Source organism: Lathyrus oleraceus, chromosome 6, assembly GCF_024323335.1.
Source record: "Lathyrus oleraceus cultivar Zhongwan6 chromosome 6, CAAS_Psat_ZW6_1.0, whole genome shotgun sequence".
Classification (NCBI taxonomy): Eukaryota; Viridiplantae; Streptophyta; class Magnoliopsida; order Fabales; family Fabaceae; genus Lathyrus; species Lathyrus oleraceus.
In genome coordinates, this window is record NC_066584.1 from 116,844,410 (window position 1) to 116,916,498 (window position 72,089).

The window sequence follows — 72,089 nt, forward strand, 5'->3', positions numbered from 1 at the left end:
AAAGGTAAAGGGAACTAAGATGCTTATGATCCTTGAGGCAATGCAAATGCAACGTTATGATGCCATGAGGGATCTTAGGGACAAAATTGGGGTCTTACAGTTAGCTATTGCCACGCTGCCTAAACTTTGGTGCCTCTGTAGCTCACTGTGTGAATCCCGATCAGCTAACGGCCTCTACCAATCACCGACATGGCTCTCTGTCGCATACCACTAGTTCTTTGGTGGGCTCCTCCGCTATACGCTACGACTCGCCGTCGCGCGAAACCTAATTTTTGGTCGCCATCGCGGCTCTTCTGCATGACACTTTTCGTTGGCCTACGCCGAACAGCGTCGCCCCCCCCCCCCATATATTTTTTTATTTTCGATATCTTTTCTGACTTTTCTCGATTTCTTTTATTTTTCAGGAAAATTTATATTTAGAATTTTTTGTTGGCTTTTTCAGTTATCGCTCCAAAATCGACACAGATCGAACCACATACAAGTCGTATACCATAATCCAATTATTCAACGAAAATTTTCCCAATTGGCACATTCACGTCGTATTATACAACAACAAGGCAAAAGGCACAAAAATAAACAGTTATTCCTAATTCACCTCATACAAGGGTTTTAAGAACATGGCAAAAGGGTTCAAGGCAAACTTGTGCCCACAAACATACAAACAACCATCACAAATATAAAATTATGGAGAAAAAGATATGAGGGTTAGAATCCCTCACTATCCGACTTCCTAAACACCCATATTTAAAGATTTACCATACCTCGAAATTGCAATACGTTAAATTTTCTTTCCAATGGGATCTACCTCTCTTCCTTCCTACGATCGCTCTAGCGTCTGCCTCTTTTCTCTTTCCTCCAAGATTTTCACGTACTGTGAAAACTTTCACACAAGAACTTATTTATTTATATTAACCTAATATCTCACTACTTTTCTCACCCTTCAAGTCTCCTCACACCCTCATATTACTCTTTTATATTTTTTTTATTACTCAATTAAAAAATAATATTCTAAAATAATTATTTCATTTTAATTCAAATAATTCTTTAATTCTCACCACACCTCAACTCTTACTCAATCTACCTCTCACTCCCTAATTTAAATAAAATTATATTTTCTTCCTACTCTATAATATTGATAATATTAACTAAATTAAAAAAATTAACAATCAATCAAATAAAATACATATATCACTCAAACAAATAAATTCAATTAATATAAATCCAATTAAAAATAAATAACTAAAATTGGGGTGTTCCATCATACTTCTCGAAAAAGACAATCTTTGCCTCTAAAGCTTCTAATTCTCTGTCCTGGAATTGACACGTGAAGCATCAATGGCCATGACCTGGCGAGCTTGCTCCTTGCATGTAGGATTGAAACTCTTGCACTCTTTTAGTTGGATCCTTTAGCTGCCTTTGCTTGCTTTAGTTGGATCCTTACCCTTCTTGGATCTTGTACTGTCTGATGAATCTTTCCCTTGCAAATTGGATTCGCACAGTCCTTTGGCAGGGTTATCCTTGATGTATATCTTCTGGTGGACCCCTTGGATGAAGCACTTAATCTCCTTTTTGAGTTAGTAACAATCCTTTATTTGATGTCCATTAACTTTATATAATTTTCATCAACTTTGAGGTTCGGGTTCCATGACGTTCTTCTTTCGAGCTAACGGTTGGGGGATATTATGCATATGCAGAACCTCTCACCATATCTTCTTCTGATGAGCATTCATGGGGTTGAAACCTTTGGTGGACTTTCCACTTTGCTTGAACACCTTTTTGTCTCTCATGGGCGACGTGCACTAGTTCCTCTAAGGGTTAGTTGTCTTCACTCTAACTATGCTTCTTTGCATCACGAGTCTTCTTATAGATATTAATTTCATCACCTTTGATATAACATCCAACTTGCATCACCACTTTAATGATGGACGTCGCTGGTCTTTGGGTAAGAGACTCGTTGAAATGTCCTACCATGAGATCGTTTTAAAATGCTCCTATGAACATTTCCTAGTATGGATGTATTAACTTGATTATTGCTTCGTTGAAGCGAGAGAGATACACTCTCAATTATTCTGAGGGTCCCTAACATATATTGAATAGACTAGTCGCAGTTAGTCTGATTACGGAAAGTTGGTGGATTATCTCCTTAACCAGATCTTGATAGTTGACAATCGTGTTCCACTCGCCTCACTTCCCAAAGTTTCTCTAAATTATACAACTACATTATTATTATTATTATTATTATTATTATTATTATTATTATTATTATTATTATTATTATTATTACTATTATTATTATTCCCATTTAAATTATAAAAAATTCAAAAATTAAATTATATTTAAAAGCTAATGCTAAATAATTGTTTTGTGTTTAAATTGTATTTTATATTTTATTTAAACTTTATCAAATATAAAATATTTTAAATAACATAATATCATTATAATTATGAAAGCCTTATATAAAAGTTTACCCTACACCACCAAATATGTTGGGCCAGACTTGCTTCTTTCTATAAAATATCTATATATATTTATCCTTTTCTTTATTCATTCAAATTTCCAAGTCCAAAATTTCCATCTCTTTTTCCTGAAATCAAAATGAAACACCAAAACATATTGTTAAAGCTCCTTCCAAATCTACTAATACTAGTAACTATCTTATTCATTTCAACCACATATATCATAGCAGATGAAGTTGGTAAGCAAAATCAAATGTTTATTCCCTCATCATTAAGTATTTCATTAATCTATGTATTTGTTGTGTAGAGGATGAGAGTGAGTTTGATTACATGAAAGAGAGCAAAAAGGGTCCTTCACATTGGGGTGAACTGAAGAAGGAATGGGCAACATGTAAAAATGGAATAATGCAATCTCCAATTGATATGTCAAGTAACATAGTGAAGGTTGTGCCAAAGTTGGGAGCACTAAAGAAAAATTATAAGCCTCAAAATGCAATTATAAGAAACAGAGGTCATGATATTCAGGTAATTAATCAATCTAGAAATTCATTTATCTTAATATATAAGTTGTACTAGATAAAAAATTATTAGAGATTAATGTCACATACAAGTTTTATATTTTTTTTCTTCTTTAAATAATACATATTGAATCATTGTGATGTCGTCAAGGATGGTTGAATTAATATTAAATGGACAAATTACTTTTTTAAGTTTAGGGGAAATTATAATCACTTTCTTAAAGTTTATTAAAATAACATTAATATTTTCTTTAATTTTAAAATATTCACTATTTTTTCTTAAATATACACATATTAAATAAATGTTTTAACAAAAACTAAAAAGTCATAAATATAAATGATATTAATTTATGTATAGATGGCCTAACACTTACTTTTAGAGATTAAAAACTTAACTAACACTTACTTTTTTTTATTTATAAACTATTAGATTATACTGGAACAGTATTTGGAAAACAATTTTTCATAATTTTCTTTAAAATAATGTCGAATCCTAAATATCATATATTTTCCAGAAAAGTCATATAACAACTGAGTATATTTTTTACATCATAGTATAAATGATGTTGTCGATAAATTAATACTACACCGATTTTCTGGTTGGTAGCTTAAATTTATATTCTGTTTATAAATGGTGGCAGCTGAAATGGGAAGGAGATGCAGGATCAATAAATATCAATGGGACAGAATTTTTTTTACACCAAATGCACTGGCACTCACCTTCAGAACATACCATTAATAGCCAAAGGTTGGTCAAGTTATTAAACCCAACCAATTTTATGTACACTTAGTGGGGCTATATATATTATTTTAGTTGGTCGAATTTAAATTTTTTATATTTATTTTTTTGGACTGAAATATTAGGTATGACATGGAGCTACATATGGTTCATGAAAGTCTAAAAATAAATGGGAAGAGCAAATTAGCTGTTGTTGGGCTTCTGTATAAAATTGGTGGACCCGATCCTCTTCTTACCAAGGTATATTTAATTTACACGAAAACAACTAGATAAGTTGAGTTTAGAGAATCATTAGAGCAGATACAAACTTGAAGATTTAGAAAATGTAATTTATGTGAGTACAATAGTAGTGATATTATTTGCAATATCTCAAGCAAGAAGTTTTTAATCATTGATTGGTAAAGAATGTGATTTCTTTAACCTAATCCTAGAGAAAGGTGTATATATATATATATATATATATATATATATATATATATATATATATATATATATATATATATATATATATATATAATATAATATATATATATATATATATATATATATATCGTCTTTTAGACCTAGTGAAACGAGCGGTTTTCGGGTTTTTTCTTTGATTTAATCAGTTTGATCCCGCTCCATTAAGGATTGTGATTAGTGACCTCCTTTCGAGGAAGCCTTGTGACATGTTCACCTCATCCGCATGTCGAGCACATGATCACCTCATTGGTTCTGATTTAAGACCTCTTATGTGTGCCACGTGACTTTAGCATATGGGACAGAGATTGTTGTAATAAAAGGGCATAAGGTTGCAACATTCATTACAGTCCACAACCCCTTAAGCACGAGACATGTAAGGGAGAAGTGGTTTGACGAGGCGATATACCAAGTATCGATACTACTCACGTTAGTTAGTATTACTAGATCGAATCAACCATGGTCATGGGATTGGAAACGATGTAGGTTTCCCATCAATGGCTTCCTTTGAAGGTTGTTGTTATTCTCCATCAAACAATTCTGATAAAACCAATCGTCTTGATGAAAGCACTCAATATGAAATCATTGCCTCCTTAAACCACTTTGTTCTTATAGGCCTCATTTTTGTAGAGTCGTGGAACATATTATTTTATCTCAAAATGTTTCACTCTTATAAGCCTCGTGCTTGGGGGATTTGGACTAGAATGAGCATTATTTCTCAAAGACCACATATTATTGTACTCATAGCAAGTACAGTTGGTGCCCATGAGTTTCATCAAATTATGATGATCATGAAGCCCTAACAAAGGTGCATCTCGCTATGGATGAACTACGTCGCTAGAACCAAACCATGCAACTACCCGTCCATATAATCCAACAATAACAATAATAGGCAAATCGCACTATAACGAGATAGAGGTTAAAAACCATTAACTTATGCATGTTGAAGTCTAGGACGCTTGAGTGCAATAAAATTTTAGATTGTCCCCTATAGGGACATTTAATTAGAAGAGCAACCTTTAAGAGAATGTCATCGCCTTCAACATGCAGATGACAATCATATGCATTTCAGCTTCACTCAAAATCAAAATCCTCTCTAGAACCTTGAAGGTCACAGTCTTACGTTGGTATATGAATTATTCCCAGATTATTTGTGACTATTTATTAGGACATATTCAAGAAAATGATCAACTAGTTCTCGGTCAATAAACACCGCAAGGTATCAACCACAAGTCTCTTTAACATAAGGTCGAGGAACTCTGAGCCCTTCGTGAATATTTGGAACGCTTTTAATGAAGCCACTATCATAATGGAAAATTCTAACCAATAGATGTTTGTAAGAGCCTTCTCGAACAGGTTAAAATTTTGACACTTTAACGAGTCTCTCGCTAGGATTAGGTTTCTCGAGTAGTATTCCTTTTAACTTCTAGAGTTAGATCATGAAGACTTACAACCCACTAAAGACTCCCTAGTAGGTTTCTCAAGCGAACAAGTACAAGTACAAGGATACATCTTCATTAAAATAAATTTCAGAATGAGTGATAACGCGAAAACCATCAAAGTTAGATACCTTATGGTAAATAACCCTTCATCGTACAATATAATTATTGGGCGCTTGAAAATCAAATTTCTATAAGCATCCCTATATATGCTTTACACCATAATGAAGTAGCCCTTAGAAAACAGACTGGTAGGAATCGTGAAAGGAGATCAACAGATTCTGAGGAAGTGCTAGCAAGAAAGCGTCAAAATAAATAAGATGGTAATGACTATAAACCATCCACCAAGACCAAGTGTCCAAGGTGTTAACTTTTTGGACATGGACCTAAGGGAATAATACATGGACGATATGTTAGTTCCCACTAAATATATTAAAGAAGTTCAAATTGTACCCCAAAGATTCCAAACACAAATCATGGAACATCCTGAACAAAGACCGAGGAGAAATAATTAGTTTTCCTTCTTCAAAAGAATGTAAATCTATTTTCTTGGAGCCCCTATGATATTCCATAAATAATTGCATATGTCATTCCTCATCACCTTGGCCTAAACACTACTATCAAGCTTTCCATATAGAAAAAACGGAAAATGGGAGAAAAAGGAGAATAGTTGTCAACGATGAAGTAAAAAATCTAAAGGCGGCGCGTTTTGTAAGCGAGATAAAATATCCCACATGGATGGCCAATGTTGTGATGGTAAAACATTCCTTGGAAAAATGGAGGATGTATGTATACTTAAATAACCTTAATCAGGCATGTCCAAAGGATTCGTAATCTATGCCCAGCATATATTAATTGATTAAAAGCTTTGGGTTACAACGATGCTCAGTTTCATGGACATGTACTCATAGCGTAACCTCTAAAGATTGGCCTAATGGTGGAGGTTTGGGTCCTGAGAGTGTACTCCTCTCAAGGTCTTAGGTTTGAAGCCTCCTAGGTGAAAATAATTCCTGTGTCGGGACAAGTCCATAAAAAGCTTTCCTTTGGCTTTAAATGGGACACTCGTCAGTGGACAATTGGATTGGTCCCCTTGGATTACTCAATCATAAGGTTGGATATCAAAATTTTAAAAAAAAAACTTGGACGCGCCTAAGACCACCTTCATGACCAACACTTGCAACTACTTTATAAGGTGATACTCTTTGGCCTCAAAAATGTCAGAGCTACCTACCAAAGATTAATGAACGCATTTTTCACGGAGCAGATAGGGAAAAAAATTTGAAGTATACATAGATGATATAGTGGTGACGACTTCTGAAAAGAAGAACCATTATAATAACCTATAAAACATCCTACGATCTAATGGGAGATACAATAATCACCTAAATCATTTTAACTTCTCATTTGGGGTACAAGTAGAGGAATTATTAGATTTCATGTTAAATAGAAAATTAATTAAGGTCAAACCAGACAAATACAAGTTATAACCAACATGTAAATCTCAACCACGATCAAAGAAGTCCAACACGTTATAGAACTTATATCATTTGTATCTCCCTCGTTATCATGGTTAGCCGACAAGGTTTTCCACTTATTCACCACATTAATGAAGAAGGTAAATTTGGAATGGATGGAGAATGTGATCGGTAGTGATTAGTATTAACGTACCTCCTCAAACCACTTCTCCCCTACAAGTCTTGTACTTGGGGACTGTGGAACAGCCTATTGTTTCTCAAACCACCTCTCCCTTTCAGGTCTCGAGCTTAAGCGTTGTGGACGGCCACAAATATTGCATTCTAAAATCCACATATTATAACAAACTCGACCTAGTATGCCAAAATCACGTGGGACACGCAATAAGTCTTAAAATATAGTTAATGATTTGATCATGTGCTCGACACGTGTGGGAGGTGAACACGTCACGAGACTTCGTCGAAAGGAGTTCACTACCACGATCCCTAATGGGAGAGGGGGGTTCATGTTGTCTCAATTTGAGGGGAAAAAACCTAACAACATTGCATGTTTTACTAGATCTAAAAAGTTGTATATACATACCTCTAAGATTAGGTCACGCAAATCATATTCTTTAATAATAAGTGACAAACGACCTCTTGTTTGATATGTCGCAAGTATCAACATCACTATTATACTCACATCAATTCTAGAGAACAATAAAAAAATATATATATAAATCATCTTTTGGACCAATATATGTTTGCTATATTTCTTTTTGATTAATGATCCAAACTGAAAAAAAAAAATCGCGGATGATTAATTAGAACATTCATTCACCTACTTATCAATTAATTGAGATAATACACCATTTTCTACTATGAGATTTAATTTTAATTATTCAAATAATTATATCATTTAGTTATTTAATTAAATAATTATATACTTACAATGATTTCAGTTGTCAAATTATATCGAAACCGTTGAGGATTCTAAAGCAGGAAGAGATGTTGGGGTGATTGATCCCTCAGAAGTCAAGTTGGGGTGCGAGAAGTATTATGGATACATGGGTTCCCTCACTGTCCCTCCTTGTGATGAAGGTGTCATCTGGATTATTAATAAAGAGGTACTAATATTTATTATAATCTAAGTTATATATATATATAATATATATATTATATATATATATATATATATATATATATATATATATATATATATATATATATATATATATATATATATATATATATATATATATATATATATATATATATATATATATATATATCTATATATATATATTATATTATATATATATATATATATATATATATATATATATATAATTTTATATAATTGTTTAATAAAAAAATATGCAAATTATTTAGAGTTTTATCAACACATCATCTAAAACATGCCTCTTAAACATGCTGTTTAATTAGTTAAAATTAAATGAATCTTATTAAATTATATTAGTTTCACATAAATATAATGGATTTTGTTTTAATTTTTTAATTAATTAGAGAGTATATGCTAAAAATGAGTTGCTAGCGTATAATTCAATTAGTATTGATATTTAATGAGGTCTCTTTTTTATTTTTTAACAAATAAAAATTAGGAACATTCACTTTAAATTATCTTTTTAACACTTACTTTTTATAAAATTAATCCGGATCTCAATACTTTAAAAATAAGTTTCATATGAAATACTAAAATGTAATATAAAATTTATTCAATTAAATAATGAAATTAAAAAGTCAGTATTAGCAAGATAGTAGATTCAGTAGGCCTAAGAAAACTATCTCAAAAGCTTTGTAGTTGGAAAATTGTGTCTAAATAATTTTATCTTTTATTATTACTTTGACAATTGTTATTAGAAATTCTTCCAAATGGGTCTAGCTCAATAGCGATTAAGAATTGATATAAGAAAGTTTAATGGTTAAACACTAATTTTAGTGGTTGTTGTAGAGCTCTCTAACATTGGTGTTTTCATTTTTCAATGCCTCCTAAATCTACAAATTCTACTTCAAAATACCTTGATAATTTCATTCAAACAACAAACCAGTAACTTGATGAGCTCGTCCACAACCACATCCTCCGAACAGTCATGGAAGCCAACAATCAAAACATAATTCAACACCTAGATAAATTGGATAACAACATTGATATGCGTATGGATTCGTAGCACTAACATCCCTCATGACTCAATAATATGCTGTCACGGCAGCATCCTCATCACAGAAAAGAGTGTGTGGATATATATCTTCCTCACCCATGAATCCAACTAGCTCTCAAAAAGATGTTATTAGATGTTATTAGCATCTCTTTTTCAATACGGCGTATATCCTGACCCACTTCCCTTACTTATACAAGGAGTAGTAAACCCATCGTTAACTTAACCACCCCACCACCACTCAGGTTTTCTCAACCCCCACCATTACATTACGCATTCTAACCAACATTTTTCACCAACACACCCCTCAACAAATACACATATTTTCCTCATTTCAGCAAAATCACAACACCCCACGCCTTTATTTTTTAACCCCCAAATTTAGCTAGGGATTTGTGATGGAATTGATCTATTAGAGTGGTTATTTATTGCAGAGAATTTTTTGCTTATTATTATATTCCCTTAGAAAATCGTTTACCCATGGCTAATTTGTATACGAAAGAGAATTCTATTGAATGATATAAATGGATATTTCAAAATCATCAATTAACTGATTGGAATACTTTTTCAATGTCTCTTGAACTATATTTTGGCCCCTCGGCCTATGAAAATCACCAACTCAATTGTTTAAATTGAGACAACATGAGTTTGTTATAAATACCAAGTCAACTTTAAAAAGCATTGGGATTACCACCATATGCAATCATTAACTATCTAATATGAACATAGAAATTTGAAATGAAATTCTCATTCAATGCCCTTAATCTATTTCACAAATTATGGGACTAGCGAGATTAGTTGAGGCTAATTTGACGGATTCAACCCTTAAATAAGTGTTCTAGCCTATCTATCTCCGAAAACCACAGTTAAAAAATCACCTTACACTTCCCTAACAACCACAACACAAACTAGACCCACCACCTCGCTAACTACAAGCACAGTCTGAAATCTCTTTCCTATCAGGCGTATTACTTCTGCCCAACTGGAAGAACGGAGAGCTCAAGGCTTATATTTTAATTATTATGAATTTTTTTTCAAGACATAAATATGAAACATGAATTTTCTCTTAGTAATGATAGAGGATGATGATCCCACAAAAACCCAATAGACATATGAGATCTCTCACATAGTTGAAAATGAGACAGAAACTGAAGAAACATATTTTCAACTATCACCACAAGTTGTTATAGGGAAATTTCCCCCTAAAACATTGAAATTTTAGGAGTTACTTGATATTCCAACCTCGTATTTCTCAGCATCTCAAAATTCCCACCAACGCATACTCAATTTTTCTATCATGGTGGGTAGTGGCTCCCACTTACGGTGCTTATGACTTTACCCTCAAGTTCATATCACTATGCAAAACCAACTATATTTTACTCTCCTTTACTTTCATCCCATTGAAATACTATATTTGGTCCTAGACGTGGAATAGTTGAGAACCATTCGGCCTCTATCAACAGATTCATCCATACATACAATAATAATGACATAGTTATTACTGGTGATCCCAAACCTTCTCCTACCCCATCAACATATAAACAACTTTTCCACCTACTCCACACCAAATTCATTACTTCAATGCATTTTTTTTCTTTATCTTCCTACCCAATATGTTTTCCAAATACCATACCTTATCCCAAACAAACACTAGACTCTCTTCCCATATCCTTTCCCCAAGAAATTACAAACAGTATCAAATTTTACCCTATTTCTTTTTAAACCCTGCGTGGCTTGCCTCCTGTTAGACCTCATGAACAACACATCCCTCTTACCCCTAAGCATATCCCCTACAAATGTAGCCTTATTATTAGCCTCACTCACAAAAATAAAACATGACCACAATCATTCATCAATTACTTCAATAAGATATTACCAAGCCTGAGAACAACTCCTCGTTATCCCATATTCTCCTAATGCATAAGAAGGATGGTAATTATCATTTTATGTGGAATATTATGTACTTAATATAGTTACAATACGTGACTATTTCCCTGTTCCTACCATTGATAAACTCTTTATTAAATTGGATTATGTATTTATTTTAACTAAGATTGACTTTAAGGTATGACTACCATCAAATTCAGATTGTACTAGACGATAATCACAAAATAATGTTTAGAAATTTTTATGAACACTATTATGTTTTTTTATGCCATTTGGATTAACTATTTGAGGCATGTTGATTATTTACGCCATGTTATTTCAATTAATGGTGATACCCTAAATCCTGCAAACATTCAATCAATATTAGATTGTTCAGTCCCACACTCACTCACGACTCTCAAGGGTTTTTTATGTCTCACTAAATTTTATAGATGTTTTTTCCATCATTATGCCTCTAAAGAATCTCTTTTTTTCGATTTATTGTTCTTTACTAAATTTTCTGGGATTACACAACAAATACATCATTCACAACATTAAAGAAAAAATGGCAGAATCACTAGTCGTGCTTTGTCCTGACTTCTCAAAAATCTTCATTCTAGAAGTAGTTGTGTTTTTTCTATCACCATTTGTGTTTCTTTATCTCATAATGGACATCCATTGGCCTTCTTTAGCAAAAAGATGTACATACACATTATTATACGTTTGTGAGATGTGCATCATTACAAAAGGTGGTAAGAAATAATGCAGTATCTAATTGGATGATATTTTCACATATTCACATGTCAGAAGCCTTGAAAAATATCCTAGTCCAAAAAATATGGGCCTCAAAGCTAGAAGATTTCGGTTTTAAAATATTTTACAAATATGGGAAGGGAAATCAAATGGAAGATGCATTAAGTTGCAGACTCGCATAGGATGGAGAAATCATATTTTCAATTTCATCACCATTTACTTTTCTTCTAGAAAAACTCAAAAAGCTTTATAGTAAAACAAAGGAAGTTCAATAGTTAGTGACTAAATATAACTCATACTCGAATCTCTCAAATCATTTTTCAATTGAAGTTTGTCTTCTTCATGGTATCCCCAAGTCCATCGTTTCTAACATAGATCCACTCTTTCTAAACAGTTTATGGAAGGTACTTTTTTTGAGTTCAAGGAACCACATTAAAATGGGCAACTATAGCTTGGAAGCTTACCTTGGTTATTTTCCAAGTGATCACCCACATATGTAGTACAAGTCTATGCATCTTGTATAATTTTGGCATACCTCTTTTTTTCACTCATCTATAAAAATATCTCAATTTGACGCTTTTCATGTCGGGTCACCACTACCTTTATCAAATAATGTTGAAGGTCATTTGATCATCTCATCCTTAGAGGTCATTTTGCACAATAGACAAGAAATACATAACACTTTTAAGGCCAACTTAAAAATAAGTCGAGCAAAAATGAAGGAACAAGAAAATAAAATAAGAATAGATTGTACTTTTGAAGGGAATCTTACATCACCAATCACAAATCAATTCAACAATTGAGTATAACCCCCGTCATCCATCAATTCGGACATTCATAACAACTCATTTTAACACTCTTCCCAAACTTGTCCTTTTACTGCAATCTTCAAACACACCCCACACAGTTTCTTTGCAATCTTCAAACACACCCCCACACAATTTCTTAACAACCCCTTTCACCTTTTGATTCAATCACCACACATCGAACATCATCTCCACTCGATGCATCACACACCTCCCCTCCACCTAGACCGTTGAATCTCCAATGAATCCTCTCATCAACTCACACAAACATGTTTGATACCACAACCTATCCTTCCCCTACATCCCCTACTTGTCACTGCCTCTCTTTTTTCTGCCAACTCCCCACATTTTTGTGACCCAAAGATTTTAATTACTCCCAATATTTAACATCACCCCACATTTTATCATGATTTTAAGTAATGATAAAGGGTCTGGTAAACCCAAAAGACATATTTAAAAATCTTTGTGGTTGGAAGGTTATTTCTCTAAATAATTTTATCATGTATTATTACTTTTTCAATTTTATCTTGTATGATTCCTCCAAGTGGGTCTAGTCTTTTAAGATCCATTAGGGATGCATTTATAGTTAAAGTGTATCTTTACTTTATTAATGAATTGAATATTTAAAATGTTATTTTATTTTTATTTTCTCTTTTTTCTAGTATAATGATTAAATCGTAATTTTACTAATAGTTGTAGAATCCTCAACTATATCATATTGGATAGAAAATAATGTGACTAGTAGAGAGATATGACAAAACTACATTGAGAATATCATTCAAATGACTTATTTTATCATCAAACTTTAAGGAATACTTTTTGTTTTATGAAAGTCTTTCGATACTTTTTCATTTCACTTAAGTTTTAAATTTTGATAATCATCAGATAAGAAGTGTGTCTAAAGCGCAATTGGAGTTATTGGAAGAGGTTGTTCCTGATGTAAGTATTCTAATTTTTTTGTTACATATAAATTACATACACAATCAAAATGAACAAATAAATTAAATTCAATCATTGAGCAATTTCATTTTGGTAAGAAAATTTGAAAACCAAGTTTTTTTCAAACACCTTAAAACGAACTTGAACCATTTTAAGTATTACTTATCTATGGACCACTGTATGTGCAGCATGCAGAGATGAATGCTAGACCTGTGCAACTCCTAAATGGAAGAGAAATACAACTATATGACTAAAACTGAAGAATTAATTAGCCATGTATTAATATTTTGTGGCAATTTTCTTGGTCTATATTTTTTATCAAGTATTCCCTAAGATAATCTAAATAATGTTTTTTTAGTTGCTTTTAAAGTTACATTATCAGTAATAAAAACTTATAAGGTTTTTAAGTTATATATTACTAATTTTAAATAATTTTGAAGAAGTTATTTTGAGCTTTTTAAAGAGGACAATTTCTTCAAAATTACATAACAAATATTTTGTTTAAAATATCACAATTTATTTTCAAAATATCAAACATAAAAATGATATACGTTATCCATGTGTCTATTTTCTTTAATTGTTGCCAAAATAAACGAGTTTCAAAACATAAAATATCATAACAAATTCATGTGTCATTTGAAACACTATGATCATTTACTTCATATGCATTGTTTCTACTTATCTGATGATCTTCTTAATCGTAAGAAAATGAAGGTTTACTTTCTACATTTATAGAACAATCCTTATATTTCAACTATTAGTTATGAAAATATAGAATACTTATATATGTCAAATTAAGGACACAAATCTCTGCATTAAATTGAGACCACATAGATGGTTGGGGGGTAGTTCAACTGAACTGTGTTAGTTCAGTTAAAAATGAAGATAAATTAATGGTTTAAACTTCAACCTTTAGAAAAACTATTTATTTATATTTATGTATTATTATAAAAATAATTATTGATATTCATACATCAACAATTAAAAAATGGCCATATAACCATAAACCCAAATAACTAAACTAAATAAAAAACGGATAGCTAGAGACCAAGGATGACATATTTGAAAGAATGGGGGCATGTTTGATTCAATTTAAACTTTTTATTTTTAAAAACTATTTTATAAATTAGTTTTAAGAATTGTTTTTAGGATGAAAACAAAATAAAAATTTATTTGGAAGTTTTGTTTTGTAAATTTTATAGGGTACTTATGCCATGTATTTATAATTTTATAGGGTGCTTATGCCATGTATGTATAATTTGGTATGCTCGATTTTCTTATTAGGTCACATGCTGCAAGGTTATAGTGAGGCATGATGGTAGGTTTGGCTTGTGGTTTTAATGCTCATGTTTGCTACAGATTGTTGTGAGGTTTGCCATGTATTGATGCCATGGTGAATGGTATAGTTCACGGAAATTTGATGTACGAATGTTTTAGTCTTTAATTGGTTTTATCTTGTTTTCATTTCCATGGTAGAATGTTAGGACTGTTTGCATTGTTTGTGATGAATAGGTAATGCATGATGACTGCTAGGTTATATATGGTTTGGCATTGTACTATTTTAGATCATGAAAGATGGAATTTTCATGTGTTTGTCATGCTTGGTTATTGTGCTATTTAGGTGGTAATGGTCATTGAAATGGTAATATGTTATAATGGTAATGTGGTTATGTATGATTGCGATATAGGCTTGTGTTTTGTAAATGTGTGAATGTTAGGTCCATGTCTTGGAATGTTTGGTTTAGTGTGTTATGGCATGCTATGGTATAATGAAAATGTGTGTGGTCTTTTATTTTAGGTGATAGAAAAATTCCAAGATGATCATGAAGAGAAAGAACATTTAGGGTTCGTAGAATGATGAGTTGACCAAAAAGTCAACAGTTACATAAAAGTCAACTTATGCAAAAATGATGTAATTTTGCAATATTTTTTCAATGCAATGTATATGAATAATGTAATCAATGAATGTAATGCATTTTCTCTACTTAAGAATGTTTTAATGACATAATGAAACAATAAGATTCAATTGACCATTTCCCTAATTCAATACAACCAATTGAAAACAAGTGCTTTAAATGAATGAAATGAAACCCAATGATCATGAAATTATTTAACCAAATAGGCAATGAATCTGGGACCAAATGATTTTAAATTGAACCTTGATATACCATGGAAATAATGAATGAGAATGGAATGAGATTTGGACCAAATGATGACCATGAGAACGAATGGATGAAGTGTGACTTAGATCAAATGAGACTAATAAAAACATGCAATCAAGAAGTGGAATGTGAATGAGTGTAAGCACATATTAGAACAATCACAAGGCACCATGGGCTAGGGTTTAACTAGGTTAAAGTTCAAAGTCAAGCAGCAACTAAAGGCCTCAAACCAAGAAGTAATTAACACAAGCAATGCACCAATGCTCTAAGCCACACTAGGCTTTCCACCCCCTCAAAGCAAGCCACAAGGTCTACAAACCTCAAGACTAAGTATTAGGGTTTGGCATGGTATGAACACCAAGATGCAACCTCTAAGGCCTCATGCACCTAGCAACTAGGGTTTTGCACCTTGATCACCATGATGTGCTTTCCATAATGACTGTAGTATCACAACTCCTAGGGCTTGATCCTCAAGCAAACCATAGCTCCTTGTTAAGTATAACAAACCTTAAACCTTTGAATTTATGACGAAATTAGTACACTAGATAATATGAATGTTCATGAATGCAAATGAATCTTAAACCAAAAGGTTAGATGAAGATGAAAAAGGGAGGGTGTATTTTGGGGTATGACAAACTTGACTCGAATCACAGGAAAACGAGTCACTTTTCTTTATGAGAGCTGGTTTCACACTGCTTGCTCATTTGACTCAAATTATGAAATACTCTTGACTCGAATCTAACTAACTTTTCCCATCCATTTTGTGTTAAATCTTAAGCATATATAAATTCATTTTGTCATCTCATTTCAAGATGTACATGAAGTCATAATCTACGTTGTGACTTTGTGATATCAACACCCTATCACTTTAGAAAGTTCAAAACCTCTTACAAAGAAATTTATTTCATCTTCAACCTCGAGTTTGATTTCAGATCTTGATCATGAGATATTTTTAATTGATTGAGGGAGATTTTATCTTGAAACTAATCATTCTTGAAAATTTGGTTGAGATTTTCAGGAAGCTTGCAAGATTGAGGTTGTTGTCATTGGTGCTGACAAATTCTAACGAAAAGAAAGAGGTTCTTCTCTCCAGGTTACCATGACAATTATTGTGTGGATGGATACATACAATATGGATTACTTTTCAAATCTTCGGATTGTTCAACGCTCAAGAAATCGGTGGGATTAACGGGTGATTTCCACACACGAAGATAGTGAGCAGATTAGTGAAGTTAAAAGACTCAGGAAGCGTGAATTGAGTAAATATTACATAGAAGAGTTTAGCATTAGGTTGTATACAAGTCAAGATCCAAATTGGAGATTCATTTTTCTCAGCACTTTTGTGGATTAGTGATTGTATGAACTCTTGCAATATTTATCAAAATAAAAAGGAACATAATATGTTCAAATGGGAAACTATTGAAGAGTGGAGTAGGCAAAGCGAGAATAAACATCAAAACAATATATATACATATGTACTCTCTCTCTCTCTCTCTCTCTCTCTCTCTCTCTCTCTCTCTCTCTCTCTCTCTCTCTCTCTCTCTCTCTCTCCCTTGCATTTAATTTTCGTAGGATAATAGCATGCTTAGATTTTTTATTCTTAGCTTAGTTTATAATTTATTCAGTTGGTAGCGATTTATTACGTAAGGTTAGGTTTTATTAGAAATTGGTACCTAATTGAGCTTAGGTGGTGATTAAATTCTAGAAAACTAGTATTGTTAGAATCTGATCAAAATTAAAATATTGTATAAGACACATCTTGTGCAATATACAATCATTCAATTATTCATTGTTGAACAATCTGTGAGTTTTGTGAATCATGTATCTGTCAACGTTATTGAAATCCAATAAAAATATAAATCTTCATTTTCTCTTTAAAACATCCGCGCACAATTTTGAAAAACCACCAATATTTTTTAATAAGGGTCTATTCACCCCCCCCCCCCCCGACTATTTTCCTACTCCCTATCCTCATCAACATGATTAAGTAAAAAAGATTGACATGCTTGGTCATCAATCTTAAAGACCCTATCAATGTTCAATGATGGCATGATCTAGAGCATGTACAATTTTTTTATATTGAACAAAGTCTATTAGGGATCTTATGTGAGGTACTGAGTGAGTTAACATATCTGGACTACAAGTTTTGTGCACGTAAGTACATTTTTAGGGAGATGTCAATTTATATTTATTGTCTTCATTTGTTTTAATGTCAATTATCACTTCAATACTTGACTTTTGTTTTAATATTTAGATACATGCATAGACTTTTTAGAAAAATAAATAAATTTGATGTGTATATATTCTTGGACCCCTTCAGTATTCCAGGGCGTCAATCAAATAAAATTCAAGCTTACACACAAAATCAGCTAAATGATTCGAATAAAGTTTGTTATCTAACATTGTTTATCCATTCCTGCGTATTTATGAATTTGTATTTTCTCTTATTTAGCATTCAAAATTGTACTCATTGCTAATTATTCTCTTGTTTATGCCGTGATCATTGACAATTAATAATTATATGTCCTAAGGAAATAACTTAATTATGTTATGTTTGATTGACAGATAAATTAATTCAAAGTTAAGATATATACTTTAGCGCGTAAACTTGTATTTTATGTGACCTAATAATATATATTTATGATTAATACTTAAATGTACACTTTTCATTGGAATATTATTGATTAATATTTAACTATTTTTCAACATATTGAGTTATGGAAGGATACCATATGTTGCAAGATTTTAAAAATAAAAATCCCAAATATATTACCACTAAAGTAAGTATTATAAATTGTGACATTAATGTCAATAATAAATTATTATTTTTGAGTGTATTATTAATTATTATGTAAAATTTTAGACGAGGAAATAACCATCATCTTACTAGTGTGTTTATTATATGATGAAACACATGTTAAACATTGTCTCTATCGGTGTTGATATGGATAGTTTTTGTTATAGTAAATAATGTGTGCCATTTTAGTTTTGATGTAAATATATATATTTTTTGTTTTGGTCTTGTAATCATCAAATATATGATACAAATGTGTCATTTAGATTTAATTTTAAAAAATACATATTATAAAAAAAAATATGCATAACTGAGTTTGACTAATGCTAGATCTAAATTTGATGTATTCCATTAAATTTCTTACTAGTTTGAATGACTTTTTGATCTTGTAAGATCTCAAATCTTACTTATGAATCATTTGCTCTAATCAACCAAATTTTTCTATGGCTATCCAACATTAAAGACAATTTTCCTTGAATAATCATGTTACACATAATTAAGATTCAAAAGTTTTGATAAATGCTTTTGATTCAAGAAGGTCAGAAAGTTTTGATAAAGAAATATCTTTTCTAAAAATTCAAGTTATAAGAATCTTAATCGTATATGTAGTTATTGTGGTAAACAAGGTCATACGATTAATACATAATATAGTAAACCCGGTTTCTCTCTAAATTATGGAAGTATAATTACAAATAATGTAGTTTATGAAGAACAAGTTAAATATGATGATACCAAAAGCAACAAAGACACTAACTTATTTGGTTTTAGTAAAGGGCAATATTATAAACTAGTGAATTTTCTCCACACCAGTTTCACATATCAAGGTAGTTCATCTTATGAAAAGGTGAATGCAACAACCTCTAATTCGTAGCACATGCTTAGTTATTCAGGAATAGTTCGAACATCTAATTATTTACATATATCAACCTCAAAATATTGGATTATACACTCACATGCTAGTGACCATATCTGTTGCACTATACAATTTTTTTTCTCTTATCATAATATTTCACCTGTTCAAGTCATTGTTCCCAATAGTCATACTTCTTTTGCTCAAATTTCTAGATCAAACAGCTTCACCTCTGACTTAATCTTATGTCACATGCTCACATGACATAGGTCATTGGGCCTGCCTGCGCCCCGGGCCCATTCAGTTTGTTATTCACACCCTAGTTCTGCAATAAACCCCTTCATTATTATTTGTTGCTTTTTATATTCCTTTTTATCATTTTTTTGTATTATTTTTTCTTTGATAAAATTACTTAGGAAATCACTAAATAAAAAAATATTCTAATTCTTACATTAGAAAACAATAATATCATTGTTTCTTAGTTGTTAGAATTAATTGATTTAATCATAATTAGTGATTTGTTAGATGTTGATTTTTTGAAGATTGATTTTGTAGTTAATTGCTAATCAATACATTGTCATGTTCCCTAGTTCTACGTTATTTTTTAAAGTTAGGATTAGCTTAATTTGACCAATACTTCAGGGCGGGTTCAACTAAAGGTACATGTCTCTAATATATTGAAGAGAACCCCAATACAATTTTATTGTTGTCTCTTAAGCTTTCGTTTTGTTACTATTGTTTATTGAGTCTCATCTTCAATTACTTATTTGAATTAAGTTTTAATTCCAATCCGTTTAGCATGCATAATTCAATTGTTTTCGTTTGAGTATGATCATTATGATTTAAGTCAACCGGTTGAGTTAATGGAACAAGAAGCATATTTGATATTGATTCAAGTTATGTGTGAAGTAGGCATGGAAACATAACTTTATTGGTAATGTTATTTATTTTAGAAAAAATAAATATTTTTATTTAAAAAGTTGATTTCACTAAATGCATGTTGGGTGGCGCGGGGATGCTTGAACTCGTTTGGGACGCGTTTGGGTTTTAATTCTCCATCCTCAATGGGTTTGGGGCAGGGAACAGGGTTTTCTTAGTGATTCGGGTTTAGGTATGGGGATGTAAAAATCGTCTCCGACCCGTCCTGTTGCCATGCCTAGTCAAAGTGAAACCTCAAACTATTTTGAAAAGCTTGAAACTTTGACATATGTTGTGTGTGACTCGAATCACTCACAAGTTATAACTCAAATCAAATCAAACAGACGAGAACAAGAAAATTCGGGTGCCTATGACTCAAGTTACAGTTTACACTTGATTCGCATCATGCAACACTACGACTCAAATAACAAGTTGCACCTAATGATAACGCGGAAATACATCGTATATTTGCCTTGATTTACACTCAAAAATCGTACCACTTTCATTTATATTCCGATTATTCCGCAAGTGTTCGAGTTATTTTTGCAGGTATTTTAATTCTCATGTTTAAATGAGCAAAGTATAGAAAAGGAAGGAAAAGAAGAAGAAACAGAAGAGAAAACAGCAGAAAAGCAGAAAATACAAATCATGTGCATGTGACAACTGTCACAAACCCTATCATGACCGTCACGCCCTGGGTGTCACGACCGTCACAAGCCCACCACGACCGTCACAAGGCCAAAAAGAAGCGTATTGAAGTTGTCAACATAAGTGATCCACACACCCTTATTTCTCGTTACTCAGTCCACTTTCCCGTGGATTTCTCACTCAACCAAGTCACCCTTATTTCTCTCAACTGCCAAGACCAAATGGAGATTATAAAAGGATGGAAGTTGGAAACCTACGGGAACGCTTAATTTTCCTCCCTAAAGCCAACTTTCAAGACTTTTCTCTGCATTTATTTTCCACAACAATTCTGTTTTTCTTTTATTTTTCTTCAGCAACATTGTTTTATTTTACCGCAATTTAGTTATTGTTCCGTTCAGAGTTTCCGTTTTCCCTTTCCGTTTTTCATTTAGCCAAAGTAGTAGTTTCCTACACTGGGGAACTACTGCAATTTATTTAATTTAGTTTAAGCACTTATTTTGAAGAAGCAAAATCCTACCGACCTGTGGAGGACTGCTCAAGTACTTCAAGATTCGGCATACTTTATTAATCCAATCTCCAGGTTTTGATTCAATTATTATTGTTATTGCTTTATTATTATTATTATAATCATGTTTGCTTTATTGTTGATCTGTTTATGTTCGTCTGTGTTTGCATTATTTAACATGTCCGGCTAAACTACTGGTATCGGTATGTAAACAACTTAATTAGACGGGATTTAATAATAATCGGTGTAAAACTTCTTTTCTCAAACAATCTTTTTGGCTGTGGTTTTTAATTTAAATTTAATTAACTTTGTCACAAGAGTGAAAAGCTATTTAATACGATTTTGCCACGAGAGTGGGAAATTAACTAAGGTGAGAACCGACAATCGCGAGAGCGTGAGGGTCGAACTGGATAGTAAAAACTAGGCATTGATTTTAAAAACAGCGAGAGCACTTTAGAAGCAATTAGAACTTATTTATTTTTAAAAAGTATTTTTAACTTCAAATGGGACAGCGAGAGCGTACATTCTGACTTAAAAGTATAATCCGAGTCAACAATCACGAGAGTGTGAGATAAAGCCTTTTAAATGAGTATTTTCTACTAAAAGATATTTGGTAATTAAAATATACATAGGTGACTTATCGAATCCTTGACGATTAATGCGTTGCATACTGATATCCCCATATTAATATTTTCTTAAAACTTAACTTCCCTTAGATTTAATTTTTTGTTCAACCAAACCTCTAAAAATCATTTCCTTAGCTAAACATAGTAACGTCGATAGCATTAATTTGACCATCGATCCCTGTGAGTTCGATATCTTTTAAAACTAAAACGACTAGACTGTGCACTTGCAGTCAAGTACCTGATATACTATATTCTATACACAGTCACGAGACGTATCAAGTTTTTGGCGCCGTTGTCGAGGACCTGATTTAGTCAAATAGTATGATTCTTTCGTTGTGCAGTATAGACTAAGGTAAAAAAACTAATCTCCTTTCCCTTATTTCCCCCGATTGTATGCCAAGTACTCGCTCACAAGGCGACAACTTAGCACCACCAACCGCAAAATTAGAGCATTTCTTATATTTAAGACGCCGAATATTAGAGTACCAACGAAGGTACGATATTCCCGATATCTTCTTTCCTACTGCTGAACCAGTTGAAAAACCAACCATGACTACAGTGGAACCACATAATCGTCCTCTCAAGTTCTACGCTACCCCGTCCCAACAAGAACCTCGCAGCAGCATTGCTGCCCCTGCTATCAATCGAAACGATTTCGAGTTAAACCCTCATTATTATCAACTGTCCAACAACATCAATTTGCTGGAAATCCTACGGACGACCCTAACGAACATTTGACTAAGTTTGTGCAGTACGTAGACACTATGAAGGCGAATGGTGTATCTCAAGATGCGATAAGACTACGCCTCTTTCCTTTCTCTCTACGAGACAGAGCTTGGGCTTGGTTGCAATCCTTGCCATCCAACTCAGTTATTACATGGGAAGAACTAAAGAACGTTTTCTTATCCTAATATTTTCCGCCAAGCAAAACTGCTATGCTGAGAGCTCAAATCAACGGATTTCGACAAAAAGATGTAGAATCTCTCTACGACGCGTAGGAGAGATATAAAGACATGATAAGGATATGTCCACATCACGGTCTCGAAGACTGGGTGATCATTCACACATTTTACAATGGGCTTCTGCATAACACAAGACTGACAGTAGACGTTTCCGCGGGCGGTGCACTTATGGACAAGCCATACAACGAAGCCTATCAACTCATTGAAAACATGACCCAAAACCATTGCCAATGGGGAGGTGAAAGAACGCCGGTAGAAAATTCCCAAACAAAAGGTGGAATGTATGAAATCAGTAGCCTTGACCACGTCCATGCAAAGGTAGATTCCCTTGTTCAAAAGTTAGACAACTTGACCATACCACCCGCAACCACCGTGGCTGCCGTGACTCTAAATTGTGAGTTATGTGGAACTCCTGGACACACTGCACCAGAATGTCAGATATTGACAGGAGTCCCTATTTATCAAGTAAATTACGCACAAGGAAATCCTTATTTGAATACCTACAACCCAGGTTGGAAAAATCATCCTAACTTTTCGTATAAGAACAACAACGCCTTGTATGCACCTGGCCAAGCACCCGCTGTTCTGCCTGGATATCAAAAGCCAGCTAATAATGCTCCTAACATGCCTAGGAAGTCCAACCTTGAACTAATGATGGAAAGCTTCATAGCTACCCAAGCTCAAACAAACAAAGACTTCTTGAACCAAAACATACATACTAGTGAGCAACTTAAACAATTAGCGAGCAAAGTAGACGCCTTAGCCACCCATAACAAAATGCTTGAAACACATATTTTATAAGTGGCTGAACAATAAGCATCTACTGCTTCTCCCGCTGGCACATTTCCTGGACAGCCGCAACCTAATCCAAAAGGACATGCAAATGTCGTTATATTGAGGAGTGGAAAAGAACTAGACGGATCCGTAAATCCAAGACTCCAAAATCCTGCCATGTACCAAAAACCAGACAAAACAACAACTGAGAAGGTAAGTGAACCGAAGGAGAAGGAAGATAATACCCAAGAGGCTGAAGAGAAAGAAAAACCTTATGTGCCTCCACCTCCTTATAAACCACCCATTCTGTATCCTCAAAGACTCGCAAATTCTAAAACTGCAGGGCAATTTAGGAAATTTGTTGAACTTCTGAAGCAACTGAATATTACAATTCCCTTTACAGAAGCCATCACACAAATTCCCTCATATGCCAAATTTCTTAAAGAGATCTTATCCAATAAGAAAAAGATCGAGGATAATGAAACAGTTACGCTTACTGCAGAGTGTAGCGCAATAATCCAAAACAACATGCCTCCCAAACTAAAAGACCCAGGTAGTTTCTCTATACCCTGTGTCATTGGAAAGTTCGTCATAGAAAAAGCTCTATGAGACTTAGGAGCCAACATTAGTGTAATGCCCTTAACCATCTGTAAAAGGCTCAACATGGGAGAATTAAGACCAACCAAGATGTTTGTTCAACTAGCTGACCGCTCAATCAAATATCTTGTCGGTATACTAGAGAATGTCCCTGTACGTGTAGGACAATTCTACATTCCTACAGACTTCATAATCATGGACATCAAAGAAGATGCCATTACACCTATTATATTAGGAAGGCCATTCTTAGCTACCGCCGGAGCCATAATAGACGTGAAAAGAGGTAAGCTAACATTCGAAGTTGGAGAAGAAAAGGTTGAATTCATCTTGATACAATTCTTACAAGCGCCAGCTATAGACGATACCTGTTATCTACTTGATGTCATAGACGAGTGCGTAAGAGAAATAGATATGCAAGAAACCACATATTTTGATATAATGAAAATCCAAATCCCTCCAATCTTTGAAGATGATAATTGGCATGAACCATACCAAAATGACAGTCTGAGCGAATGCTTAGCACTTACACCCAGCCACATGCCATGCCCGAAGAAACCAGACTTAGAATTAAAAACACTACCAAAGAACCTAAGATACGAATTCCTAGACATTGAACTCAAAAGACCAGTAATAGTCAACGCTGACTTGGGACAGATGGAAACTAAAAAGTTACTAGATGTCTTAAGAAAATATCCAACTGCGTTAGGCTACAACATCGTTGACCTAAAAGGAATAAGTCCTCTTATCTATATGCATCGCATTATGCTAGAGGAAGATTGTAAAACCTCTAGAGAACACCAGAGAAGGATCAACCCAATCTTAAGTATTATAGTCAAGGATGAAGTAAAGAAGTTATTAGATGCAGGAATCATATACCCGACCTCCGATAGTCAATGGGTCAGCCTTATTCATGTAGTACCCAAGAAAGGGGGTGTTACCGTTGTTAAGAACGAGAAGGGCGAATCTATAGCACAAAGAGTTGTGACCGGAAGTAGAATGTGCATCGATTATAGGAAACTAAACAAAGCCACTCGAAAGGATCATTTTCCTCTACCTTTCATTGATCAAATGCTTGAACGATTGGCTAAGCATTCCCACTTCTGCTATCTAGACGGTTATTCAGGATTCTTTCAAATTCATATCCATCCTGACGACCAAGAGAAAACAACCTTCACATGCCCTTATGGTACATCCGCTTATCGACGAATGCCATTTGGACTATGCAACGCTCCCACAACATTCCAAAGATGCATGATGTCAATCTTCGCTGACTTTATAGACGACATTATGGAAGTCTTTATGGACGATTTTTTTGTTTGTGGGAAGAGCTTCGAAGGATGTCTATCAAACCTTGAAATGGTACTTGAAAGATACATAAAGGTGAATCTCATCTTGAACTGGGAGAAATGCCATTTCATGGTCCAACAAGGAATCGTGTTAGGACACATAGTATCTGATAAAGGAATTAAAGTAGACAAAGCTAAGATCGAAAATATAGAGAATCTTCAACCTCCGAAAACGGTACGAGAAATACGAAGCTTTTTAGGACACGCCGGTTTCTACCGACACTTTATCAAGGATTTCTCGAAAATTACCAAACCACTTACTGGTTTATTAATGAAAGACGCTGACTTTATCTTTGATGAGAAATGTCTAACATCATTTGAACAATTAAAAACATCTTTAATCACCAGACCTATCATGCAACCACCTGACTGGAGATTACCATTCGAAATCATGTGTGATGTGAATGACTATGTCGTAGGCGCAGTCCTAGGACAAAGAAAGGATAAAAAACTTCATGCTATCTACTATGCAAGTAGAACATTATATCCTTCCCAAATGAACTATGCAACCACTGAAAAGGAACTTCTAGCCGTTGTGTTTGCTTTAGACAAATTTCATTCCTACTTAGTAGGAGAGAAAATCATCATCTATATTGATCACGCCGCTATTAGATATTTGCTAAGCAAGAAGTATGCCAAACCAAGATTCTTAAGATGGATCCTACTCTTACAAGAATTTGACTTAGAGATAAAAGATAAGAAGGGTACTGGAAACGTAGTAGCAAACCACTTATCACGAATCGAAGGGAATGAGCCTGAACAAATTCCAATCAATGATGATTTCCCTTACGAGCGACTTATAGCCCAAATGGAAAGCGACATGTCTTAACTAACCTTAAATGATACTGAAATAGAAGAATCCGTGGAAGAAATTCATACGAATGCAACTCTGCCATGGTATGCTGATTTTGTCAACTACCTAGCTATTGGAGGACTTCCACCATACCTATTGTAGCGGGGTATTCGTTACCATTAGAGATATTGACTAAATCCAAGGTAAATCATACAAGTTGAGTCGCCACCGCACTTCTATTTATTCAAGGGAATGGTTAGAAAGCGAACAAAAACCTAATAGTTTTAACAAAAACTAGTAAAAGAAACAGAGATCTGGGTAAGGGGATTGGTTATGCAACGGGAAGGTGTTAGGCACCCAAAACATCCTAGGTACTCCTAGGGAGCCCTTTTCATACTTGTTGCAAAGGTTGTTTGTTTTATGAAAATTTGTTTGTGCAAACATGATTGAAGAGATGAGAAGAGAATATACAAGTTATTTACATTTTTGTGTTTGGATGGATAAACCCATTGCCTACGTACCATCTTATAAAAAGATTAGGATCAAAACCTCGTAGTTCGGGGTAAAAATCTCAAAGTGAGTTGGTGAATTGATGGATCCAAAAGCCTTAAGGTCTTTTGTTATCCAAGGGAGAAAACTCAACCAAACCACAAATCCACCATGTGAGGATAACTTCAACATGCTAGTGAGAGGTTAACCCTATAATAAGCATGGAAGACTCATTGTCCATCACTAATGATATAGGTGAGTATTACATCTACCATAAAGATAACTCAAACCTAATAGCTAAAGGTTATGGAAAATTTGATTAAGAAAGTGGCCATTGGAACCACAAAAAGACATTTGAATGGGTTATATTTACCAATTAGAAGTATATACAAAATGGTCAAAGTTGACTTAAGGATTCAATTCAAAATAAGTGTTATGAAAAGAAGATTTGAAAATCAAAAGCATAAGGCTTAGGTTTCTAATGTTAAAAATAAAGGTTAAATGTTTGCACAAAAGGTTTTGGCTTGGGTTAGAGTGGAGAGAAGAAGAAGAAGGGCTAAGTCTTAAATAAAACAAAAAGAGAAGGGATGAAGAATCAAAACCACAATGGAGTCCCTCTCTTGAGATCATATTGATGATCCAAGTAGCTCTCATCCTTTGGAGTAAGCAACCACAAAGTATAAGCAATCAAACAAGTTTCATAAGAGATCCTCAATGTATCTTGTATCCTTTACTTTGGATGAACATGATAATGGTCCTTCAATTAAGCTCATAGCATCCCTAGGACAAAAGCACACACATCAAAAGTTCCATGAAGTAAAACAAGAATGGACAAGAGTGAGTTTAGAGATTTGGTTCTTCTAACCCATCTTCATCATTAAGATCCTTTTACTCCAATTTTGCATAAGGAAAGTCCTAGAATCTAAGTCCAATTCTCCATTTTTTTGCAGAGGGAAAGTCCTAGAAACTAAGTCCATTTCTTTGCATTTGGTTCACAACAATCAAAACAAAACACAAGCATAATATATACACAATTATGTGCTCAAGTGAGCAAAAGGCAAATGGCATTAACATAAACATGTGCTCAAGTGAGCAAAGAGAAAAGAAAATGGATAATATGTGCAAGAAAAGTAAATTGCATAAAAGTAAATTGCATAAAAGTAAATTGCATAAAAGTAAATTGCATAAAGTAAATGTTAATTGTCAATAGTTAGTATTAGTAGTTAGTGTGCCATAAGACAAATTTAGCGTTATGTTAAGCAATCGTAATTGGACTTATGTAGAAGTCACAACTATCTGAGGCCGGTCAATAATAATGTAGGCAACAAACACAAGTTAGGAGTCTTGATTAGTGAACCAAGTCCCAAAAACTTGCCATGCCAAAAAGAAGAAAAGAAATGATCTTGTATTGGTTTAAGCTTCTTGCATGATTTAGAAGACAACCTATCCTTAATGCAAAGCCATTCACTTGATCAATTTATCAAGATGAATTAGATTTGAATCAAGGAAGGTTAAATCTCCTTAATCAATGCTAGCTTATCAACCTTTAACTCATTGATCAAAAAGAAAAGAAGTAGAAGAAGAAGAAGAAGGAGAAGATGGATAAGAGAAATGGAAATGGCACAAATTAAAGTGTATTAAATGAAATACAATGTACCAATCCTCATATGTTGACCAATAACATTGAAAGTCAAGGTCAAACAATCAAAGTCAGAAGTGAGATGAAGATTGGGAGTCAAGAAATGAATAAACTATTTTTGGCATTTTTTAATATTTAAAATAAACTTGAATTAAGATAAAAGAAAAGGTCAAACTTCAAAATTACTTCAAATCAACCTTGGAAGGTCCAAGTAATTTATCCCAAGCTCAACAAGGTCAAACAAAGTTTGACAAAAAAATTCAGCATTTTTAAAAGTCAGAAACTATTTTTAATCAATTAAAAATGAATAAAAATAACCTAATTGAACTAAAATCTCAAATAAATCTCAAATCAATTCAAAAATTGATGAGAATATTTTTCATAGATCCATCATCATTCAAATAGGTTAGGAAAATATTTTTGTATTTTTTGAATATCAAAAACTATTTAAAATGAATTAAAAATAACCAGAAAAGAGAAAATTCACAAAAAATATCAAATGACAAAATAAAAAATATTAAAAATCAGAAATAGAAACTAGAATTTATTTGGGAAATAATGCAATTGGTCCCATAATTTTTGGATTAAAAATGAAAGATATTAATTTTTGAAATAAAATGGAATTTAAGAAAATAAAAACAGAAAATAGAAATTGCAAAAATCCACAGCGCTTGGATCTGAGCTCATTAATTGAGTTGGCAGATCACAAGGCTGGGAGATGTCGCGCATGGTATCCCTTAGTCAACCGCGTCACAAAAATCTGGTGTTCATCATGAACTTAATGGATTTCAAAAATTGAATGCATAAACATGATGCCTCTATTGAGAGGACTTCAGCCAACACAAAATTTAAGCCAAAAGGTCAATGGATTAGGAGAATCGAAGAAAATACCAGTTGGAATGTAAGCTTGAGTTCTGGTAATTTGAGCACAATGCCTTGCTTGCTTTGCTAAAACAGAAGTTCAATGAGATAAATGATGAAGGTTTAGAAGCACTAGATCTGAGAATTCAACCAGATGAAGTTGAATTTCAGATCTGAAAAAATTGAGAAAAATGAGCTTGCTTCTTTAGTGATGGTTATGGAAAGAATTCTGCAGCATTTCAGGTTGAATTAGGCGTGTGAAATGAATGAAATGAGGTATCTATTTATAGAGGAAGTGGCAAGGAGAGTGTGAAATGATCTGTGTGCATGGCATGTGAAGCTTCATTGCATGGGCTTGCATGATCATGCACAAGGCCCAAAAACAATTCCAAATGAACTCTGAGCATCAGCCAAATGGAATTGGACGTGTGACTTGCAAGGCAATTGCTTATGCACCAAGATTTCAAGTGAATTCCTCATTTGTACCTAAACATTCATCTCTTTGAAAGTACCATTTAGAAAATCCAAACAAGGGCATATGGGTAATGGTTGGAAAGGTCTTTGTATAAGGAATAAATGTTATGTTGGACAAAAACTCATTTGAAGTGTGGAAATTTATGAAATTTGAGTTTAAAGTGTAAGGTGCATGACATGTCAAGGCAAGGTTTCTAAAATTGGCCAACTTTCAAGCCCTTCTGTTTTGATGATGCAAGCCTGAAATGGAAAAACCTCCAACATCAAAGTTGTAGATATTTTCAAGAAAATTAAAATGGACTCAAATTTTGCATCATTTGGATTTTTAATGAAAGAGTTATGGGCACTTGAAGTTGGACTTTTTTGACTTTTAATGCCTTTGGTCAAAAAGGACCTATAATGTCTTGCATTATCACATGTATTTCCTTTGAGATTTTGAAATTTTGTTCAAGATAACATTTGGATTAAACATCTTAAGATTTCCAATTAATTTGATCCCACCTCAAAATCATAAAAAATGAATGAGTTATGTCCTTGGGAAGTTGACCCAAAATTAGGGTTTCAGTCAAAATGACCTATAATGTTTTGGAGTGGCAGATGGCTTTCCAAGATTCAAATCAATTTTTGATGAACATGAAAGTTGTTCATATTGTCCTTAAGAACATTTTTTATTTTGGAACCATCTCCATTTTACAAACACATAAAAAGTTAGGTTTCAGTGTATTTCAAAATAGTCAGATGAATTGACTGGTCAACTTCTCAAGTCCACAACCCATATTTTGATGAATTGATGATTGAGGACACTCAAATAAGTTCAAATATGCATGAAATTATGAATTAAATAACTTCCCTTGATTATATTTGACCATGGGCTGAGGTTGCTTCATGAGCAAGGCATTGTGATGCACAGATGAATTAGGGTTTCTCTGAGGAACAAGATCTCAAGCCCTTTGACTTGCTTGATCAAAATGATGCATTGAGGTATTAGGGAGGCATATTTGATGGATGAGAGCTTTATGGACCATTACCATGCTTGCTTTCATCTCCTCTTGACCATGTCTTTGTACCAATGATCTCCTAGAAGCTTTGGACCTTGTGATTGCTCAAGCTACAAACAAAAGATGTTAATGACATATTTTTGTGCTTTTGGTTAGTAAACAAAAATGAGAAAAGCAATGATATACAATTCAAGCATGCTTGGTGATCTCAAACCAACTCACAAAAGGTCCCACCCAAAGGCAAAGGGAACCAAGATGCTAATGATCCTTGAGGCAATGCCAAATGCAATGTTATGATGCCATGAGGGATCTTAGGGACAAAATTGGGGTCTTACACCTATCATACCAACAAAAGAAGAAATTCTTTCATGATCTAAAACAATACTACTGGGATGAACCTCTGCTTTTCAAAAGAGGTACCAGCGGTATTTTCCGTCGATGTGTTCCTGAGGATGAAATAGATGACATAATCTCTCATTTCCATTCCGCTCCCTATGGTGGGCACGCAAGCACTTCAAAAACTTGTGCTAAGATCTTACAATCGGGCCTCTTTTGGCCTACTCTATGGAAATATGTTCATAATGCGGTTATAAATTGCGATCGGTGCCAACGCACTGGTAACGTTTCAAGACGCGATGAAATGCCACAAACAGGCATCTTAGAAGTGGAAGTCTTTGATGTGTGGGGGATTGACTTCATGGGACCATTCCCGTCTTCTTTTGGTAATAAGTACATACTTGTAGCTGTCGATTGCGTTTCAAATGGATCGAGGTTGTAACTTCTCCGACAAATGACACACGAGTAGTGATTAAGTTGTTCAAGAACATAATCTTTCCTAGATTCGGTGTGCCAAAACTAGTCGCTAGTGACGGTGGCTCCCATTTCATATCAAATATCTTTGGAAAACTTCTTCTGAAATATGGAGTCTGCCACCGTGTAGCAACACCTTTTCACCCACAAACCAGTGGGCAAGTCGAAGTTTCGAATAGAGAGATCAAACAAATTCTAGAAAAGACTTTCGGAATATCTAGAAAAGACTTGTCATCTAAATTAAATGAAGCTCTGTGGGCCTATAGGACAACCTACAAGACCCCAATAGGGACCACACCCTTTAAATTAATCTATGGTAAATCATGTCATCTCCCTGTGGAATTAGAACACAAAGCTTATTGGGCAATTAAGACCCTAAATCTAAATTATACTTCCACAGGCGAGAAGCGAATTTTAGACATTCACGAATTGGAAGAACTTCGACTAGACGCCTATGAGAATGCCAAGATATACAAAGAACGAACCAAAAAATGGCACGATAAAGGTATATCTAGGAAAGAGTTTAATGTCGGCGACATAGTGCTACTATTTAATTCGAGAGTTAAGCTTTTTCCGGGAAAACTTAAATCTAGGTGGTCAGGCCCTTTCGAAATTACAAAAGTCTTTAAAAGCGGTGCGATAGAAATCAAAGGTAGAAATAGTGAACCATTTATGGTAAACGGGCAGCGTTTAAAACATTATCATAATATTGACAATAGAGACTATTCAAATAGTCTAAGACTTATAGAGCTGCCTGCTCAACCTCAAAACTAGTATATCGCGACGTTACTATCGAACTTACGACATTAAACAAAATGTTTAGTGGGAGACAACCCGCCTTCTTTTTAATTTGTTATCTTTGTTTTTAAGCGTTTTCCTTCTTTGACTATGACTTGTATTTTGCTCTCTTTCCATGATTATATGCAGTAATGTACTTGTTGCTTCCCGTTACTAACTTAGAAATATTGGATACTGATTAACAGGCGAATTTATAACTAGTTAGTAACTAACTTTCATCATGCAACCAGTAGATACAGTTTTTAGAGGCAGGGTGCAGAGAAGGCGCTATAATTATTTAGCTTAGAAGGATATGGCTTTATCCATATATTATGATGGACCTACCATTGGTAGGTTAGGTATCCGAGATAGCATCTTGTTCATGTTTAACCAGCTAGGTTGGGAGAATGCTGCTATTAAGAGAAGGTTTGTCACATACCGTGAGCTTACCCTAGAATTCCTTAGCTCCCTATTTTACAACCCCGAGCATGGTTACGGACTCAACAAAGGGTTGATTTCCTTTAGGCTGTTTAGTATGGACTTCACTTATAACCGTAGAGACCTTGCTGACCTCCTAGAATTTCCTAGTGGCCCATTTGTTTTCACTACCCGCCAGGAGGAATTAATCGATGACATCGACCTAGATTACTTTTGGGGTAGTTTAATTGGAGACTACCACCCTGACCCACACGAGATGCACTCCCAAATGATACACAATCCTGCTATCCGCTACTTCCACAAAATATTATCCCACACACTATTTGGAAAAGAAGCAAACACCACCTTAGTGCCACGAGATAAACTTTTCATCTTACTGTGTGTCGACCAAGGTCGACATGTCAATGTTGTGACATCTATGATGGAAAGATTCGTTCCCCTTGCAAAGAACAATCGCACCTCAATCATAATAGGCGGCCTAGTAACCATGATAGCTGATGCCATTGGACTTAGACGCCCACTTTACGAGCATACACCTTTTGTACACATCAGACCCATGGATATTGCATTTTGCTTCGACCGAAGAATCATAGGAAACCTTGGGCCGAATACTTTTGACTACCTAATTAATAATGAAGTTGTCCAGCTATTTACCTTACCAAACCATGAGAGAACAAGTGTTCATAACCGAAATAATTGGCTATATGATTTAGATGAACACCACATTAATCCACCATCACCTCCTGAGACACCGCCTATATATGAGTATTTAGATGACCCTATCTCTGTTGATGAATCTGACCCTGAAATCCCTCCAAACTACTATAACCTAGATGAACCGGAACTTCCATCCTATGTCGAAAATCTGGTCATAATCCTTACCCGGTTGGATAGTTTCCACACTGACATTACTAATGTGAAAGATGAAATAAAGAGCATGCGCTTCATTTCTTAGGCTTAATGGATGTCGCCGTCGAACAGTTTGATCACTTGAACTAGGCTGTAGCTGCTTTGGGACAGAACCATGGCTGATTACATCGACCGCTGAATTCTCCTACTCACATTAAAGCAATGAGGACACCGCTATGTTTTAGTGTGGGGAGGGAGCACTTTTATTGCTATTATTTCCTTTAATGTTACATTTAACTTTAGTCTTTTAATTTAATTTAAATAACATTGTTATTTCTTTTTGCTTCTACAATAAATTTAATTTACCTCCGTCAATTTATTTTTACTGTTGTTAATTCCATACTGCTTTTATTTTATTTTATACTGTTGTTGTATTGTGTTTCTACTATCGTTACTACTGTGTTACTGCTGTTAAAATTTTCATATTTTTTGGCCTTTTTGCAAAAACTGTGACTGTTGCATGTGACAAACGTCACATGCAGTGTTACGCCCGTCACAGAGGCGTGACGCCTGTCACAGAAACGCCACACCCGTCACACATTAAGTACATGACCGTTACACACGACCGTTGCATATGACCATTACCCAAGACCGTTACGTGTGACGACCGTAACAGCCCTGTGACGATCGTCACGGATCCAGAAGGCGCGCCTATAAAAATAGATGCACTTCTCTTCTTCTTCCTCATCTAATCCTTCTATTTTCCTAACCATCCCACTCACACCATGTTTTTCTCCATTAACCCTTCCATCACATCCTATTTTAAGCGAGAAACGAGTGAGTGCCTTATAACTCACGAAATCCATCTCTTCCATCAAAACCTATATTTTCAAATTCGCACACTAAGTGGCCCGTCAAGAGAGAGTTGCTCCCGACCTTTCAAATATCGTATTCAGAGAGGGAGAAGTCGGCGAACGACAGAGAGACAACTACCTCAGGTTCTATCAACGTTCAATCCAAGCTACGAGGTACGTCGATAATGACTGTATGACGGAGTTGGGGCTTTCAGAGGGTGTGGAATGGATGCTGAACAACTCTAGTTTAACGCAGCTTTGCACCAACCGACAACCAACTTATGAGGCGCTGACCCTGGAACTCCTGAGTTCATTCTCCTATATTACCCCTCATGGTGTAACTTAGTTTCTCACCGGAGCCGCCACATTTAGAATGTTCGGTACTAAGTATTCCCTAAACCAAACTCAAATAGCAAGAATGCTTGGTTTCCGTCATGGAGAGGGAGTTCACTGCTGTATCCCGGACGGATGGTCGAAAATAGCATTTGGAGTGTGGCACAACCTCACCAACGTGAACATCACAACCTAGGATGCGCTCAACGCAACGTACATCCACAACCCGACTATAAGATATTTCCACCGAGTCTTAGAGCACACGGTTTTCGTAAGAGTCAACAATCACAAGGTAAACTCTAAGGAGCTTTTATTTCTTTACTGCGTGTTCACTCCGGTGGCATTCAATGCCACCACATTCTTATTGGGCAACATACAGGCTGCTTGCATGAGAGGCAACACGACGTTCTGCTTTAGAGGAATCTTCACCTCCATAGCATTAGGCCTGAATCTGGGGGATAGGCTCGCCAACTTATCTGCCTTGTCGGCCGAGTTCCTCAACATCGACTATTGTTGTTCCTCGCACCTCATCAAGGTCATAGACGACGGAAAGTACCACCTTGTGGTTCGGAACAAGATAATTCGATGCATCATTATGCCCAACAGGAACCGTACGGATCCGTAAAATATGGAAAATTGGATTTTTGATATGAACGCCCCTGAGCCCAATGAAGGAGACCCTAATAATGGAGCAGATGAAGTTGAAGAGGAACTTGACCGACAAATGCCACAGCCACCTCCTGAGTATGCTGCAGAGACATCTTCTTGAGGCCAGCGAAGAAATGAGCGCCGACCCGCCACCATGGAAGACATCTACACTGAGATGTTGTGACACAACCAGAGGATGGAGGAGCGCCAGACGGAAATGATGCAAATAATCCAGCAGATACAGAGGGATCAACATGACTATGCGAACTAGCATGACCAGGGGATGGCTGAACTTTCCGAAGAGATGAGTACCCTGACACATCGCGTTGATGCCATCCAGGAGTACACTCAGCATGTGAGGTTGGATCCTACCAATCGTGGTAGAAGTGAGCGTGCACGAGAAAGAGTTAGAGCACGCAGAGCCCAACGTCGTGACGAGGAGTAGTGATCTTCATGTTTCTTCCCTTTTCACTCTTTATATTGTCGCATTGAGGACAATGCTTTGTTTAATTGTGGGAGGGAATCCTTGTCTTTCCTTTATTTGTTTCTATTTTTAGCCATAACAAAAAATTTGTTTTTCGTATCTAATCGTTCATTTATTTCTATCTAATTTGCCATAACAATTTTTTTTTGTTTTAAAGTTAAATGCATACCCTACAAGTATATAGGCTGTCTTACAGAGGTTCTGTTAGGAAACTGAAAAAAATCTAACAAGATTGATACCGTCCTGACACCTTAGATCTCTCACTTTTGCGAGATCAGTTTGAATACCCATTATACCGATACCTTAAGTCTCCGTTCTAGATTAACCCCTAGTAGTTTATACTAGCAGTCAGCACCGTCTTAAACACAAACCATGTGAAGAGCCGATGAATATAAGTGATTGATGCCTACGAATTAAGAAGATCCTTCATACTTTTGCTATCGAGAAATTGAAAAATGCACCATACAAATGGTTGCAAGATGTACAAAAGGAAGGAACAGAAAAACCCATTGTTGGTTGGTTCAGAGGTACCTGATACTGGACTCGGTAGGGAGAACTATGGTTCGATCCCCCATAACCTTCAAATGGGATATATAAAGGGTTACCACACTAGTGTACCATACCCCGTGCTAAAAAGGATCAAAGCCACTAACCGGTTACTTCACTAAGTGCGTGTAAAGGCAAAGGGCTTAATGTGATTGCGCTAGAATGAAACCGGGTGAAATAGGAACGAGAAGCATTAGGTTAAGCTATAATAGCATGATTCGAACTGGTTTGCACAAAGGAGAGATCTATGTTAATGCTTATTGCTTGTGTCATCACTGTATCTTTAGTGTTTTACTTGAGTATCTGTCATCTTAACGAAGTACCTAACAACCACGTACGAACGGGAAATATGTTATGTATTCACGCTTAACCAGTGTTTTCAAATTTTATACTGATTATTTGCTTGAGGACAAGCAAAGATTCAAGTTTAGGGGAGTTTGATAACGTGAAAATACATCGTATATTTTCCTTGATTTACATTAAAAAATCGTACCACTTTCATTTATATTCCGATTATTCCACAAGTGTTTGAGTTATTTTTGCAGGTATTTCAATTCCCATGTTTAAATGAGCAAAGTATAGAAAAGGAAGTAAAAGAAGAAGAAACAAAAGAGAAAACAACAGAAAAGCAGAAAATACAAATCATGTGCATGTGACGACCGTCACAAACCCTGTCACGATTGTCACGCCCTGGGTGTCACGACCGTCACAAGCCCACCACGACCGTCACAAGGCCAAAAAGCATCGTATTGAAGTTGTCAACATAAGTGATCCACATGCCCTTATTTCTCGTTACTCAGCCCACTTTCCCGTGGATTTCTCACTCAACCAAGTCACCATTATTTCTCTCAACTGTCAAGACCAAATGGAGAATATAAAAGGATGGAAGTTGGAAACCTACGGGCATGCTTAATTTTCCTCCCTGAAGCCAGCTTTCAATTTCTCTGCATTTATGTTCCACAGCAATTCTGTTTTTCTTTTATTTTTCTTCAGCAACATTGTTTTCTTTTACCGCAATTTAGTTACTGTTCCGTTTAGAGTTTCCATTTTCCCTTTCCCTTTCCGTTTTTCATTTAGCCAAAGTAGTAGTTTCCTACACTGGGGAACTACTGTAATTTATTTAATTTAGTTTAAGCAATTATTTCGAAGAAGCAGAACCCTACCGACCTGTGGAGGACTGCTTAAGTACTTCAAGATTCGGCATACTCTATTAATCCAATCTCCAGGTTTTTATTCAATTATTATTGTTATTGATTTATTATTATTATAATCATGTTTGCTTTATTATTGATCTGTTTATGATCGTCTGTGTTTGCGTTATTTAACATGTCCGGCTAAACTACCGGTATCGGTATGTAAACAACTTAATTAGACGGGATTTAATAATAATCAGTGTAAAACATCTTTTCTCAAACAATCTTTTTGGTTGTGGTTTTTAATTTAAATTTAATTAACTTTGTTACAAGAGTGAAAAGCTATTTAATACGATTTTGCCACGAGAGTGGGAAATTAACTAAGGTGAAAACCGACAATCGCGAGAGCGTGAGGGTCGAACTGGATAGTAAAAACTAGGCATTGATTTTAAAAACAGCGAGAGCACTTTAAAAGCAATTAGAACTTATTTATTTTCAAAAAGTATTTTTAACTTCAAATGGGACAGCGAGAGCGTACATTCTGACTTAAAAGTATAGTCTGAGTCAACAATCACGAGAGTGTGAGATAAAGCCTTTTAAATGAGTATTTTCTACTAAAAGATATTTGGTAATTAAAATATACACCGGTGACTTATCGAATCCATGACGATTAATGTGTTGCATACTGATATCCCCCTATTAATATTTTCTTAAAACTTAACTTCCCTTAGATTTAATTTTTGTTCAACCAAACCTCTAAAAATCATTTCTTTAGCTAAACATAGTAACGTCGATAGCATTAATTTGACCATCGGTCCCTGTGGGTTCGATATGTTTTAAAACTAAAACGACTAGACTGTGCACTTCCAGTCAAGTACCCGATAGACTATATTCTATATACAGTCACGAGACGTATCACCTAAGTGAAATTACACAAATCCTACTAGCCACTGTCCAATATGATTCTAATCACACTTTACACATGACTCGAATCACAAAGATTTTCATATTTTCCTTTATGGTTTTGTCTAATCTTATTTGAATCAGGGTTCATACATGACTCAAATCATGACCTTTCTTTACTCGAATCACATCTACAACCTGACTCGAATCACGGGAAATGGGTCATTTTTATTTACGTTGATCTTGTTCCACTATACTTGCTCATTTGGCTCAAATCAACATATGTTCTTAAATCGAATCTAACAACCATTTTCACCTATTTTTGTGCTTAACCTCCAGTGCATAAATTCTTTTTGTCATCTCATTTCTTAATAACAAAGAACATAACAACAACAACAACGTCCATTTTTGAAAACTCAACAACTCTTGAATTTGAAATTTCTTTCATCTCCAACCCCTGGTTTGAATTCATATATTTATTATGAAGATTTGTAACTCTTGAGGGATACTTATCTTGAAACTAACATTTCTTGAAGAATTGAAAAAGATTTCCAAGAGGCTTACAAGATTGGGATTGTTGTGATTTATGGTGACAAGTTCCAGTGAAAAAGAAGGTTTTCTCTCTCCAGGCTACCCTTGGTAGAGTTGTGTGGAAGCCTACAAACAAGGTAGGAGTTCTTCTCAATCTTTGGACAATTCACCTCTCAATAAATCGGTGGAATCAGGGGTGATTTCCACACAAGAAGATTTGGATAAAATTGGTGGAGCTGAAAGATTCAAGTAGTGAGAGTCGTGTAAAGATTTCGTAGAGAGTTTAGCATAAAGGTTATATACAAACAAGGCAAGGGTTCTTCTCAATCTTTGGACAATTCATCTCTCAATGAATCGGTGGAATCAGGGGTGATTTCCATACACGAAGACTTGGAGAAGATTGGTAGAGCTGAAAGATTCAAGTAGTGAGAATCGAGTAAAGATTTCGTAGAAAGTTTAGCATAAAGGTTGTATAAAGTCAAGATCCATATAGGATATTTATTTTCTCAGCATTATTAAGGATACTCTGATTGTATGACCTTGTGTAATATTTGTCAAAACATAGTAGAAGAATAACTTTTAATGGGAAACATTTGAAGAGTGAAGTAGGCTTCTGCAAGGATGATAGAGTCGAACCAATATACATCCCGATGTACTCTCTCTCTCTCTCTCCTCTCTCTCTCTCTCTCTCTCTTTCTCTCTCTCTCTCTCTCTCCCTCTCTCGCATTTTAATTTTCGTAGGCTATTGTATGTTTAGGTAATCATTTCTTAGCATAGTTTAATATTAATTTCTGTTGGTAGTGATTTATTACATAAGTGTAGGTTTTGGTAGAATCGAAACTTATTTGTGTTTTAGTGATGATCAAATTATGCAAACTGTTGTGCTAGAAACCTATTCAAATTGAACTTTGTAAAGGACACATCTTGTGTAATTTACGTATTGTCAACTCATCGTAGCTTATAACTCTTTGGTGATAGTCTCTAATCAATATGAGATAATTGGGTGAACTTTACTAGGGTTTCTTGTAGGTCGACTACTTCTTTTATTATATCGTTTACATTCTCTAAGCTTAGTTATCCTTTTTTTAAGGAGTTGATGACCTTCTTAAGGTATATTCAACGATTCCTTAAGACCTAGTATGCGCTCTCTTCATATTCCTTAAGACCTTCTTAAGTTATCCTTTTATTATAAGTGTGTGTCTGTTTGTGTGTTTGTGTGTATGTGTATGCGTGTGCGTGTGTATATGTGTGTGTGTGTGGGTAGGTGTGTGCGTGCATACGTGTGTGTGTGTGTGTATGTGTAAAAAGCTTTCACACTTTATCTGAGGCCTCAAGATTCTTTGCTAGATTGTTTTTGGTCATATAAGAAATTTAATCTTGAGTCTTATTTCTTGATGAAGTTTGAGGTATTTCTCTAGTTGGATCACTAACATCAGAGAGTTGAAATCTATTGCCACTGACTTCATCACAATTGTCGACGTTGTCGTTATCAAAATATCATAGAGGATCTTTTGAGGGATTCTCAACTTTATACCATCAATCACATAAATCCACATCTCCTTCTTTTGGGTCTCTTAGTTCTTACCATCTCATCAAAATGCTCAATGCGTTGTTAAGCAGGTATCCCAAAAGACGAAGCTAAACCAAGAAATAGAGGTCTTCAAACCTTCCTATTTTTCTAGTCTCAAACCATCTCCTTCAATGTCATCTACTAAAAATTCAATTAGCGGTTCCTTGGATCATTTTTCCGGAGGATCATACTTGTTTTGTGACTTTACGGTAGATTTGGATCTTGTTTAGGGAAATATGAGATATTGGGAAAATAATAATGATTATGTTTCTTCCAAAATTACCATAAGGAAGTAATCAGCAAAAGTGAATTATGAATCTGTTTTCTTACAACATTAGGGGGAGTGAAAATTTCTTTAAAAGGGAGCGTCTGAATTAATTGATTGGGAAATAATCATTTGATTTATGTTTGATCAGAGAAACAAAGTAGCAGATAATTGATGATAAAGATGTTTATTTTTTGTGATAGAGATGTTAAATGAAAACATAAAGGAATTTAGGGAGGTCTACAGACTTGCTAATAATGTGGCGATAGGCTTGTTTAATATGAATTTCAGCTTTAGACGAGATTAGGGATGTGCATGGTTACCCAAACTACAAGAACCAATCCATATTATCAGTTCTAGTTTCAAAACCAAACCACATTTGATAAAAACCAATTTAAAGACAGAAAATGGTTCCAATCAGGTACTAAACCAATTCAAACCGGTTTTTAATCAAAACAAAATTACAAATAAATTGAATTTAGTTTTATTACTAGAATTTCGTGAAATTGGCAGAATACCACAACGTAACAATAAATTTTTTATGGTTATTATTAATATTAGTTTAACTAGATTATTTTAAATTTCTGAAAAAAAAATATAAATTATTTTATATACCGTTAAACACGTGAAATGAAATGAGTTAAAAAAAATCAATAAACTTAAAAGAAAATGTTGGTAGTCGCTCATTTATTTGAACTCATTTGCTTTAAATTTCAAAAACAATGCTAATAGTCGGTGATTTAAATATTTATTTTAGATATTTTAATATAATAAAAGAGTTTAATGATAATGTATTGCCAATGTAAAAAAGTATTACACATACATTCAATCAAAATAATTTAAAGTGTCAAATCATATAAGTTATTTAAAATTTACATGCTAACTTGGAAGGATATATGATTGTCATTGGTTGACAGTATAAAAGCAATTTACAATGTCAGTGCACCATTCTTTTTCTTATGATAAAATTATGTGTTTTTTTTAAATATTCAGTAATATGATATTTATGAGAAACTATTTAAAATAATTTTTTATTTTAAATTCTATCCTCTAAAAGAAGTCATAATAAAAAGTTAAAATAATTAATATATTTTTTTCATAAAAATAAGTTAAATTATTATTTTTATTTAAAACTTTTTTAAAGAATTCTATTTTAGTTTCCTTAAATTATCTTGTTAGGCATGCAAATGTATTCGATAGCGGAATTGTGTATTCAAACTCGTGACATTCAATTTATTTATCTTTTAAGTGATGGAAATTTAACTATTAGATTTTTGAGAAAAAATTATTTTATTTTTTAACATGTATAATATTATAATAATCATTTTAAAATCTTTAAAAAACAAAAAAATTAATTAGTGGTTATATAGAAAAAATTAGAAAGACAATTATTATAAAAACTGTCACAATAAGAATCATGTTTAATTAAATTACAACAAATTTTTTGTCTTTATAATTATATCTTATTAATGAATATTTAGTTTCCAATTTTTACGGGATTATTTACCATTAATAGTTTCCATTTTATTATTAATATTAATATATTCTATTTTGGATTAAATTCTATGATCCTATTTCAAAATTTATATATGTTGTACTGTTTTTATAATTGATAATTAAGTACTTTTATATTATTAAACATGTATTCACTTAAAAATTATATAAAGACGTCTTCATTAATATCATTTTAATTTGGTTCTATCGATAAGAACCGGTTTTAATAAATAGGTACTGGTTTTTGATTTGGTTAACAATATGGTATTGAACCAGTTTTTCCAAATTAAATCTGATTTTTAAAATTGGTTCACGGTTTTGTTTTAAATGGTTATGCATGGAGATAAGGACAAAAGCCCCGGTCCAGATGGATACAACCTTGGTTTTATTTTTTAAAGTTTGTTAGGAGATCTTGAAAGATGATTTGGTGAGATTTGTCAATGAATTTCATTGTAATGCAAATGTACCTATGGTTGTTACTGCCTCCTTTTTATCCTTGATTCCTAAGTGTGATAATCCTCAAAGCTTAGATGATTTTAGACCCATCAGTTTGGCTGGTAGCTTGTATAGAATTATTGCAAAGCTTTTAGCATCTATAGTTAAGTGGATATTGGGAAAGTTAATCAACAAGTGTCAATAATCTTTCTTAGCCAACAACATATGCTTGAATGTATTTTGGTTGTGAATGAGTTATTCAATTTTGCTAAGAGAAATAAGAGAGAGTATCTTCTTGTGAAAGTTGACTTTGCTAAGGCCCATGATTGTGTGTCATGGGAGTATCTCAAGGATGTTATAGGGAGGATGGATTTTGGTCTCAAGTGGTTACATTGGATGAATGATTTGATCTTTAATAGTTATATGGTTGTCTTGGTTGGGAGACACATCAGGGGAGTTTAATGTGTGGAGAGGTTTGAGGCAAAGGGACCCTTTAACTCAATTTTTTTGTTGTTATTGAAGGTCTAGAAAGTCTGGTTCAGAAAGCCATATCTTTTGGTGAGTTTAGAGGATTCAAAGTTATCGAGGACATCCACTTCGAGTGTCTCCAATTTGCATATGACAAGGTGGTTGTGTGTGATTGTTCTTGGAATAACTAATGAAGCCTAAAAGAAATTTTGAGGGGATTCGAATTGGCATCAGGGTTTTGTGTGAACTTAAATAAGAGAAAGATTTTTAGAAATAATGTGATGGACGAACTTCTTCAAGCTACATCAACTTTCTTATTTACAAGTTAGGTTTCATTCCTTTTATGTTTCTGGATATTTGTGATGGTTCCAATCCTAAAAGAGATGCCACTTGAAATCCTGCTTGGTAAGACTTCAAATTTTCTATAGGTGGAAGAGTGATAATAATGAACGTTGTCCTTAGCAATGTTTCAATTTTTACTTTTTCTTTCTTTAAAGAATCTAAGGTTTTTCTCCAAGAAATCTTTAAAATCCAGCATGCATTCTTATAGGGAGGCGAAGATCTCAAAAGGAAAATAAATTAGATTAGTTAGGATAATGTGTGCAAGGCCTAGAAAGTTTGGGGGATAAGGAGTTAATCATTTTGAGAGATTCAATCTTGCTCTCTTAAGCAAGTAGCATTGGAGAATCTTGAATGATTAAAACTCCAATTGATTTTATTTTTTGTTTTTGTAGTACGGTAACATCAAAAGCAAGATTCTTGATGGGGTTGTTTCATCAAGAAGTTGCAAAGACTCGTTATGGTGAAGGGATTTGATTTCGGCTGACTTTTGTTTGGGAGAGGAGTACAATTGGATTAATATGTCAATCAATTGAAAACTTGGAAATGAAGAAAATATTGAATTTTGGAGTCAACTTTGGTTAGGATCTGCCTTTGAAATTGCAATTCCCTATTTTTTATTGATCACTGTTGAGCTGAATGCAAAGATAATAGACATGGAGAACTGGTCTGAAAATGTATGGAATTGAAATCTAGCATTAACCAAAGAGGAGTTAAACGATGAGAAAAGGCTTGTCAATCGAGTAGTAGGGTTATTCAAAAAAACCATAAACTGAACCTAACTGCCGAACCGAATCGAACTAAAGTTAAAATAATTGAACTGTTATGTTTGATTAGTGAACCAAAACATATTGCACAAACAGTTTTAGAACTGAACCGAAATTGAAATCGAACCAAACAAAAAATAAAAAATATTAAAAATATTATGAAGCTTGAGTACTTCTAAAATCGTGAAGTATCGGTACCAGGTACGTACAAAAGAGGTGACTGCCCCTAGCAACGGCTGGGGGGAGGAAAAATAGTGGTGATTCCTAGCAACGGCTGGAATACCTGAATCTGATGGAAAAGTTTAAATTCAACGATGATTTCTAGTAACGCCTGAAATACTTGGTATCTATGGGGATATCAGACAGTTCAGTGATGATTCCTAGCAATAGCTGGAATACCTGACTCTGCGGGAAAAGAAGACGTTCAACGACGATTCTTAGTAACGGCTTGGAATACCTGACTCGACTTGGGATAAAAACCAAATGGCTCGGTGATGATTCTTAGCAGTGACTAGAAATATCTGACTCTATTTGGAGATAATCTAAGAGGGTACAATGATGGCTAGAATACCTGACTCTGCTGAGGAAATAAGCAGTTCAACAAGGATTCCTAGCAACAGCTGGAATACCTGACATTTGCTAGGGAGATCAAACAACTCAATGACAATTCCTAGCAATGGCTGGAACACCTAACTCTGTCTGAGGATGATTGAAAGTTCATTGAAGATTCTTAGAAACATCTAGAATACCTGACTTATGCTAGGGAAGAAGTTCAATGATAACTCTTGCCGGGAAAAAAGAAGTTTTACCTTGATTCCTAGCGAGGGCTAGGAATACCTGACTCTGATAGGGGAGTATTTGAAGGTGACTTCACTGGGAATTGGTAGCCCCTGATGAGGACTTTATGACTATATTATCGATGTAGACTTGCATGAAAGTCTCGATGAATTCACGAAACATGGAATTCATTGCTCTTTGGTAAGTTGCGCCAGCATTTTTCAGACCAAAAGACATCATGATCCATTCATAAAAATTTGACTATAAAAATCTGATTATAGTCAGAGTACCCATCTAGCATGCTTAAATACTCATGTCATGCGGCTGAGTCAACTAGCATTTCCGCCACGGGCATTGGGTGCTCATCTTTAGGTGTAACATTGTTTAAATTCCTAAAATTTATGCAGACTCTAAGAGTTCCATTCTTTTTTATAACTGGAACGATATTGGCTAACCATTCGACATACCTGATCATTCTTATAAACTTACTTATGAGCAGCCTCTCGACCTTCTCCTTGATCTTCGACATTATTTATGGTGCAAACCTCCTAGACAGATCTTCACTGGATTTTTGCCCGGATGAATTGGTAGCTTTAGTTCCACCATATCTCAACTCAGCCCTGGAATTTCATCATAGTCCCAAGAGAAACAGTCTTTAAACTGTTTGAGCATCTCGACCTCTTTTTCTTTCATACCTGGTTCTCTCTTGGTGTTGATGTACGTTGGCCTCTTCACTGCCCTGTCTCCCAAATCTACCTCCTCCAAGGGGTTTTGGGCCTGCATTTTCTTGTTAGTTTCGTGTGGGTCTTTTTCAAACCACAAAGGCTCATTGTTGAATATGCAATCGAGCCTCCGACTTTCTGAAGTTGTTGTCTGGCCCTTTGGGACATCTCTAAAATTCTCAGAGCTTTCGACATTGTCTTCGTAAGCCATATTCTACAAGTTGTCATCCTTTAAGGCCGATTTTAATCTCCTCTCGACCATACAAGAAGAAATTTGAGCCAAGGATCTTACCTCAGTAGCCATCCTTATTTACCATTGTACACCCTGTGGGGGGTAGACTTTCTCCCTTGACAGGCTGGCTCTTCGTCTGATCTTTGTCCCATATGAACCCATAGTTGGGGTGTAGGTTCAGGTAATAGTTAGAGTCCTTTTGAGAGGTATAAACCTCCTTTGTTGCGTAGCATGGCGGGATTTTCGCTAGGTTCCTATCGAAATCCTTCTTTCCGACCTTCCCAAATTCAGCTTTCTAGTAGCTTTGATTGAATTCTATGTTCTCAACAATGCCATCCTCTCGCCAGAGGGCCACTCTCTGGTGTAGAATCGATGACATTGCACTTATGCCATGAATCCACTAACAGGCGAGTAGTAAGTTGTAATTCGTGTTGGATATTATCACCATGAATAGAGTTGGCCTTGAAGACAAGCCAATTGATAAGACCACTTGAACTACACCTAGAATGTGGCTGGTTTTGCCCTCATAATTGGATAGAACCATGTTGTGGGGTCGAAGATCCTCGTCGGTTTTCCCTGTCTTCTTAAATAATGAGTGCGGAAACAAGTTGAGTGTTGCACCTCCATCAACAAACACTTTGTTAATGTCCATGCCATCTACCTTGGCCTTGATGAACAATGGTTTCAAATGATACATCATCCCCGAGTCAGGTCTTTCAAAGATAACATGTTGTTCTTCAACCACGCCATTGTTCATGATATAGTAGCAAAAAGGCGTCTAATTATCTGCCTCATCCTGTATAAAATCCCCCCAGTTTCATACACTTTTAAGACTTGATCATATTCTACAGAAAAAATTGAAACTATGTCGCAATTAATCTGCAAGTCGTCTTCAGACTCGTCGTTGAAATTATCACCAACCATCTCGTCGTCAGACCCTGATGTGTGTACTCTGAATCTTTGTTTTCTGGTTGAGGCGTGTACTGGGGTGCTTCCTCCTATGTTTGAGGAGTGTAATCAGGTTCCTTATCATCTAACTTAGGCGAGTGCTCATGCATTTTCTCTCTAGGCTTATAGCCATCCTTAGCGCGTTGCGCCACCTTCATAGACGACCCTTTGTTGTTCACTTTTGTATCCTTATGGACTAGTTCTTTTGGGTAAGGATTCTTCTAAGCCTTTGACGCAATTGAGGGGAGATTTTCCCTAGGGGCTTGGTTTATGTTAGCAAAGGCTTCTTTTTCGGCCTTCTTCTTCCTCTAATGACGTCTCCACTGGGTGCACATAATTGGGTTGTTACCCTTATAAGTTAGGGGAATGTGAGACCTTCCCTTTTGGAGTTTGTGATTGCCTTGATCATGGACCCCCATTTTAGGATTGACCTCTTTCCACTTTAGTTGATTCCCCCCTTCTGATTTAGGGGTTTCACCTATTTGTTCTCAGGCACATTTGTTGGTGGACGAAATATCCTCTAGCGAGGCTTGACTTCCTCTTTTGCCTCTCCTGGGGTCGTACCTCTTGGTACCCTCCAGCTTCTTTTCCTCTTCTTCGTCAAACACAACAATGCACCTTGGGCACAACATTATTTTTAAGTTGTTGAGTTTGCAGGGCTCCAAAAAGTTGATCAACCCTTCTTCAACCTGGGGTAGCCCGTCTTCATCTCAGAATCGACAATAGAAGAGATATGCCCACCCTTCTCAACTTCCATATTGAAGCCCTCAGTCGCTTCTACCATCATAATCTCCAGAGGCTCGACATAGTGAGCATCTTCTGTCTGCATAGGGACGAAGTCCACCTTCATTGTTGACTTTAGCTTTTCACCAAACTAGAGCCTTGTTGGTGTAAGCCCTAGAGGCCAATACTTTTGGTACTTATATCGAATTATCTATTAATAATAAAAGGCTTTTTCTTTATTACGTTTGTTTAATAAAATCCCTAGAATAGTTAGTCCGTTTAATGTATCAAGTGTGACTTCATCATGAGATCACATTAAATATAAGGACACTATTCTTAAAGTATCCGTAGTCGAGCTTTATTGTGAAGTGGGATAATATTAAAGCATTAAGACTATTATGTATATAGATTGATGATCACATCTCGTGGATCATGGATAAAGAGTTATCAAGTCTTAAACATAGGTATGAATATTAAGAGTAATATTTATACTGGATTGACCCGCTATGAGAATACTATATAGAATGTTATGCAAAGTGTCATAAGTTATTCTCATGGTGATAATGGTGTATGTTAGATGCCCAAAAGTGCTTATTTGAGCTATCAAATGTGGGCATTTTTCACTCCTTTTTGTTGCTAAAGCGTTCGAAACCGCCTTTGTTTTAGATGAATCGCAATACAATGTTAAACAATCTTGGTACCTTTGATTTGTGCGTTATTGTGCAGGAATTAGGCATGAAATAATAGAAAATGAAGGCACAAGAAAATGGCAAGGGACCAAGAAAAAGAATGCATTCATCAGCTTGCTCGATAGGCGAGTGCTGTGGCGAAGTGCTCGCTAGGCGAGCACCCAGCGAAGGTGGTAGCGAACACGTCCAGACTTGGTCAAAAGAGCAGCCAGCACTCACTCGCTAGGCGAGCCATTAGCGAGCTCCCAGCGAGTAATTCCAGTAGCAAAACCTCCTAAGCTCGCTGGAGCGAAGGTTGAAGCGTGGCCTTCGCCTAGCGAAGGTTTTGTTCGCCTAGCGAACATGTGAAGTCTGAAGTTAGATATTTATGGGCGTAGGTGCCTTTGGTTCCTCATTTGGGGGCTCGCTAGGCGAGCCATTCTGCTCGCCTAGCGAGAGTGACAACTCAGACCATAGTACTATAAGTAGCAAGGGCTACTTTTTGGACAACAACTTAGATTTTCCTAGATATTTTCCTGCATTGCTTTTTGGATCATTTTGTGACCTAGAAACCCATTTTATCATTTCTCTTCATCTCTTAACAATCTTTCACAAAAAGAAGGTGGATTCCCATCCAATCTCGATTATTCGACTCGGATGTTGATCAACCTTCTTCCGAAACTTGTTGACCAAGCTACCATGAAAATGAGTAGCTAAGTTCTTCATTTTGTCAAGGTTAGATGTAGATAATCATTAGCTTTGTATGTAAATGGGATGATCTTCATTTGTAAACTCTTTAATGATGAATATATGGTGAAAACTTTGTTTTATCGATAACTCTTTGTGTTGGTTTATGATCGAGAGATGTTTACCAACTCTTTACCTAGGTTTTCATCCAATCTTGTTTGTTAGCTAGAGATAGTAATGAATGATTTTGTTCACCATAAAGTTGAACCAAAAAGTTGTCATTTTGATAGATTGTGTTAGAGATAAACAATGGATCAAAATGGGAAAACCCACAATGTGTGTTAGAGATAAACACATTGGGAGGACTTTGTGAAATAGTTTATCATCTAAAGGAGTTTATAAGTCTTGTTGATCGAACATATGCATGCAAAGTGATTGTCGAACCCTAACTTTGGCAATATTTCTCAAATATTAAAACCAAATCTTTTACCGCATTTTCTTACACTTTTATGCAAGATACCGTGACTAAAACCAAAAACCATTGTTACCTTAAGCTAAGAATTAAAACAACTGTCGAAAGGCGGCGATATCTCATAATCCCTGTGGAGACGATAACAAAAACCCGACACTTAAAATTACAATCAACAAAATGGCGCCGTTGCCGGGGATTGTGAATTGATATTGCGAGCATCGCAATAGTTGCTTAATTTTTAAATTTTTGACTTGTGCTTGTAATTTGTTTGGTTTAGTGTGCAGCTTTCGTTTTATGCGAGGGCAGGTTCCTGAGGACGAACTTCTTTTTGATCCTGAGATCGAAAGAACCGCCTGGAGACTGAATAGCAGAACGAGACGAAGGAGGCAACAAGCTAGACAACGACAAGAACAAGGAGAAAGTTCTTCTACAACACATCCACCACATTTCACACCTATCATGGATCAACCACCACAACCACCGCCCATTTCCACACCATGTGTCAACAGTCCAAGGAATACTGCTCAGTTTGCCAACCACACGGGAAGGCAAGCCGAGATGAAAACGGGAACTCTTAACCTACTATATGGAAGTCCATTCACCGGAATGAACCATGAAGACCCCTTTGCTTTTCTCACCAAATTTTATGAGATAGCATTGGCGGCCGGAGTTGATCAAGCTCAAGAGCTACCGTTGTTCAAAAGATTATTTCCCCACGCTTTGCTCGGCAAAGCAAAAGATTGGTACTTGGATCAAACACCTGCAGTCATGACGGATTGGAACGTGTTGGAAGAGAAGTTCATTGAAAGATTTTTCTCCCACAACCGTTTCATGGAACCCAAAACAGCAATCTCCGTGTTTTCACAAGGGACCAACGAATCATTGAATGAGGCGTGGGAAAGATTCAAATCCATGCTTCGGAAGTGCAAAGGGCGTGGATTTGACGAATTGACTCAAATCCATATTTTCAAGAATGGCCTCCAACCGAATTGCAAGACTTTATTGGATGCTACCTCGGGTGGTTCTTTGTTGTCTAAAAGTGCCGATGAAGCTACTGATATCATTAATCGAATGGCTCTAAATGACCTCCAAAGTCAAAGTAGAGGCAACTCTTTGAAGAAACCGGGAGTGCTTGAACTTGGGATGAACGATGCTATTCTTGCCCAAAACAAACTCATTTCACAACAAGTCGAACTCTTAACTCAACAAATAAAAGAGTTGAAAGAGCCTTCTAGAGCTAAACAAATAGCTTGTTGTGAGCTTTGCAAGGGTGAGCATGACACCGGATTTTGTCCACCTCCCGGGTTCGAAGAAGTGAATTAGATGGCGAACCAACGAGACTACCAACTGAGGCAACAACAACAACAACCGTATCAACAACATCCTCAAAACCAACAACATACTCAAAATCCACAACAACACTTTCAAGGGAATCAAGGGTTCCAACCAAGGAGTAACTATTACCATAACCAAGGTTATGGGGGTGGTGCTTCTAACCATCAAAACCCTCCCCAAAATCCTTACCAACCTCAACCGCCGGTCGTTGCTTCAAAGTTAGAAGAGACATTGACTCAATTTATGCAAATGTCAATGGCTAATCAAAAGAGTAACGATGCGGCAATCAAAAATCTCGAGACTCAAGTCGGTCAACTTGCTAAGCAACTAGCAGAACAACAACCCGGACCTTCTTTTTCGGCGAACACGCAAACAAATCCTAAGGAACATTGTAAGGTGATAACGACAAGAAGTGGAAGGGAGTTGATTAGTGTAACACCTCAAAATTTGCCCTCCTCTTTTGGGACTGGCTTAACATATTTGCATATCATTTTAGGTCATTAGGCATTGTATATTGCATATCATGTGGTTACATTGTGCAAGTCATCCTCCTAAGTCTTGATCAGAAGATGGTGAGGTTATGTGCAAGCTAGGGTTTCATTGGACTGGTCATTGATCATCTGAGGATGTGAAGGTCCAAATTAGGGTTTTGTGGTTCTCAAGGAGATTGGTCTTCATCTTGATTGAAATGATACATCATCATCATCATGGTCTTGACATCATCCAAGAAGATTCAAGAAGATTGATCATATACCTTGAGATTAGGGTTTTGACCACTGGTCAACCCTAATCAACTGCATTGGGCCAATCAGGGCATGGCAAGGAGATGGGGTCTATGATGGATATGGGGATCATTTCATAATTGTATTGAGCTTATGGAGACTAGGGTTTCATCCTTGAGCCATTTCATCAGAAGGTTGGGGCTCAGATTGATCAGTGCATTGCCAAATTCATCTATCAGTTGAAAAAGTCAACTGTGGTCAACTGTGCTTGATTTTATGGATTTGGAGGTGGGAGAGAGTTGGATACACTTCATTCATGTTGAAACAAGTGTCATTTGACATTTCAAAGCTCAAGAATGAAGAAAATAAAGTCAGGACAAATATTGCCAAAAATAGAAAGTGACTTGTAATGGAAGTTTCCAAAAATGGAAAGTTTTTCACCACAAAATTACATGTCCAAAAAAGCTTCAAATGGAAATTTGTTCAACATGAAAGTTGTAGATCTTGGTCTCACCTTTCTAAAAAGTCCAAGAACTTGAAATTCCCATGTATGGTTGGCAAGTTATGGTCCATTCAATTTCAAAAATGCTTATAATCAAAGTGGCATAACTTTCACATGGAGTGTCCAAAATGGATGATCTTTTTATGAGCAAACTCCATTTAACATGTACTTTAATGGTGCATAATCAAAATTCATCAGAAATGGTCAATGCAAAAGGTCAATTTTCAAGTGCACTAATTAAAATCCAAGGGCAAAATGGTCCAACTTGCAAAATAATTGGAATTTTGGAATGAGGGTTTTTGCAACACATCACAAATGCCATTTAGAAGATGTTTGAATTGTCATGAGTTGTCATGGTACAATATTTGGCTAGGCTATTTTTGAACTTTCACTTAAAGTGCATTTTTGGCATGGCATAGTGAAAATGAGAAATACAAGGCCAATTGACATGAGACCAAAGCCAACACAATCCAAAGGACATTTAGAATATGTTTGAGCTGTCACCTTGCTGTCACCTAGCCTAATGTGAAATGTCACTTTTGCCCTTGCATTAAGAAATCACATTATGCTAATTACATGAAATTTGGATAATTGAGATTAGCAAAGTGATTAAGGTGGAGTATAAATCATTAATCATAACTGAATTGTTGATCACAATCACAATTCACAAGGTTTGTAACTAACTTTCCCTCCAAATTCACAAAAACTCTTCAATCTTCATCAAACTTTTTTCACCAAATCTCCATCAAATCTCAACCAAATTGCAAAGTTCTTGTTGATTCGTGTTCCTTGAGCCTTCTTCTCCAACTGTTTCATCAAGATTCATGCTAAAAGCTTCAGATTCGCAACTGTTCATCATGAACTCAACCATGGCAAATTGAGATTTCTCACACGTGGAGCTGTTTTGGATCAAGCTAAGCGTGGCATTCAACTTCCTATACCTCGTGCTCCATCTGTTTTGGAAAATTGTGTGCAAAAGCTTCAAGATCCATGGCTGCCATCACCTTAAGGTTAATTTTCGAATCTCACTATTCTTTGAATTGAGATATGCTTTTTGAAGTTCATGCATTGTAGATCATCATGATATGTGTAGTTTTTGGATTGGTTAACTGTTGAGAGAGATATCGTGTTTTGAAGTTTCATGTTCATTTCTTAAATCGCTCGATCCGGTTTATGTGTTGAGAATTAGGTTAAATCGTTTACGTATCCGTGATCCTCATTGAAAGATGAAGAGAACCATGTGTAGTTTGTGCGTTTTCGTGGAAGTTTATTCTTGATGATGTTGAGCAATGGCGAACACGATGGAGGTTCTATTTTCTGGAAAAAAAGTTAGCATGTTTGATCTTAGTTGTGCGCCTGGCCGTTCAAAAGTGTGTTTCCCGCTTGGAAGGACCAATCATGCATTGCCAGCATTTTTATTTAAACGCAGAGTTTTGGCCTGGCTGTGTAGTAATTACAAAAATGCCATCTGCAGCTAAATTAATTCATTATAACATTAAATAATTATTTCACATAATTAACAAATCTTATAAAAATCATATAAAATCCATTTTTAATCCAAAATTAGTGGGAGTTTTTTTGTTAGATTCAAAATTTTGTCTAGAATTTTATAGGTATGATAACTCAAGTTGTGCATGGAGATTTTTTGACTTTGCCTATGGATCTTTGACTTGTGTACATTTTTTGTATGTTTTGCCAAAACCTTCATGAAATACTCATACTTACAAAGAAATGAGTGAAAATTTTTGTGCTTGTTCTGGACTCGTTAATGGTGATTTTCATGTAGAGTTTGTGATTTTTGGATACTTGGTGATGGAGATATGATTTTTTGATTAGAGGTGTGACAATTTGTGTCACACCTAGTTTGGTCAACTTTCTGATTTTATTTGCCTGGCCTAGAAATGTTTGATTGAGCTAATTTTTTGCATGAATGATCATTGATATATCAAGATAACATGTGATTTTGCTGGAATTTTTGATGTCATTTTCTAATTGATTGATATTTTTCTTCTCTGTTGGCTCATTTGGTGGTCTTGTGTGACACATGTTGGCATTTTGCTTGTGAAATTCGCATATGGTATTGGATGAAGATGAAATTTGGTGTGAGCATTGTAGACACATTATAGGACATCATGGTTTTGATCCCATTCATTTCTTAATTGTTGTCACTGTTTTATGATTTTTGGAAGTTAATGCTTGTTTGGATGCCTTATTTTGGCTTGTATAAATGTGTCTGGACTTCTTGATTTTCATTGACCTACTTTCTTTTGTCCAATTGAGCTGAAAATTTACATGCTATACATTGAATGGGTCCTGTTTAGGTGTGATTTTTTATGGAATTAATTGAATTGTTTTGATATGGATTTGATTGAGATAGTTCTGTTTGGTCATTTGAAGTTGCAAATTACATGATTGATGTTAAATTGTGCATGAAATGATAATGGTGAATGGTATGAGCATGGGACCAATTGCATTTGCTTCTAATTTGTTTGAATGTGATTTTGGTTGAATTGCACTTGCTGTTTAGATTTTTTTATCCCTTTTGGACCATAGGCTTGGCCTAGTGGTCTTGTTTCTCACATTTGGTTTGGATTTTCAGGATGAAATGCACAATTCTTAAGGAGATTGCTTCAAGGCAATTTGAATTGAGTTTGGTTGATGTTGTCCACTAACATTATTTTGTGTTGAAGGATTGGAAGCTTGAGCTTGGGCTTATAGCTTGTACTTGTGTGCATTTGACTTGTGTTGTCTGTATAGATTAACATTTGCTGTTTACTGTTGATTTGTCTGAGTACTGATGATACTTGATTGATTTCAGGTACATTTAGTCGCTTACAGTTCTTTAAGAACTTGCTTGCAGCTGCTTGGTTTTTAAACCAGTTGAGGTAGACTCTCTTGTCTTCATGTAGTCTGGAAGACCTGGCTTGTTATTTAGCCAGGCAACTGTCTGAAGTCCTCCTTAAGAGGCGATGTTTATGATTGTTTACTTTTGTGCCAAGCAGGTGAAGACCTCTATGAGGCAATTGGCGAAATCCAAGGGATATGCAATCTATCCCCCGCTATTCTGTTGAGTCGTTCCTCTGCTCACACCACTGTGTTGATGCATTGGGACACAAACCCAAGATCTTGTGCTGTTGCACAATCGAGTCAGAGTCTTGAGCGTAGAAGGGTCCCTCCATTCTGGACCCACGCTCCTTTGTCTGAAGCTCTCCCTGGTCAGGGATAAGAGCTGTGAAGTCTAATCTTCACTCACCTTTCATCTGCTTCACCTTAGCCCCTCAATGGCAAGGTTAAGAGCGAATACTACCCCTGTACAGATGACTTGCCTAGGCAGTCAAACCCATTGTTTGAGCCCACTTGACTGGATATAGTGTGTGCTTTGTGAATATTTGCTTGAAATGTTTGATGCTTGCATGCTTGCTTTCTTCCTGGATAGGATTAGCTTGCTGTTGCGCAAGTAGGTAGAAACCACAACATAGGGCAATGATGCATGATAACACTAGGCTCGAGTACAGCTCCCTGGTAGTGTGTCTCCCCTTGGTTTCTGGCTAGAATTTCTTTCCCTTTTAGGGGAACTACATCGCCCTGATCCTCGTTCCAGACGAGGTATGTAGGCAGGAGACCGCGCGAGGTCTCTCCGGGCACTTTTTTTTCTTTTTTGTGTGCGTTTGCTTGTTATCTGCTTGTGTGTCAGGATATGGACGTAAGCCCAGCGATTGGCTGTACGTATCCTGATTGTGTTTGTTTGGTTCGGAAGCTGACATAATTCCATCGAGTGATTGTCGGGTTCCCTGTTTGCATGTGGGTGTGTGTGTCTTGTTTGGCGTGCGTGAGCCGAACTACGGCAGCTCTAATTCTCGTTCCAGACGAGATACGTAGGCATAGGATGCGACGTCCTATCGAGCTCTCTTTCTCTTAACCCCACCAGTGTTGTCTTCGGTGCGTGTGTGTGTGTGGTGTTTTAGCAACCTTTTCTTTTCTTAGAACGTGGATCCCGTCGAGTACGACGGACGTGAGGGGTGCTAATACCTTCCCCTTGCGTAACCGACTCCCTTACCCTTTCTCTTTGGTCGCGAGACCATGCTTTTTCCAGGTTTCTCTGAGCGTTTCCTTTCCCTATCTTGGGATAAATAACGCGCAGTGGCGGCTCTGTGTTTGTGTTTTTGTTTTAGCCCGCCGGTTGTTTTTCGCGGATGCGACAGCTGGCGACTCTGCTGGGGAAGCATCGATGTTGACCTGTGCTGGTCCATCTTCCCTAAGCGAGTCTCTCCTGGCGCTCTAGGATAGTTTAGGTTGCTTGCTTTGCTGTTATTTATTGCATTTATTATTCTAACCTGTGTATATATTTGCATAAATATTTGCATGCATCATACTATCAGGTTGTTGCCGTCCTCTGTGCAGGTGGTTCCTTTGTTTGGGGTGGGTGTTCTGAGTGGGGCTAAAGCCCAGGCCCGAGTATACACCTAGGATTCGCGTGGTCTCACGTCGCTCACATGCCGGTTGGGCATATTGTTGCGACGTGACATGCCACAAGCCGGACGAGGTTCATCTGAGAAGTGCACTTCCTCAGTGGGGTTTTCCACTTTGGTTGGGTTATCTCTTTTGAGCTATTGACTCTGGTGACCGATCATTTCCCGGATCTTTGGTTCAGATGATCTCAGGAGAGCTACAATGGCACACCCGAAAGGGCAAACCCATTGAGTATCTCTGCCCGATTGTCGAGACTATTATCCGCCTTAGGATGACCTGATTAGAATTTACCTGTGAGGGGAGGGTTGATTCTTTCAGATGCATGTTCTGTTGGTGACTCAGATGGTGACTTTTGGTTCCGTTGATCAGAGTCCTGTTTATAAGTCGGATTTGTGATCATTTATTTCTGAGACGCCGGAGTGCTGTCCGTGTTATTTATCAGTGGGGATCCGTTTATTTCAGGATTCCCCGGGCCGATTCAGACGAATGTGGATATCTGTTCAGAGATGGTTTGATGGTGATAATGATGTATCTGTCTTCCGTTTATTTCGGAACCCTTGAGGTGGATTGATGGTTACTTGTTCCCTCAGATGGTTGTGATCAGTTCAGAGACCAGGTTTCAGCGACAGATGATCAGATGACTCAGAGGATGGCACAGTGCATTGCATTCATTCATCAGCATCATTACATCTTGCATTTATTTGCATCTAACACATGTTTATCCATATGCAGGGACCCTTTTGATCGAGATTCTGGTTGAGAGATTTCTTAGACATGAGGAGACCCGGTTTGAAGGATGATGTTGCTTACAGTTTCTTCGACCCAGAGATCATTGTGCTGAAGGGTATGATAGCTTTGATTGCACCCGACCATGTGGGGATGTTTCGTGAGGTGTATGGGGGTATTCTGAAGATGGTTTTCAGACTCACTGACAGAGACAGGAGCGCCGTTCATACTCTTCTCCAGTTCTATGATCCCGGTTTGAGGTGTTTTGTCTTCCCAGATTACTTACTCGGGCCGTTGATGGAGGATTATGCTGATATTTTGGGCCTTCAGATCAGAGATCAGGTTCCTTTCTATGCTACCAAGGAGGAACCTGATATTGGAGAGATTGCCCGTGCTCTTTATTTGAGTCCGGAGATGGTGAAGGGTAACCTGAAAGAGAAGGGGAAGTTGCCTGGTTTTCATCTGAGTTTCTTAGAAGCTAAAGCTAAGGAGCAGGCGGAGTTGGGTAATTGGGAAGCTGTCTGTGCCTTGATTGCTACGGGCATTTATGGGATCATTCTGTTTCCTAACCAGAAGAACTTCGTGGATATTAATGCCATTCGCTTGTTTGTTCGAGGAAATCCTATTCCCACCTTGATTGGAGATGTATATTACTCAGTTCATAACCGGAACGAGAAGAGGCGTGGGGGATTGATTCGATGCTGCGCTCAATTGCTATACAAGTGGTTTATGGGTTACTTGCCTTCCAAAGGTGCTTTTGTTCTTCTGGGCCAGAATGTTAATTGGGCGACCAAGCTGATGGGTTTTAGGGCCAAAGACATAGATTGGACTCACAGTAGTGGGGTGGGACAGGATTTCATCTGCAGTTGTAGGGGTTTTCCCAATGTACCGCTTATAGGAGTTCAGGGTTGCATTAATTATAACCCGACACTTCTTAAGAGGCAGATGGGGTTTGCTATGGAGCTTCCTCCGTACAGAAGTGAGGTTCAGGAATCTGTGTACTTCCCAGTTGAGGGTAATCAGGCCCAGGTGAAGCAGGTAGCTGAGGCATGGCGCAGCATTCAAAGGAAAGGCAAGGTTTCCTGGGGTAGAGCTAATAACAGATCTTTTCCTCCGTTCGATGACTGGCTCAGTAGGAGAGTGGAGCTTACTTGTTTACCATTCCCTATGGTTGATCCTTGGTATCCGTTGATTGAGGAGACTCCTTCTACTGTTAGTATGGACGAGTTCTTAGAGATGAAGCGGGAACGAGATCAGTTGCTCGCAGAGAAGACGGAATTGGAGATGAGTGTTGCTCGGGTTCAGAGGGTTAACCAGGAGATCAGAGTGAAGATGGAAGATCAAGACAAGCGACATGCCCTGGAAGCAAAGCGTTTTGAGATGGATACCGCCTACTATGGGAAGGTCAGTCAGGCCTTGGCATCTTCAGCAAAGGAGCACGACATCACCAAAGAGAGATTGGCTAGAGCTTCAAAGGTCATTGAAGATGAGAAGAGAAGGCAAATCTTGGTGAAAGATCAGAGGGATGACCGAGTCCGAGTACTCATTGCTGAGTGGGAGGCAAAGCTGAAGGTTAAGGAGGCAGAGAATCTGAAGATCATTGCTGAGAGGGATCATTACATGGCCGAGAGAGATCACAACTTCAGGCAGATGAAGATTCACCAGAAAGAGGTGGGGAGACTACAGCAGGAGAATACAGAGCTCAAGTTCGCCGCAGAGTTCGCAAGGATGGAAGATGAGATAGGGCCATCTGTGGGACCCTCATCAGGCTAGATCTTTCATTTGTGTTGGATTACCGTCAGGCTTGTTGACGGAATTCATTTTGTTTGCATGTCTTTCCCGATTCTGGAGATTTGTATCTGATTTGATGTATGACTATGGCACTTATTGTGCATTTTGTTATGTGATGGTTATTTTTCATTCAGTGATTGATCTTCAAGCTTTATTTGCTTTACCGTATGCACTCACACAAGCACACACATGGTTGGGGGTATCATGCTAAATCACATATCTCCGATCCGCACGATGGAATCAAATGCTGCATATCGAAATATTAATGCCGGATTATTGTTTGTCTCTATGAAGCCAGGATCGAGAGACAAAGTGTTCCTCATATGGATAAACACTGCATTCATGCATTGATCATGATAACTTGTGTTTTATTTTGCAGGTATCTGTTGCTAACGTGCTTGATTGTTTCAGGAATCATTGCTCGTGCTCGCAGAACTGTACCTTTGCACTCAACTCGTCCTCACAGATACTTCACAAGGCGCAATACTCCTAGACTCATGGATCTCCCGAGTACTGATCTCCTCGAGCTGAAAGACAAGATGAACGAGCTGATCAACATCATGCAAGGCTTTGCGGTTGGTCAGAAAGCTCTAGCTGATAAGGTTGAGAAGCTCGAGCGGGCTTCTGCAGCCAACAGTGGTATAAACCTGGATGGTGTCTCCAACCAGGGGCTGGGGTCTAGAGATGGCGGAAAGAGGACAACTGTCGGTATAGTGAATAATGCCGCTGGTTTTGGTACTGCTGGTGGTCAGCCTGGGCCCGGTCTGGGGCAGAATATGAAGGATGGTCTGTTGCCTCCATTCTACGGGTTTGATGAGGACAGAGAGGAAGACAGGGAAGCCGACCAGTTTTCCATGCATAATGAGCCCTTGGGTCAATATGGGGTCCAGCCTCAAAGCAAGGAGATCCAGCTGTTGGCTGAGAAGATTAAGGTGCTGGAAAGTTATGCCACTCCGGGGATGATCAATATGTCTAATATGGGGCTTGTTGAGGGGATTGTGATCCCGCAAAAGTTTAAAGCGCCCACGTTTGACCGTTATAATGGAAGTTCTTGTCCAGAGACCCATCTTCAAGCTTTTGTCAGAAAGATCTCTGCGTACACCAGGGACCAGAAGTTGTGGATGTATTTCTTCCAGGACAACCTGTCTGGAGGCTCCTTGGAATGGTACACCAAGCTAAAATCCTCAGATATTAAAAACTGGCAGGATCTTGGGGACGCGTTCTTCAAGCAATATCAGTTCAACGCTGACATGGCTCCGAGTCGTACCCAGCTGCAGGGTATGTCTCAAAAGAATAATGAGGGGTTTAAGGAATATGCCCAACGGTGGAGAGAGTTGGCTGCCAGAGTGCAACCTCCTCTTGTTGACAGAGAGATGTCGGATATTTTCATGGGGACCCTGCAGGGGGCATTTGCTGAGAGGATGGTTGGTTGTCCGGTAACCAACTTTTCTGATATTGTCGTGGCAGGGGAAAGAATTGAGAGCTGGCTGAAGCTCGGTAAAATTCAGGGCGCTGCTTCTTCTTCGTCGTCTGGGTCGAAGAAGCCGTTTGGTAATAATGGTCAGAGGAAAAAGGAAGGAGATACCAGTGCTGTCTACGCGCAGAGGGGACCCAGTAGGGACCGTTACTTCCAGCACACTGCTGCGGTAACTATTCCTGCTGAGCAACCGCCACAGCAACAACAGCAGCCTCAACAACAAAGGCAACCCTTCCAGCAGAGGCCTCAGAGGGCTGGTTATCAAATGAAGGGTAGAGCTATGGACAGACAGTTTGATAGGCCTCCGGTAACCTATTCTTTTCTGTTCAAAAAGTTGATGGACTTGGGGTTGGTACAGACGAGGACTCTGGCACCTTTGAGACCTGATCAAAGGCCAGCCAGCTATGATGAAAATGCAAAATGTGAATTCCACTCAGGTGCGCCCGGACACAACATTGAGAACTGTAAAGCTTTTAAGCACACAGTTCAAGACCTGGTGGATTCGAAGGCTATCAACTTCGCACCATCTCCCAACGTCAATGCTAATCCCATGCCTGCGCATGGTCAGAGGGGAGTGAATTCTATCTCTGAGGAGAACATGAGTGGGTTGTCTGTCGTGGATCAACTAAGGACTCCGTTGGCTGAGGTCAAGGGGCTGTTGTTGAAGAATGGGGTTCATCCGGGTTGTGAAGATGATTGTGCTGAGTGCACTGGTTCTGTTAATGGGTGCGAACTTCTGAGGAAGACTGTCCAGGGTCTGATGGACAATGGGGATATTGTGATTGAAAAGAAGGCTGGTAAGGAAAAAGAGGAAGTCTCCACCATAACAATTTACTTTGATCCGGTGGATTTGTCTAACCTTGCTGAAGCGGCTCCAGTTACCATCACGGTACCTGGACCAATTCCGTATGACAAAGATGATGCCGTGCCTTGGCACTATGGTGGGGAAGTGTATTGTAATGGTGAAAAGTTGGAGGAACAGACTGCTAGTGAAACCACCGTTTCAAAGGTGGATAATGCCGGTACCAGCGGTTTCACTCGTAGTGGCAGATTATTTGCTCCTGATGCGTTGAGGAGGGGAGAAGAAGAGAAAGAGAAAAAAGAAAAGGCCGAGGCTTTAGCCAGGGCAAAAGGAAAAGTTGTGGTTGATAATAGTACTCCTGTGATGACACCGGCGCCAGTAGGGTCGGATGAAAAACTTGATGATGATGTTGAGGAATTTTTGAGAATCATCAAGAAGTCGGAGTACAAATTGGTGGACCATCTGCAGCAGACTCCTTCCAAAATCTCAATTTTATCATTGCTGTTGAGCTCTGAGGGGCATAGGGAGGCTTTACTGAAAATCTTGAAGAAAGCCTATGTTCCTCAAGAGATAACGATAAACCAGTTGGAGACGGTCGTGTCTAACGTGCATGCCAGCCATGGGTTGGGTTTCACCGACATGGACCTAACTGTGGATGGAAGGAATCACAACAGGGCACTACACATTGCTATGGAATGTAAAGGAGTCGTGCTTTCGCATGTGCTGGTTGATACCGGTTCCTCTTTGAATGTGTTGCCAAAGAAGGCTTTAGCTAAGCTTAATTGTGATGGGCTGATTCTGACTCCGACAGATTTGATTGTTCGGGCGTTTGATGGGTCGAAGCGGGCCGTGTTTGGAGAGGTTGAGCTGCTAGTGAAGATTGGGCCAGAGGTGTTCAAGTCGACGTTCTATGTCATGGATATTCAGCTGGCATACAGTTGCTTGTTGGGTAGGCCATGGATTCATGCTGCTGGGGCAGTGACCTCGACTTTGCACCAAAAGCTGAAATATATTTGGAAAGGACAGGTTGTCACTGTGTGCGGGGAGGAGGACATCTTTGTCAGCCACCTGTCCTCGTTCAAATATGTGGAGATGGACGGCGAAATCTGGGAGATGCCTAGTCAAGCATTTGAAACCGTTAAGGTGGAGAATGCTCTGTTTGCTAAAGAGGAGGAGAAACCGTCCATTTCTTCTTACAAGCAGGCCACTGAGGTGGTGAAGAATGGAGAGGCTCCTGGTTGGGGCAGAATGATGGATGTCCCTGCAAAGAAAGACCGCTTCGGAGTGGGGTACCAGCCGGGCCGAGGCTCAGGACAAGGCAGAGAACGTCGTACGCCAGTCACATTCACAAGTGCCGGAATGCTGGATCCGGATCACATCTGCATGATGGGTGAAGATGTCGATAGCGACTGTGACATGGACCGGTGGATAAAGCCGTGCGCGCCAGGGATGGGAATCCAGAACTGGAGGGCTGAAAAGATCATCCGGGTCACTCTGCTGGAAGAGTAATATTTTTCTTGTTTTAGTCTTATATGCATGAAAGCCATACGTGTTGCCCGACACGTAATGGTTCATTGTAAGGGCCACCTCATGTTTAAATTTGCAAATTCGCATCATTAATAAAGGATGTTTTTCAATTAAAAGCGGTGTTCCCTGTTTTTCATTTATTTTTGCAGTTAAAAAATAAAAACAAAATAAAAATGGCAATGTTTTCATTTTTCTTTTTCAATTTGTCTCACACCGGTTCTAAAGCAATGCATGAATCAACATTCATGCATATGCGATATCTCTCCGGGTCTCATTGATAACAATCCTGTTACACCCTCGTATGACTTCGACAATCCAATCTATCTCGCTGAAGAAGAAGACGAAGAAGATTGTGAACTGCCAGGGGAATTAGTCAGGTTGTTGAAACAAGAGGAGAAGGTGATTCAGCCGCATGAAGAGCCGATTGAGGTTGTAAATCTGGGTACCGACGAGGTTAAGAAAGAAGTGAAAATCGGGGCTGCTTTGGAGGAAAGTGTCAAGAGCAGATTGGTAGTGTTATTGAAAGAGTATGTCGACATCTTTGCCTGGTCTTATCAGGATATGCCAGGGTTGGATACCGATATTGTTGTGCACAAGCTACCGTTGAGATCAGATTGTCCTCCAGTGAAGCAGAAGTTGCGCAGAACTCGACCTGACATGGCGATGAAAATCAAAGAAGAAGTGCAGAAGCAGTGGGATGCTGGTTTCCTTGCTGTCACCAATTATCCACCATGGGTTGCGAACATTGTGCCAGTCCCGAAGAAGGATGGGAAAGTGAGAATGTGTGTGGACTACCGGGATCTGAATAGAGCTAGCCCGAAGGATGATTTTCCACTACCTCACATTGATGTGTTGGTAGACAATACAGCTCAATTCTCGGTGTTTTCCTTCATGGATGGCTTTTCTGGCTATAATCAAATCAAAATGTCGCCAGATGATATGGAGAAAACAACGTTCATTACACCGTGGGGCACTTTTTGTTACAAGGTGATGCCATTCGGTCTCAAGAACGCCGGTGCTACTTATCAGAGGGCTATGTTGACTTTGTTTCATGATATGATTCATCATGAAATTGAATGCTATGTTGATGACATGATAGCAAAGTCCCAGACGGAAGAAGGGCATTTGGTAGATCTGGCCAAGTTGTTCGACCGGCTGAGACAGTTCAGACTGAGGTTGAATCCGAACAAGTGCACGTTCGGAGTGCGGTCCGGTAAATTGCTGGGGTTCATTGTAAGCGAGAAAGGAATCGAGGTTGATCCTGCAAAAGTAAAAGCAATAAGAGAAATGCCTGAATCGAGAACAGAGAAGGAGGTTCGTGGTTTCTTAGGTAGATTGAACTACATTTCACGGTTCATATCTCATCTAACAGCCACGTGCGAACCGATATTCAAGTTGTTGAGAAAAGATCAAACGGTCAGGTGGAATGATGATTGCCAAGCGGCATTTGAAAAAATAAAAGAGTATTTGTAGGAGCCTCCGATTCTGATGCCTCATGTGGAGGGAAGACCGTTAATTCTGTACTTGACGGTCCTTGAGGAGTCTATGGGGTGTGTATTGGGGCAGCATGACGAGTCTGGTCGAAAAGAGCATGCCATATATTACCTTAGCAAAAAGTTTACCGACTGTGAAACAAGATATTCACTGCTCGAGAAAACTTGATGTGCTTTGGTCTGGGCTGCTCGCCGACTAAGGCAGTATATGCTGGTTCATACCACTTTATTGATTTCCAAGATGGATCCAATCAAGTACATTTTTGAAAAGCCAGCATTGACCGGACGGGTTGCGAGGTGGCAAATGATTTTGACAGAATATGATATACAGTATACTTCTCAGAAGGCGATTAAGGGGAGTGTATTGTCTGATTACCTCGCTCAGCAACCCATTGATGATTATCAACCGATGAAGTTTGAATTCCCTGATGAGGACATCATGTTTCTCAAATCGAAAGATTGCGAGGAACCAATCCCGGAAGAGAGGCCTGACCCTGAATCCGAATGGATTCTGATGTTTGATGGGGCCGTTAACGTGAATGGAAGCGGTGTTGGTGCTGTTTTGGTTACGCCGAAAGGATCCCACATTCCTTTTGCTGCCCAGTTAACATTTGAGTGTACCAACAACGTGGCTGAATACGAAGCGTGCATATTGGGGATTGAGGAGGCGATTGATTTGAGGATCAAGAACCTTGTCATATATGGAGATTCAGCTCTGGTGATAAATCAGGTTAACGGGAAATGGTATACGCATCAATCTCATTTAGTGCCGTATCGAGATTATACGAGGAGATTTTTGACGTTTTTCACCAAGGTGAAGATGCATCATGTGCCTAGAGAGGAGAATCCTTTGGCAGATGCTTTGGCTACTCTGGCTGCCTTGATTAAGGTGCAGTGGTGGAATCAGTTCCCCAGTGTTGAAGTAGGTCGTCTGGATAGACCGGCTTATGTGTTTGCTGTTGATACAACGCCAGATGATGAGAAGCTGTGGTATTACGATATCAAGCGCTATCTAGAGACTCAAGAGTATCCTGAGGGAGCGTCTAAGAAGGACCGAAAGACTCTGCGGAGGTTGGCCATGGTGTTCTACCTGAATAAGGATGGGGTTTTGTATAAGAGGAATTTCGATTGGGTCTTGGTCAGATGTGTTGATGATAAAGAAGCAAGCCAGTTGATGAAAGAGGTTCACGAAGGATCGTTCGGTACCCATGCCAGTGGGAATGTGATGGTAAAGAAGCTGCTGAGGGCAGGTTATTATTGGATGACAATGGAGGTCCAATGTGTTAATTTCATGCGGAAGTGTCATAAATGCCAGATTTATGCCGACAAGGTGCACGTGCCTCCAAATCCGTTGAGCTTAATGTCGTCTCCATGGCCGTTTGCTATGTGGGGCATTGATATGATCGGAAAGATAGAGCCTACAGCTTCGAATGGGCACAGATTCATATTAGTGGCTATTGATTACTTCACCAAGTGGGTTGAAGCAGCCTCTTATACGAATGTGACGAAGCAGGTCGTCGCCAGGTTTCTCAAGAGAGACATCATTTGCAGATATGGGGTTCCCGAGAGAATCATTACTGATAATGGTTCTAATTTGAATAATAAGATGATGGCAGAACTGTGCCGGGAATTCAAGATCGAGCATCACAATTCTTCTCCCTATCGTCCAAAGATGAATGGGGCGGTTGAGGCAGCCAACAAGAATATAAAGAAGATTGTGCAGAAAATGGTGGTAACCTATAAAGACTGGCATGAGATGTTGCCGTTTGCGTTGCATGGGTATCGAACGTCGGTGCGTACATCTATTGGGGCAACTCCTTTCTCATTGGTGTATGGGATGGAGGCTGTATTACCTGTTGAAGTTCAGATTCCCTCTTTGAGAGTCCTGATGGACGTGAAGTTGCAAGAGGCTGAATGGGTAAGGACCCGGTATGAAGAGTTGAGCCTGATTGAAGAAAAGAGGCTAGCGGCCATCTGTCATGGGCAGTTATACCAGCAAAGGATGAAGCGTGCTTTTGACAAGAAGGTGCGACCTCGGGTATATCACGTTGGTGATATGGTGCTGAAAAGGATCCTTCCTCCTCAAAACGATCGAAGGGGCAAATGGACACCGAATTATGAAGGTCCATTCGTGGTTAAGAAGGTTTTCTCTGGCGGAGCCTTGTTGTTAACGACCATGGATGGCGAGGATTTTCCATCCCCTGTAAATGCGGACGCAGTTAAAAAATACTTCGTGTAAATAGACCCGCTGGACGAAAAGAATAAAATAGTCCAGGCAAAAATGGGCATCCCGGCGAACCAAAAAACAGAAAGAAAGGTTCGAGCAAAAATTAGGGATAAAAAGGAAAAATTGTACACCCGACAAGTCGAAAACCTGAAAAGGCGACTTGGGCAAAAATGGGTATCCCAGTGAACTGAAAACCCGAAAGGGCGGTCCAGGCAAAAGAGGGATTGAAACGAACAACTGCGTCTGGCATGATCGTTTGCGCTTTGGTTAAAACATCATGGATAATACCTGGTGGGGATCAATCAGAATCGTCTTGTTCAGAAGGCAGAAAGCACGGGGAGTCTGAGGACATATGGGGTGTAACTGAATTGGAACTCGATGAGATCACGGGTTTCACATTGCCATTAGGATAGATTTTTCCTTTTGTGCAATTACCTCTTTTCAGGAATTGCTTCCTTTGTATTGCTCAATTTGAGCCACACTTTTTCAATCAATAAAATGCATATTCAGTTAAATAATGTTGTTTTTGTTTTCATTACCGCTTTGATTGCAAAAACATCCGATTATTTTGATAAAGCATTTTGCACTTTAAGACATACAGGTCCCTTCCAATGCATGTTTATAAGATTGAAAGCTTGAAATCTTATTCGGAAGGTTGAGTGACCCAAGTGTTGAAATCTTGACACGCCTGGGGCACGGTTTTATCTGACGATCTGTTTTGCAGGTACTGTTAGATATTTTTCACTCACTTGCAGGTTGTGATGTGGAAGCTGTTGACAAAACAAATCCCCATGGGAGTCCAATCAGGGACGGACGAATATGAAAGAATGACGAAGACGTTGAGACGTACGACGATCCTTGATTTTAATCAAGAAGACTCTTCAAAATCGGAAGATTGGAAAGTCTGTAGAAATTCCCCGCAGGGTCCAGTCAGGGACGAATGAATGTGAAGGGATGACGGAGAGACGTTGAGACGTGCGACGACCTTTGGAATTAATCAAGAAGACTCTTCAAAGTCGGAAGATTGAAAAGTCTGTATAATCCCAGGAGTACGCTTTCCGTCGAGCGCGGAGAGATTGGGAATACAAGATGATGGAGCAGAAAAGGTCCAGACAAGTCTGGGAATTCTCAAAGGTGGGAAGCTGATACGAGATTGGGAGGTGGAATACCATGGTTCGATGAGTCGACGGGTGTTCTGGACCAACTTTTCTCATTTCCCCAGCTATATCCCCAAGCAGAATTAGAGGACCAAAACACCAGCAGATCCAAGGTCTATGGTTCCCCTAGCCGAGTCAGGATGGTTGTCCCCGGCAGGTGTAAAGCGATGTTTCCTCAGCAGCCAGGTCTGAAGGTGGCTATCCCCGAGTGGAGCGGGTTTCAATGAAGTATATCTCCAGCAGTGTTCATCCTACCAGTGGATTGGATGAGTTTCCGTAGCAGACTGATATCTGCATCCCCAGCTGAGTTGATTCTGCCTATGGATTGCATGGGTAATTTCCAGCGGAGTGGCATTCGCTTCCTTCGCAGGGTCAGGATGGTTATCCTCAGCAGGTGTCAGATCGATGCTTCCCCAGTTGCCAGGCCTGGAGATTGCTGTTTCCCCAGCAGAGCTCTCTGTGAGCGTTTCCCCAGGGAAGTCGTCAGGTATCTATGAGGGTTTCTCGAAGCAGAGTCGAGATTTATATCCTCAGCAAGTCGAAGATTGTTGTATCCCCACAGAGTGTTGGTGGTTCTAATCCCCAGCAGTTTCCCGAGAGGATTGGGTGCAAAGGAAGTTCTCCCCCAGCGAGGGTTGCCTTCTCCCAGCAGCAGTATTATCCCCCAGCAGAGTGGAGATTGGTGCATTGACGAGTTCCTCAGCAGAGTGTCTCGTGCTCCTCAGAAGAGTCCCTTGAGGGGGATACCTTTTTATACATTCATCATGTAAAAATATCATAGCATGTTGCATAGAAAAATAAATCGCGTAGCATTTCCATGATTATGGAGCATTACGCAGAAAAATCGATCATGCATCATATTGCAAGCATAGAGCTAGTCTCAAGCCGTGGTTACTGTTTGAGAGGTGGTTTTATCCGCAAAGCAAGGTGTTACTCCGAGGAGTTTAGCCACATGATTGAATCAGAGGATATTCCCCAGTAGTGCGATACTGGAGGAGGCATTTTTTCCGTCGGCCAGAGATGGAAGTGTTATGTGATCAGCACAGTTCAAGCCGTGGTTACCGCTTGAAGTTTTGTTTCGCCGGATGGTGAAGATGTTACTCTGAGGAGTCTAGCGTCATGATGTCAGATCAACAATGTTCTCCAGTAGCGCGATACTGGATGAGTTTTTTCCGTCGAACGGAGATGGGATTGAAATCGAAGGACGTTACGCGATCAGCGCGATTTTCGGGGTTCAATCGGAGAAAAGGAAATGTTGAGGCATTTTCTGGGGTTCAAATGGAGATTGGAGTTGAATATTACATCCGGGATGAGGTCCTCGGGATTATCTTCTGTCCATGTGTCACCTTAGACTTCGGCGGAGTCCAATGGAGGTCGTTATAGGTGTCTTCGGATGAAGAGATGCGCATGTTACCTTCCTTTTGTGAAGGTGTACCCTCTGATATGTCGCCCTCAGAGTGGTGTTTGGTGTTATTTCCGACGTTGCCAGCGGAATTATCACAAGAAAGCGGAGAACGGGGTTCAAATGGAGAAGGAGATGTTGCGACATTTTCTGGAGATCGGGGTTCAAACGGAGAAAGGGAAGTGTTGAGGCATTTTCTGGAGATCGGGGTCCAAATGGAGAAAAGGAGACACAAGGTGTTTTCTGGAGACGGGGTTCACATTGGCGATCGCAAGGGATCGTCAGGCGACTGGGGTTCAAACTGGAGAATGGGGTTCATTATTTGGCAAACAGGAGAACAGGGTTCAAATGCAGTGATCAGGGATCATTTGCACGAAAGAAAATTTCGGGGTTCAAGAAAATGAAAAAGAAGAGAAAATTTTGGGATTCAAGAAAAGTATAAAAAAAAATATATATAATCCCCAGCGGATGTGTGGTGTTCAGGCCATGATTATCCCTGCGTTACCATTTATTTTGGTATCCAGGTCGACGTTGCTGTTTCGGTGATCAGGCCGACTTTCTCCGTTCCAGGCGGGTTTTGTTTCAAGATTGTGTTCTTCGCCGATTCTGACAGGCGTTGTTGATTATTTTTCCATCAGAGTGCAAATTGTTCGTCTGTTCTTGGTATTCAATCACTCTTCATCCTGATCATCTGAAAGCCGAGGTTGTTCATATCGACAGGTTCACAGTGGATTGAATAGGGGCAGCTGTAACACCTCAAAATTTGCCCTCCTCTTTTGGGACTGGCTTAACATATTTGCATATCATTTTAGGTCATTAGGAATTGTATATTGCATATCATGTGGTTACATTGTGCAAGTCATCCTCCTAAGTCTTGATCAGAAGATGGTGAGGTTATGTGCAAGCTAGGGTTTCATTGGACTGGTCATTGATCATCTGAGGATGTGAAGGTCCAAATTAGGGTTTTGTGGTTCTCAAGGAGATTGGTCTTCATCTTGATTGAAATGATACATCATCATCATCATGGTCTTGACATCATCCAAGAAGATTCAAGAAGATTGATCATATACCTTGAGATTAGGGTTTTGACCACTAGTCAACCTAATCAACTGCATTGGGCCAATCAGGGCATGGCAAGGAGATGGGGTCTATGATGGATATGGGGATCATTTCATAATTGTATTGAGCTTATGGAGGCTAGGGTTTCATCCTTGAGCCATTTCATCAGAAGGTTGGGGCTCAGATTGATCAGTGCATTGCCAAATTCATCTATCAGTTGAAAAAGTCAACTGTGGTCAACTGTGCTTGATTTTATGGATTTGGAGGTGGGAGAGAGTTGGATACACTTCATTCATGTTGAAACAAGTGTCATTTGACATTTCAAAGCTCAAGAATGAAGAAAATAAAGTCAGGACAAAAATTGCCAAAAATAGAAAGTGACTTGTAATGGAAGTTTCCAAAAATGGAAAGTTTTTCACCACAAAATTACATGTCCAAAAAAGCTTCAAATGGAAATTTGTTCAACATGAAAGTTGTAGATCTTGGTCTCACCTTTCTAAAAAGTCTAAGAACTTGAAATTCCCATGTATGGTTGGCAAGTTATGGTTCATTCAATTTCAAAAATGCCTATAATCAAAGTGGCATAACTTTCACATGGAGTGTCCAAAATGGATGATCTTTTTATGAGAAAACTCCATTTAACATGTACTTTCATGGTGCATAATCAAAATTCATCAGAAATGGTCAATGCAAAAGGTCAATTTTCAAGTGCACTAATTAAAATCCAAGGGCAAAATGGTCCAACTTGCAAAATAATTGGAATTTTGGAATGAGGGTTTTTGCAACACATCACAAATGCCATTTAGAAGATGTTTGAACTGTCATGAGTTGTCATGGTACAATATTTGGCTAGGCTATTTTTGAACTTTCACTTAAAGTGCATTTTTGGCATGGCATAGTGAAAATGAGAAATACAAGGCCAATTGACATGAGACCAAAGCCAACACACTCCAAAGGACATTTAGAATATGTTTGAGCTGTCACCTTGCTATCACCTAGCCTAATGTGAAATGTCACTTTTGCCCTTGCATTAAGAAATCACATTATGCTAATTACATGAAATTTGGATAATTGAGATTAGCAAAGTGATTAAGGTGGAGTATAAATCATTAATCATAACTGAATTGTTGATCACAATCACAATTCACAAGGTTTGTAACTAACTTTCCCTCCAAATTCACAAAAACTCTTCAATCTTCATCAAACTTTTTTCACCAAATCTCCATCAAATCTCAACCAAATTGCAAAGTTCTTGTTGATTCGTGTTCCTTGAGCCTTCTTCTCCAACTGTTTCATCAAGATTCATGCTAAAAGCTTCAGATTCGCAACTGTTCATCATGAACTCAACCATGGAAAATTGAGATTTCTCACACGTGGAGCTGTTTTGGATCAAGCTAAGCGTGGCATTCAACTTCCTATACCTCGTGCTCCATCTGTTTTGGAAAATTGTGTGCAAAAGCTTCAAGATCCATGGCTGCTATCACCTT

The 72,089-nt window shown here is 37.5% G+C and overlaps 1 protein-coding gene and 1 non-coding gene across 4 annotated transcripts; one reads left to right on the forward strand and one right to left on the reverse strand.

Annotated features, from left to right (window-relative positions):
• The first annotated feature begins 2,497 nt into the window (after positions 1 to 2,497).
• LOC127093376 (alpha carbonic anhydrase 7) lies at positions 2,498 to 15,582 on the forward strand. 3 transcript variants are annotated; one of them, XM_051032301.1, is made up of 8 exons: positions 2,498 to 2,695; positions 2,764 to 2,981; positions 3,616 to 3,722; positions 3,839 to 3,953; positions 8,025 to 8,189; positions 13,550 to 13,603; positions 14,888 to 14,921; positions 15,402 to 15,582. In XM_051032301.1, the coding sequence occupies exons 1-8, from the start codon at positions 2,596 to 2,598 to the stop codon at positions 15,422 to 15,424; spliced, it is 816 nt and encodes a 271-aa protein (XP_050888258.1). In that variant the 5' UTR covers positions 2,498 to 2,595; the 3' UTR covers positions 15,425 to 15,582. The 3 variants fall into 3 exon arrangements, with proteins under 3 accessions (XP_050888258.1, XP_050888257.1, XP_050888256.1); XM_051032300.1 differs by lacking the exon at positions 14,888 to 14,921; XM_051032299.1 differs by lacking the exons at positions 14,888 to 14,921; positions 15,402 to 15,582 and adding an exon at positions 13,792 to 14,014.
• Positions 15,583 to 23,041: 7,459 nt separating this feature from the next.
• On the reverse strand, positions 23,042 to 23,148 carry LOC127098977 (small nucleolar RNA R71). Its single transcript, XR_007793654.1, has one exon. It is a non-coding gene; the product is annotated as a small nucleolar RNA R71 (small nucleolar RNA).
• Between the last annotated feature and the right edge of the window lie 48,941 nt (positions 23,149 to 72,089).

Coding starts and splice junctions, on each gene's coding strand:
- LOC127093376 (XM_051032299.1), top strand. CDS start 2,596: ATGAAACACCAAAACATATTGTTAAAGCTCCTTCCAAATCTACTAATA. Junction 2,696..2,763: donor TATCATAGCAGATGAAGTTG/GTAAGCAAAATC, acceptor TTTGTTGTGTAG/AGGATGAGAGTGAGTTTGAT. Junction 3,954..8,024: donor CCGATCCTCTTCTTACCAAG/GTATATTTAATT, acceptor CAATGATTTCAG/TTGTCAAATTATATCGAAAC.